The sequence below is a fragment of the Mchenga conophoros genome, linkage group LG7 (assembly GCF_057382185.1).
Source record: "Mchenga conophoros isolate Kocher_MC1m ecotype Shallow Benthic linkage group LG7, M_conophoros_male_GT1.1, whole genome shotgun sequence".
In the NCBI taxonomy this organism is placed as follows: domain Eukaryota; kingdom Metazoa; phylum Chordata; class Actinopteri; order Cichliformes; family Cichlidae; genus Mchenga; species Mchenga conophoros.
In genome coordinates, this window is record NC_140532.1 from 19649711 (window position 1) to 19721799 (window position 72089).

Sequence of the window (72089 nt, forward strand, 5' to 3'; positions counted from 1 at the left end):
GTTTCTTTTAAATGTAGAGTTTCCTCCTGCTGGCTATTAGAATCCATAAGCCACAATTTTCAGACCTGTGACTATATCGATCTTTTATATACAGTCTGTGGCGACCTTATACGTATATAGAACTCATCTGATAATAGCCAAATAACAGCCTGGCATGTAGGGAACAAACTTGTTTAACTAAGTAAATTACTGGTTTCAGGAGAAAAGCTCACATTTGAAAATGAGACCCTGCGGTATTTTTCTCTATCGCCTGACATATTAGAGACAGAATTAGGAGAAAAATAATGAGCAGTTTGACTTTCACATTGCAGTATGGTCAAAACATTATTTGATTTTTGTATACATAGGTATACAAAATACGTAGGTGTCTAAGTATCTATTATTAACCTTTTTTTTAACACTGATAATTCTTTACACCATCCCATTATAGCATCTTTTACAGCAGGGGTGGCCAACCCGCGGCTCGCGATCCGCATGCGGCTCTTTGCCTGGTTTCATGCGGCTCTCACGTTCATATCAAAGTTTGTGTTTTGGGTTTTTTTTTGTGTTGTTTTAAAATGTGCGCGTTCGCTTCGTTTGAGTTCAATACATTATTTTCATCAAATGCGCATGTGTGTGAGATGAAAATACCGCAAAGTTTCCCAGTAGGAGCAAGTTCGCCCTTAAAATGGCAGGAAAAAATGCACAGCAAAAAGAAAATATGAAGATGAACACGGGACGTTTTTAACAGAGTGGGAGAGTTTATATTTTTTTGTTGAACGCAATGGCAAGCCATTCTGCCTTATATGTCAGACGTCATTAGCGCATTTCAATGCTTCAAATCTTCAGCACCACTTCAGCTCACTCCATGCTAACATCGACCAGGAATTTCCAAAAGGGACTGAACTTCGCAAGCACGAGCTGGCCACTTTGAAAAGTCAGGCAGAAAAGCAGACACAGTTTTTCCAAAAATTTACGAAGCGGTCAGAGACGCTCGCATCCTATCAGCTGGCTTGGAACACTGCACGGGCTAAAAAGCCACACAATGCCTCAGTGATGTTGTTGAAATCTTGTCTCCTGAAAACGACAAATGAAAACGCATGGTATCAGACGTCCAACTGTCCCGCCACACTATTGAACACAGAATATCGGACATTAACAGGGCTATTGAATCACAGTTGCACTCTGACTTTCAAGCATGTGAGTATTTTAGTGTCGCATTGGATGAGAGTTGTGATATACAAGACAAGCCTCAGTTGGCAATATTTGCACGGTCTGTGTCAAACGATTGTGTGATCAAAGAAGAACTCCTGGATATTGTACCATTAAAAGACGGAACCCGTGGCATAGATGTGAAAGAAACCATGATGGCTGCATTAGAAAAAGCAAATCTGCCCATAACGAAATTAACTGCAATAGCCACGGATGGAGCACCAGCCATGATGGGATCTGTGAACGGGCTTGTGGGGCTGTGCAAAGCTGACCAAACTATTCCTGACTTTTGGATCATCCACATGGAGCAACTGGTGTCTAAATCATTGAATTTAGATAACGTCATGAAGCCTGTGATGGAAATCGTCAACTATATCCGCACACATGCGCTTAACCACAGGCAATTCAAGAATCTCATCGCTGAGCTGGACCAAGGGCTTCCAGGTGACCTGCCGCTGCACTGCACTGTGAGGTGGCTGTCAAAAGGCCAGGTACTCTCTCGCTTCTTTGAGCTTTTGGATGCCGTGAAACTGTTTACGGAAGAGAAGGACAAGGACTATCCCGAGCTCTCGGACCTCAAGTGGATTATGGATCTGGCCTTTTTGGTCGACATGCTGTGTCACTTGGACAGACTGAACCTGACCCTGCAGGGTAAGGTAAAAATGCTGCCTGACCTGGTGCAAAGTGTGTTTGCGTTTGTCAACAAACTGAAGCTGTTCAAGACACATATTCAAAAGGGAGATATAACGCATTTTCCCACTGCTAAAAGCCAGCGGGCAAGTCTCCAGCGCTGCCCTGAGTAAGCAAAGAGCCAGATATGCAATGCTGATTGAAAACTTGCACGAAAGCTTTGTGACCCGGTTCCGTGATCTACAACTGAAAAGGCCACAGATTACGTTCCTCATCGACCCATTTAATGCAGAGACCGGCTGTTTGAAAGTCCCGCTAGTCACAGATGAAGCTGCGGCTGAGTTGGAGATGATCGATCTTTGAGAGGAGGACCAATTGAAACCTGCTTTAAGGGAAGGGACCATTGAGTTCTGGAAAAGTGTGCCAATGGAAAAATACCCCAATGTCAAACGGGCTGCGCTTAAGATACTGTTAATGTTTGGGTCAACATATGTCTGCGAGTCTGTGTTCTCATGTGAAATCAAAGCATCGATCTGTTGTGACTGACACTCGTGAAAGAATTGCTCCGAGTGGCAACAACGGAATACAAGCCAGATTTGAAGAGGATTGTTCAAGGCAAGGGATGCCAGAAGTCCCACTAAACAACATGCATTGTAAAAGTAAATGCTATTGTAGATTATTATATTTTTGTTTCTGGACTTGGTTGAACTGAGAGTTTGTGTGTGTGAGACAGTGCACACAATGTTCATTGTTGAAAATGACTGGCCTGTGGTTTTAGTACTGTAGGAGTCCATTTCTGTCATTATCACGTTGGTGTGTGACATTTACAATAAATCTGGCTGAGCAGAGGTGTGTGTGTGTGTGTGTGTGTGTGTGTGTGTGTGTGCGTGTGTGTGTGTGTGTGTGTGTGTGATAGAGAGGGAGGAAAGGATGGGTGATGTTCATGTGTGCCCATGCGTATGATGTGGCTCTTTGCGGTAACACAGTAAAAACAAAAGTGGCTCTTGGTCTCTGACTGGTTGGCCACCCCTGTTTTACTTATTTAACATATCAATACAAATGCTTTAAATATATTTTTTTCTTTTCTTTTTGAGCATTGAGAGTCGTGATGTGTGTATTCTGTACAGCAGGTGGGGTTATAGTTTCTTGCAGAGGCATCTTAGACACAAAAATACTAAAACTGTTTCAGTCACCCACGAATTTACAAACCAAACCACCATTACATTAAAGGTGGACTCCACTGCTGTCTCTCAACGTGCTCCTGGGGGACCTCGATCCCTAGCTTGGGATTATGCAGTGGGTCATATGAGGGGAAAGGACCTTTTTGTGGTTTGCACTGAACACGCGGAGGAAAAAGGAGGAGGAGAGAAAGGGGGAGTAAGTCTGCTTGGGCGGGGTTTCCCTCAAGTCTGCACAGAAGAAGAGCGAAGCGGGAGAGAGGACGGAGTGTCTTCGGCTGCGTGGGGAATGTTGCTTTCGTCGGCGAAGCGGGGCATTTCTGTCCCTTTACGGCATTTTTGTACTGTTTCTTTCTTCGTTTTCGTCTTATTACCACGTACTGGCTGAGGTAGTAGTTTGTGCTGTTGGTTGGGTTGAGACACTGCCCGCTATGGAGATGACTGCGCAAGCTACTGCCTTGCTAGTGCTGGTGCCTCCACTCCAGCCGAAGGAGAGAGGGAGAGGAAAAAAGCCCAGCTCCCAGCGCTGTTAGACGGTTTTTCCAGGTAATGCACACCTAGCTATGTAGGCTAGCCTCTCGTGGTGTATTTGAAGCTGTAATTTAAACAAGGACATCTGCTTACTGTTGATTTCTAAGCTGAAGCAGTTTAATTGCTGTATCATGTTTTTTCTTCTTCTTCTTCTTCTAATAAAATAGTCAATGACTGTGGGGAGGGGGGGCACTTTTGTCAATGTATTTTTTAATTTTTATTGTGTGAGATTTGAATTATTTTTGGAGAATGGGTGAGAAAGCTGGCATGTGTAGTAATATAATTAGCGAGTTTAAAAAAGAAAAAAAGCAATTTTTTTCCTTTCTTTTTTAAAGATGCACGAGGAAGTGTGTATGCTATAGATTTGCAGTTTTCCGCCACCTCGGGCGGAGAGGGCTATGTAGGAAGCAGTGACGTGGCTGCTGCTGCCCACAGAGGTGTCCTACAGTACATCTGCTCTGATGCACACAAGCTGGCTGTATGGCTCTCCCCGGACTTCTTTGTTAATAAGAATGCATACCATCATGCTGTGTGTGCTTCTCCTGCACATGAACATCTCTCATATATAAAAGCAGGGCATAAACGTGCACTGTGTTCTCCCTGTATTCTGCCTATCATGCTAACTCTGAATGGTGAACCTCTGTGGTGTCCACATACAGTCACACCACATGATCCGGACCCCCCCCCCCACACACACACAGTCTGTTGAGCAGCGGTGTCCTCGCGGGTGTCGGTCATGCCTTGCGAGTTAACCTTTGAAATCCTCCCTCAGCTGCCCAGCAGCATCTGGCTCTGCTCTGTAACACATCACCATGAGCCGTCAGGGGTCTCGTGATTGGGGTGTGACCCAGAATGGGTAATGAGCTTTGATTGGCTTGCAGCCTGGGTCGATTAACCCCCACCCCACCACCCTCTCCACACATCCTGAGATGAGAGCGAGCCACTCATTCAGTCGGCTGTCTGACTTGAAGATTGAATTCTGCTTTGACCTTCCAAGAAGACTCCCCATGAAATATTTATGAGTTCACGCTGGATCGTGTGCTATGATAGAGTTATGTTCTTCCTGGGCCACAGTTCTGCCCACTAGCATCTGTGCTGACATTACACAATAAATTCTACGCCGGCTACTTGCTGTAGACACATGTAGGTAGGTTGTAAAGTAGGAGCGCCTTGTGTTTGCAAAAGCCTCTGACTGGTAAATGTAGCACAGTGGAGAGGTGTAGTTATCAGGCCCATGGAGCGGAGGTCCTACAGGCGTTGCATATATTCAAATAACTCCCCCATGTAAGAAATGCAAGTAATCCAGCCTGGAGGGCAAAACCAAACATCATTTATCATATCCTGACTGTAAAGGGAGCCGGTCTATGGATCACTGAGCAACACAGAGGCGGCCTATAGTGTGTCCTTCTCATCCATCTTATGCTGAAGCTCTCATTTGCTGCAGATAAATCATACTTCAGGCAGCCGAAACCCTAAAGCAGTAAATTACAGTCCCCTTTGTGGAAAGTCTGCCAGCTCAGATGGGTATCACAGCTGCACAGATGAAGCGGTGCACCGACAGGACGGTCAACCCTCGCGTGTCCTTTGTGTTATCAGATCCCTCTGCATGATTGTAAAAGAGAGGGGGGCAAGACTGAGAAAACCAGCAGTTTGGCACATTTAAGAAGGTGACGGAAGTGTTTGGCACCTTTGTAGACGTGTTCAAAAATAACTGAAATCAACACTTTCTGAAAGCTTATCTGTGTTGGTGTGTAGAGGGCTCGCATGATTATTAGATGGATTGTGAACAATGTTTTAAAAAAATTTTTTAACTAATAAATATATAGTTTAATGTATAATGTTGAAGTAATAAACACGGATATTTAGCAAAAACTATCTCTCCTTTTGCCTTTCATTGACACAAACTGGTTACATTCAGGCCTCTTTGGAAGGCAGCACTTTTATTTTTTTTCCTAAGGGCTGGGTTAATAAATAAAACTGTTATTTACTACCTTTATCCTCCTCCAAAAGGAGTGTTTCAAGGCCGTGCCCTCGACTGTCCCATGCGGCACTGCAGCGAGGTAACGCATCACCTTCTATTACAGCAAGTGAGTATCGCACTCCGAGCCCACTCAGCATCTCCCTCAGATCTGTCCATGGGTGGGGTGGGAGTGCTGTGACCTTGGAAAAAACAAGCCACCCACAGGAATGACTGTGTCATCATTGTCGTCATCCAATCTGGACCACACACGCACACACGTGTGGAGAGTAGGAGTGGAGTGCCAGATCCGAGCTGGCCTGACTGGAGGAGGATGCGGTGCTGGCCTGTGGGGACCAGATGGCCCTCCAGCTCCTGCAGAGGACCCAAGAGTGTGAGATTCCCACGACAGCGCTTAAAAAAATCTTCTGAGCGCGTTCCACATGCTTTCATAAAGGTGATCAAGTATGCAATATCTTAATATTGACATGTTGGAAGGATAACATTGGTTATAACAGCAATTACAGCTCCATAAACATAATCCTAGGTATTTATTTACTGTCGAATTACCGAGAAACTATACAGTACAAATTTTACCAATAAAAATTGAACATGGAAAAAGAACAAGTTTAAATAACAGCAAAGACCTGGCTGCAGGACCTTGCTCAACATTCCACACCCGTGTTAAACAGCATTATGCAGCAGTGCCTGTGAAAGGATGTCAGGAACAAATGGTCTTACTGATCACCGTCAGTGATGCAACTCTGATGTCTGAGAACTAAACGAAATCCAATCTCTCCAACTTCCTGTGCACAAGAACACAGTTATTACTAATGCTTCATTTGACACGATCCTCCTTTCATATTCCTGAATGTATATTTAAAGGCAGTTGTTTTCTTTTGTTTGTTCGGAGGTTATTTTAGCTACACATTGGGGACTTTTGAGTGTCACAGCTGGGGAGTGGGGGAAGAGTGGGGTGGGGGCACTATTAACCAATCCAAAAACTAACACTTTCACTTTAAACATTTAATTAGTTTAGCCAGGTTTACTTTCCCTCCTGACTCATATTGGATGTTTTATTCTCCTGACATGTTAATTTAATTTACATCCATGGTCTCTCAGGTATTTCAAGTATTCAGTATGACATCACCGGAGAAGGACTCAGCAAAAATGTTGCAGATATTCCTTTTAGCTCCACAGATGTTTGACTTGCATTGACAGAATTTTTGGGTGAAAGAAAATGGCCCACATTCGTACCTTTTTTTGGTCAAGCAATCAAGTACGTGTACGTACGTGTTTTTCAAAAAGTCAAGATTACTTTCCTTGCAGCAGCCTCCACCAGGAAATCTTCATTGAGTTTGGCTATCGTGTGAACTAATACCCTTCATCCACGTTTTTGCTTCTGGACTGTCTTGACACAGTTTGTCAGAGCGGTGATGGTCTTATGTGGTGCAGATGCTGTCTCCATTAAAGTCTAAGTTCCAAGAAAATTTCTTGTTTGATGCAGAATCAGTTATATCCAGTATTCGATCGTATTTGATGAGTCATTTACATCAGTGCTATATCAGTTCACGTTTTTAAAAAAATCTTTTCTTTCATAAAGTTCATTTGATACAGTTACCAAAGAGGCCAGGCCGCTACTTTTCCCAATACTCTGAGCTGTCTGCCAAGTGCATTCCAGAGCCAGGATCAATCAACACCATTTATTTATTTTTTAAATCACTGAGGCAGCAGAGAATTGTCACAATTGTTGATCAACTACTTTAATAGAGCAGAAAAATGAACTTCTTCACATTTATTTTTTTTATTGTTCCTATGGGATTCTAAAACAGTACAAATCATGTGTGTTTTGGTTTCGGTAAGATATGCGTGACTTACAGTAAAAGGAAGGGAGAGTTTGTCTGCTGGAAAAGGTTATTTACATTTTTACATTTAAATAAATTTACTCAGTTTCACCATTTTCACCTTCAAAATAAAAAAAAAAAAAAAGTACAATTTGAAATAAAATATGGAAACCCACTCCATAACGTAAGAACTGTGTTGACTGCTCAGACACAAGTTTAGCAATGACGGGCCAGATTTATGCTCTGAGGGACATCTGTAACATCAGCGTCGTTACAGGTACCTGTTATTTATACATTTTGATGTATTTTTTTTTAAAATGAGAACAATAAATCTGAGAAAAGGTTCTATGAGGTAAAGCAGGGATGTCAAACTCCTTTTACATCATGGGCCACATGCGGCCCACTTTGATGTTAAGTTGGTCCGAACCAGCGATACTCCTCTCCTTCTGTCAGTGTAAAGACATTTGACTACACATTTAATCCCAATTACTATAAGAAAAAGAAGTGCAATTTTTAATTTTTCTACGTGATAAAGAACTGTAGCTGTTGGAAATGAGAGAAATCGGTCAGTGCAAATAAATAAATGTGTAAAAATTACAGAAAAAGCTTCTGGTGGCTCATTTACCCCCCGCGCCCTTGTAATTACAAAACTGAAGGTTTTTGTTAATTCATAGAAAATGCCTTGTTTTATTTTTATTTTTACTCATTTAAAAAAAAAAGTTGAGTGAGAAAACAGGAACCTTTTTGTTTTGATCTTTGTTTATCTGTTACATTATTACCAGTGTCTTATAATTGGCAATAAGGGAGATCTTCATAAGGGGAAATGCTATGTCCTCTTTCACATATCCCAAAGCCATCCAGTGGGCCAGATTGAGTCTTTGCTAGGCCAATTCTGGCCCCAGAGCCTTATATTTGATGCCCCTGCTGTAAAGGATGACTACGTAGCTTAATGATGGCACATGCAGCAGGTGAACGACAGCTTAAGGAGGAACATGTCTGAAACATGTTTGTTTTTCTTTGTAGATCTCAACTGATGTTCAAATAAATACAATAGTAAAGAAATAAGGAGTGTGAAATGTATTGGGCCAAAATCTTTTAAGTGTCACTCCACCTGGTAGTGTAGTCTTCATTTAAAAAAAATCTCTCCTTAATAGCAAACGCAGTATCGCAATGGTACAAATGAGCAAAAAAATGGCAACTGCAGTATTAGAAGTAACAGCCGAAAGTCAGCAGAAGGAAACCCATTTTTCCCACCCATTTCACTGGGAGGTGTGGAAAAGTGAATGGCTGAGTCTGGCTAAGTTAAAAGCGTGCGTGGAACAGAGCTGGAATGATTCATATTTACAGCAGCCTTTAGGTTTTGGGGGGGGGGGGGGGGGGGGTAAACACTGTACAGGTGTTCAGCCAAACACACTTAACCAATGTCTTGTGTTTCAGATTATTTACATTTTCACATTATTAAATATTGTGCATTAGTTAGTAACAGCAGTCCTGAGATGTCGTCATCTCATTCGAGAGTCCAGGTTTACAGGGTTTGCCCCCCGAAACACAGCTAAGAATTAAAAAAACAATAATAACAGTAATCATTAACAGCTACTCTTATGATTGTTTCCTTTTCAATATTTAAAAAAAGGGAGAGAGAGAGATCACCCTGATTGAGGATAATCAGGGTGAAACTGAGACAGATCAGGTTTTGATCTGAGCAGAAACAAAAGCACTTTTAAAAGGAGAACAAGGAATGAGGTAAAACTGCACATGTGAAGTTTTAAAAGGTCAAGGCAGGGTTGTGTTTCAGCGATGGCTGCGGTTTCGTAGCTTGGCTAGTTCTGCTTGTTTCCATACATGAGGGGAATGATGTAGACAGAGATGTCATCTCCGGAGCCTAATCTGTCGTTGGCTATCCTCCAGCCTCGATCCTTCAGCACCCCCCTCGCTCTCATTATGAGGTCTTGAGCTGCCATCGTGTACCTGAGGGAACGAAAGTGAGAAGTAGTTACGGTGTCAGCATCACACGGCGATATTCAATTAGATAATGATCAGAACAGGGAATAATGGCAACGTGCAGCCATTGAATAAATGCCTCTGCCCACAGTCAGAAGAAAACAAACAAAAATTTAAAAAGTAAAACCATTGAGGAAATAATCAGGGAATCCTGTTAATGAGCTGCTCTTTGACATCATTATCTGAATGTTTGGAAATTTGCGTAATCGTGAGAAGATAACCACGTTCACCCTCTCCAAACAAGACAGAGGTGAGAGGAAGTTCAGGCCTGTCTGCGACTGCAGCTGTGTGGGATGGGTGAACATGCCTGTGCTGATCGTCAGGGTCGCAGTTTGCCAGGAAACAGCCGACCGATTCAGCCACTTCCTGGTTGGAGAGGACGTCCCACAGTCCGTCAGTTCCCAGCACCAGAACGTCATCGGCTCCATGCTCACACTGTGCTAAAGGATAAACTCTGACCTGAAGTTAGAAAAAAAAAAAAAGAGAAGCAAGAATTGTAAAACTTTGCTGTTTGTACAAACCTTGTACACCCGTTACATATTTATAGACAGAAAATATTGTATAGATGGATTGTGCATTTTAGCCGTGTTTAACCTGAAAAAGCTGCTGCAACGCACTTTATAATGTGCTGCACATTCATCTGTTCAACATGCTCACTCTGTAATTAATGGACAGCAGTCTTAAGCCTTAGCCATGGCCTCCTAGTGGTTATCTTTAATCTTGAAAGGGTAAACTGATCCAGATTATATTCTAATACCAGGGTGGTGAATCTGAATTACAGCAATAAGAGCATTTAATAATTTCAAGACGGGATGCAACTTTAATACTTCAAAACTAACAGAGCAGAGGATTTGCTCTGTACACAAGGCTCAGAGTGAATCCTGGAAGTTCATCTCTGTAACTGATGGCTCAGCTGATACTCTATCACACAACATACTGCCTGTCAGAGGTGGGAAGCAATGAAGCACAGACACTTTATTACTGTACTCGAGCAAAATTGTCAGGTAACTGTATTTCAGTGTTTATTTTTCTGACAACTTTTTACTTTTACTCCCCACATTTTAACACAATTACCTCTGTTTTTTACTCCTTGCATATTCATGTACAGGCATGTTATTTTTTGGTTCATGCATTTTCGGGGAGTCATTGTTTTGTATTTGTCATTGGTGCTTATTGCATAGGATTCACTGCAAATCTTACTGTGCACATGATTCATTACATTATACTCAGGGGTTAATATGTTATAATATGTTAATAAGTTGTGATTGCAGAATACAGCACCTAAGTATGTATACTCCTGCTTAACTGACAAATGTATGTACTTCTGCCACCCGTCTTGGCTGTTTCATACAGGACATGTAGCTTCGGCACCTCTGCAGGCTGCTCTGCAACCCGCCTCAATCCCAGCTGTTTTTCTTTCTTCCTGTATCTGATTTAATCTGGGTTGTATCTGTTGTCACTGACGCCTCTCCTTTTCTGTGCTGCTACTCTCCCTGCTCCTGGCTTTCAGTGTTACAATGCTTTCCCACAATGCAATACAGAAGGCAAGCAGAGGAGAAGCTGGAAATGGCGTAATAATGAAACATCCGATTAAAGTACACCATCTTAGTGGTAAATGGACTGGTTTATCTATAGCACTTTTCTACTTTACTTGAGCACTCAAAGTGCTTCTTGCTTCAAGCCTCATCCACCCGCATTCATACAAGCAATTTTTCTACGCCTAAGTGCTTTCTATGTCTAACATTAACACTCAGAGGGTAACTCAGGATTTACTACCTTGCCCAAGGGTACTTTTTCCATGCAGAGTGGAGGAGTCAGGGATCAAACCACTAACCTTCTGATTAGAAGATGACCTGCTCCATCTCCTGAGTATACTATAATGTTTGCTAATGGGTCACTAACCAGTGACTTAAGAAAAAATGGATTACTGAACTGCTCCCGAGTGGAGCCACGCTGGCCATCTTTTACACAGTCACTGGTACTGTTCAAAGATTTGACAGCTTAGAAACCAAAATTTTCATCTATCATTAGCGCTACATGCCAAGTCAAGGGATTTCCAATTTCATTGTTGTGCTTCAAGCAATTCTGGACCAGAGTGCTGGACCACCCAACATTTTTATTGACATAAACTACTGAGATTATAAGAAGAAGAAAAAAAAAAATCAATGGCAGCCACAGAACACAATGTAAACTGTTTTGTGGATTACCTGTACTGTAACAAGTCTCTTAGTGTGGATATCTCTACATGAATCTCTCAAAATATCAGAAGAAAAATTACTAGGATGATCTTTCCATTTAATCTCTACTTTCTTAACACATCCGCCTCCATATACTTGTCTAAACAATGTTGATGGTCTCAATCCTTCAAAGATATTCTGAAGCAGGGAAACTCGTGTTACTGTGGCAACTCTGGTGAGGCACAGTCTTTTAAATTACTATGGGCGAACAGAAGCATACTCTGAAACAGCAGGCAAAAATAATACCCAGTGGCCTTGGATGGCTTTTGTTTGGTTGCTTCAAGTAATTCTTTTGCTACTGTGGAGGCGTTGCCTATTCACAGCAGGCACACCAACTTAGGCTACTTTAAAAACAGAACACCACACGCAAGCAGGGAGAGTCACTGTAAGATTATCAAAATGAGTTGTGTGTGGATCACAAGGCTCCATGTTGTGGGGAACCTTGAGATGAACAGTAAGTCAGGCTTTGAAAGAGAGAAACACAGCGAGACTATCAATCTATGAGGCAGCATTCCTATAGTATGTCAAGAAAAGGGAAGGACCTGATCCTCTGATTTTTACTCAAATACCCAAATTCTATGTCAAAATGACTCAAACTGCCAAGGTCAGCCTGTTTTATTTATTTTTTATTCACAACCTGAGAGAAGTCTGTAATTCTAACTTGACAGTGTGCAGGGAAAACATGTCCCCGCAGGACGTTTTCACATTCCCTGCAGGGCACTCTCCCACACATTTCTTTGAACATATAAACTAGTGGATGTCAAAATAAGTCAATATCAGGAAAAAATTCTTCTTTTTGAATGCTTGTATATCTCCTGTGAGAGGCCAGTGGTCTATCCAAGGTGTACCCTGCCTCTCACCCTATGACTGGGATAGGCTACCCTGAATTAGCTGAAAAACCTGAAGACGGCGAATGGGTTTATTAAAGCCTAAGTTACTTTGACAGTGACCTTCAGTTTGTGTGTATTTTGGGGTTCATCTTCCTATAATACACCACAGATTCTCTATGGGGTTGGGGGTCAGGTGATTTGGTTGGCCAGTCAAACGCAGTAATAATTAGTAGTAGTCCTGGCACTTTGGCAGAAACTTCACACTGGAGTTTAAAGACCTTTTTTCTCCTCAAGACTGTAGGACCTTGATTTTCCCATAAAATGCTAATTTTACTTTCATCTGAAGAGACTTTGGACCTCTGAGCTACTGAAACGCTTCTTGCTTTCCTCAGCTCATGTCAGATGCTTCTCCGGTTCAGGCATGGCTTTTTATTAGCGTTTCAGTAGCCTCTTTCCTGAAGACCATCTGTATGTGGTGGCTCTTGATCCACTGACACCATTCACTCCTTGTGAAACTCTCCCAGTTTGTTGAATTTACTTTTCTTAACAATTCTCTGAAGGCTGCAGTCATCACTGTTCTTTGTGCACAGCACTCTGACAACAGTCATGCCTTTCATAGTGACCCTCTGTGACTTCACCCTTAAGCCGATGTTTAATTGTATTGTTATTATTTTTCTTCAAAAGAGGCTATTATGGCCCCTTAATGCTCAGGAATACCACGTCTTTCATATAGAAATCATGTTTTTATGCTCTATCTGGAAAAACCTTGACTTCACTCATCTTATAGGAACATCAAAAAAAGGAGGCTGAACTATGACTGAACTTTGAGTGCAATGAATTAAAGATCAAGAGAATGTGCAGGTTTTCATGACTACTGCAATCATTTGCAGTGGATTCCTTCTTGCAATCCACTGCACTGCAGGGACCATCAACGCACACGTTGACCACACAGTTCACAGTCCCTCCTGTTACTGGCTATCAGCGGTTACCTCTGCGCTCTCGTTATATCAGGCGGCTGACACAACGAGGGTAATATAAAACTAAAGAGCCCCTCTAAAACACTAATGTTAACATACTGCCACTCTTGTTCTGACTTTTCCTTTTATTCCGTTTTCTCTCCTCCCCTCCTGACACATGCTCAAATGCAAAGGATTTTAAACCCTAACCCAGACTTTGGCTCCCTTCCCCAGAATAACTTAACATATCTCTCAGATTTTAGTCATTCAGCAGCTACGCAGCAACAAGGCCAAAAAGGAGTAGGCACAGATTTCCTCACTAACAGTCCAAGCGATGTATGTGCCACAAGAGTGCTCTGCTTTCATCATTCTGTATTTGTGTACCCACACACCCACTGTTTTATAGCAGCAACTTTATGTAACCTGACGGAGGATAGATGCTGTGAAGTGACCGATGAAGGTGACTCTTTGAGAAGAGTGAGAAGGTAAAAAACAATTACATTACAACTGCTAACATCCAGGTTTTTCTTCTTCTGCTTTGTGACAGACGATGTAATCATTGCATTTGATGCAGTCATGTGAAAAAGTGTAACCCACAGAAATTGTTCCTATTAAGGCAGGTTATAAACTCAAGTGAATAGCACACAAAATTCATATTTTGTAGACGATTTAGATTTTTTAAGTGGCTTTAAAAATAAGTAGGTACATTTTCAGATTTGTTGCCATAGATTCAAACATCCTAAAGTGTGGTAGATGAATCCAAGATACTGTCTGGCCACAGTAACATTAGACCTGATTGGTGAGACATGGGCAGCTCTGTGGGAGAAAAACCTCATACAAGCTATAAAGGACACTGACAGAAATGTTGTATTTTGGAAGTTGCTTCGCTGCCTCAGATACTGGGCACATTGCAGTCATTGATTCAAATATGTATTCCGCACCATATCTAAGAGTGTTAGGAGATAACACAAGGCCATGTGAAGAGCAAGGTTTGCAATTTCATTAAAAGAGCACCTCTCTAACTGTTGAGCACAAGGAGTGAGGATTGATAAAGCCTTCAACTTGTGCTGAGGCCAGTGGCCGGGGGAAGCGTTTTAGTTTAGGGAAGAATAGATTCAACTGAATAGCAGCTGTTTCAAAAAGAAAACCACCTGTGAAAAAAAGAGAGAAACTGAAGATAAAAGAGGATATGATGATGCAAAACAAACCTCAAATGCCACAAAAGCTTAAGGCATTCAAGTTTGAAGGTTTCACTGTGGCCCCATAGTCCTCCAAAACGCACATTATCGGAAACCTTTATATATGTCGTACATACAAAACGGCCCAAGAGTTTCAGAGAATTAGTATCCTATAGATAAGAACTGCAGGAGAAAATCCACAGAAAGAACTGAAAGACTGCTGTTTACAAAATGCTTTTGTAATCTGTAATAGTTTGCCAAAGGAGGCCGTGCAGTGTGTGGCCAGTCTTTGCTCTTACTTTCTTATTTTGAAACTAAAAACGATGGAAACAAAAGTAGTGCGCTCACCGTCTCGGCTATTTTTGCATATTTGCTGTGGTTGTGTTTGTTAATATCATCGTTATCTATAGTCAGTATTTCAACGATTGTCAAATGTCTGGTTGCTCAGACAAGCCATAAAAGCCAACAACCTCCCATGGGATGTACTTATTTTTTCACATGACTGCATATCCTTGAGAGCCTAGAGGGTGGTAGAGCCTGTTCTTGTCAATACTTGGCGAGAGGCCCAAACCCACTGGACAGGTCGAACAGAAAAGACTCTGAATCCTTTTTCCTTCTTTGCTGTAAGGCAAAAATTCTAACAACATGACCAAGGCAGACATAGAGAAGGACACAAAAATGTAAAACTGGAGCGTACCTCTGGGCAGCAGGACAGGAAGGGCTTAATGTAAATGTTGGAGTCGTGCACTTTGAGACTGTGGTCTCCGAGGCCTCTCGTCACCCCGATGGTCGCCAGCACGCGAGCCTGGAAAAGATCAGAGGCATTTAAAGCACAGCCTCCGTATGAGTCAAACAAAGCAGCAACAAACTCTACGAAAGGCATTTTCATTTCTGCCCATGACTGATCGTCTTATAATGAGTGAGAGCTTATGTAGATGTTATCTAGAAGGCCACCGTGGAAGCCTTTTTAAACTCGGGTCTCCATTTTGAAGCTTGGTCATCATTTCTGCTCTTCGTCACAGACTGCAGAGATCGGAGAAGCTGACGACACCATGACTGGTGAACAGTTTAGAAACGAGCCAGAGGTTTTGATTATTTGAATCGCTTTGCTTTTAGGAAAATCTTACATCTAAAATCTTGCATAAACCACCATGTGTAGAGCAGGTCGCACATAAACCAGGAAGATAGATGTCAACAACATCAGCCTGTGGTAATAATTCTACCATTCATTATAATTTTTCCAAATATTTGGAACATGTGGTTAACATTTGGGTTTGTTTAATTATGTCTGTGGGTTTTAGACTTCAGGCACTGACTGCAAAGTATTAAAAACAGCCCTTAGATTTTAAATTATGTTAGTTTGCTAAATTACTTTTGAGCCTCTGAAAATGTGGGATTCTGTATAAAAAGAGTAAATGTAGCACTTTGGATCAATCCACTGAGAGACAGACAGCCATTAGGCATCTAGAGCCAATTCAGAAAAACTAGTTAAACTAACTACATGTCAGAGAGAACATGCCTCACAGCAACAGATGGTGGGTTCAAACCCAGGACCTTGTTGCTGTGAGGTATCAGTGCTAACCACTGTACCACCGTGCTACGCTTTTTCCCCCCCTCTTTAAATCCTGCAATTAAAGCTGAAAGTCTGCACTTCAATCACATACTGATTGTTTGATCCTCCCTGAAGCTGATTCATATTGTCTGGAAATCTCTACTGTACAGAGAAAGAACTTTTAGGCACGAGCACAAGAGGAGCCGAGTAGGACTGAGCTTGGATCAGTATGCAGAACGACGCAGGGAGAGTGTTTTAAAGTGGTGGAAAGGTTCCTCCAGCAGAGAAAGGGGTAAAACATCCTGGGATTAATTGTAGAGTGCCGGTGCCCAGAGGGCGGCGCACCAGGGGCTTTGAAGTGTTCTGGCGTTCCTCTCTCTCACTCTATCTAGCCATCCATCTCCGCTCCTCACTTCAAAGGGAGAGGACACGACGTGGGCACCGGCAGCTGCGCCGGGGTGAGTCTGAATGCGGTTGTGGGCACATAGAATACTGTAGGGGTGACATCTTTCCCCTGCTGTCAGTCAAACTCAAATCTATTTTCTGTACGTATGGAAGTGAAAACTGGGGAAGAGCACGGCGAGAGCATATTCGGGTCTATCACACTGCTCCTTTGACCTTTTCAAGTCAAAAAAAGAGAGAAAGGCTCCTACACACCACTGCATGTACAGTGTAACTGAACGAGGGGGAAACTCTTGACCTTTTGTTTTGTGTCATTTCCCTTTTTTCAGCGTTGACAAGATTTTGTTAGTACAAGTCAGTGTTTCAGTATTGATATATTCAGTTAGCATATGTTACCTTTCATCAGATCCATCTAACACACGACTCAGATAAGACCATCACATTAGACCTCTGTCTATTTTTTTTTTGTTTTTGTTTTTTAAATTGGCTGAAAAACATAATAATAAGTCCTTGGAGAGCTCGTTTGTGCTACAGGTTGTGCAGGATTCAAAAAGGCCAGGAATGTCTCTACACAGCGATTTGGGTGATGTGAGGTCGGGTGTACCAATGATGCCCCGGTGAGCTTTGATTACATGCATGGCACATGAGGCTGTGGAAGCACTTCTTACCTTCTTCCCTTCACCGTAGATCAGGGGAAACTTTAGGTCATCTTCCTCTATGGTTTTATATGCCCTGTGCAAAGAATACAGAACACGTTAATGTTTTTTTTTCTTCCTGTTTATAGCAGGCTGCACACACACATGCCCTAGAGATACTTCACTTCCATACCCCCACCCCCTCTCCTTCCCACAGGCCCTGCTGCTGACATGAGGGGACTGGCACAGAGAGAGAAAAGGCAGAGTTAAAAATTCACACAAACACACAGAGATCCTTAGCTTAATTCTCTCACTTTCTTTCCCCCCCCCGTTTCTAACTGATCCTGTGAAGGTATCCCTAGCGACAAAGAAGACGCCTGCACGAGACAGTCTAGGTGCACTGTTGGTTTTCTGCAACTGTCTGTGGCGCCTGCGCATGTACGCCTCTGAAGGTCTGAAAGTAAAGCAGCTAAAATGATGCAAGAGAATCCACACTTTCCATTCTCCTGTTCTCAGAGCACTCTTTAAACTCCCCACGCGAACTAATGAATAATTTACCATCTTCACACTGGGACTAGACAGAGCTGCGCTGTGAGGAGGAAGACTGTACAATGCTCGCTGTATTCATCTCAGATCTAAGCGATACACTTTTCACCTTTACAATTCGGAAAGTCGAAGTGAAGAAACCCAGCACTCTTGCTCCTGGTGCGTGTGCTCCTATTCATCTGCGAGCAGCTGTACTTCACAGGAGCAGCTGTGTAACTTTACTGTACCAGATACATAACAAAACCCAGCCAATTTCCACGAGAGCTGCCAGGTCAGAGTTTTCCATTCAGAACTCGCACCAGGTGCTGTGAATAAAATTCTGGCTCTTGAGCGAGCGCTGACTTGGTTGAAAATACAATTAGAAACACAGGTTTCTCTTTATTTTAGCTGTCAGATCACAGGGAGCGAGGAAAAGAATATTCAGAATGGTCATAAAAGTGGCCTAACGTGGATCGGGGGATGCTTTTCATGTAGGGAAATTTCCTGAAAATAAATGTTTAGTTTGAAAAGCTGCTAAAAAGACAAATGTTTCATTTGTGAATGTGACCCAAGTCTGCCCAGCACACCACAGTCCATGTACTTCAGATTAGCGGGGACCAGGATGGTTTCTACATTACTGCTGGTTTCACTCAGAGAGACCATATGTTTCCACCTTAGGCGAGCGCTACACTGCTGCACTCAGCACTTTTTTTTTTTTTTTTTTTAACTGTGAAAGCAAGAACTATCACAGAGAACACAGCCCACAAACACAGGAATACAGTCTAGAGCCTCATCTAAGCGAGGAGAGCTGTATTACCAAATAAGAGCCTTCAGAAGGATTTCCTCATCAGTTTCTTAGATCTAAAATAGCACGACCGATGATACGAAACTTAAAACCATCTACCAAGACAGGATTCACTGTTTTTGTTAGGAAAAAAAAAAGAAAGAAAGAAGAAGAGGTGCTACTTCTGCTGTGTCACTCAAAACTTCTTTTGTTTTACCCTTTCACCTTCAAGATTTGTTAAATCTCCTGAAAAAAACAACAAAACTACGACACGGAGACACGCATTCCTGTCATTATTTCAAAGATGTCTTGGATAAAATCCCCAGAGCCTGCTGTCAGGGACGGCCTCCCCCTCGAGACGAGTGTTTACAGCGAATCCAGCCTGTCTGACTCGAGATAACAAGAGTGTGACAGGATGAGAAAGATACACATTAATCCTGTTATGATACCTGCTCCTTGCTCTGGGACACTGAGTTCTAAAAACAGCAAAGAAAGTTGCTCAAGGGCCGCGCTGTTTCACCACACATCACATCCCTGTGGTCACATCCTCACATCCCCTGAGCTTCCCAGCTCAGGGGATGTTAGAGGTGGGCGAATGGAACCAGATATCGACATTATCAATACTACCGCTGGAATTGGTATCAGATCAATTGGGCACGTCTATTTTATTTATAACCTACAGTAAAGTGCTGTAGAGGCAGGTGCATTTACACTCCAGATCTTCAAAACCCCAAATCAAAATACATGAAACGTAAAGTAAAAATAAAAAGAGGGATTTATTGGTGAAAATGGGTTCAGAATTGGCAAATTAATGATGATTCATCTCATAAATCTCCCCTAAATGACCTGCCTTTTATTGACCCTGTATTTACTTGGCATTGGTTCAGTATGAAACTTTGCAGTATTGTAAAGCACCGCAGGATGTTTGGTTGCTTGATACATTGCAGCATGTGACTAAAAGGGGGGCGGGTACACCAGGGAAAGAGGGCAGAAGGGGTTGTATCATGTTTTCCCTGTAGGTGACTAAAAGGTGGACAGGAGGGAAGAAGGTGGTGTCACCTCCGCCCGCTGCAAAGAGGGGGTGACAGAAAAACATTGGCAGTGCATGCACCGCGTCATAACTCGCTTGCACACTGCTATATATACACACCTGTCAACAGATACTGAGGTGACATTGTAACGGGCCGTGTCAGCACTGGATGAGTCACACAAATTAGTGCAATTGACAGTTGGTTTTTAAAAAAAAACAATTTTTTTGGTCAACCTTGATAGATTGAGTGGTGCTTTCAAGAGCAAAGCAAGGCCAGAGAAAATGGCAGTGACCCAGCGACTCCTCTAATGCAAGCTGTAGGCATCAGTCATACCAATACAAAGCCATAATGGAAAAAGAAAGAAGGAGCAGATGGAGGGCTGGAAGACACAGAGATTCCAGGCGGGCGAAATTAATACAGCACTTTGTGAAGTTTTCAGCACTATGGCTGTTTAGACGCATCGCACGCTATAATCAGGGAGATATCTAATCAGCCCCCAAATTCATTCATTCTGCAGCTTGACAACAACCCAAAACATGCATCCACAGTCATGAAGAACCATCTCTAGCAACAAGGAGGCCTGCAACAGATGGTCTGGCCCCCACAGAGCCCCGATCTCAGCGTCTTGGAGTCAGTGTGGGATTACATGAAGAGAGAGAAGCAGATGAGACGAGGCGCGTTTTCCCGAGATGCCTGGAAAAATCTATTTGCCAAGTACCTTGAAAAAAGTGTTTGCCCACAAGAACCTGGTATTGTTTTCAAGGCTGACCATGGTATTTTCTTTTTCTTCTTACATACAACACTCTGTAAGAAGAAAAGTATACCTTAAAGACTTTTGAGTGAATGCCACTGATACGACTGTTTGTGCTTCACAACCATTCACTGTCATCCACCCCTTCCCTCCTTTGTGACCAACACAACATACCAATCATCCTTCCTTCATCTGTTTATCAATTTTTACATCTTACCTCAATCCACTTACTTCTTTTTCCTTACTTCAGTCACCCACCCCTCTTCCCCAACCTCCTTCCCTCCCTCCACCTGCCCGCCTGCGTTACCGCAGCTTCTACATTACGGCGAACACGGCCGACTGCTCAACATCCATCATTCTGGGCAAATAACACAGCCTTCCATGCCGGCCAATGACCACTATTACAGCCGACAATGCCAACGCCAGAACCTCAATCTGGTCCAACTGGCCGAGGGAGGGGAGGTAAAGAAAGCAAGGGAGGGAGACAGAGAGGTGGGCTGCAGGCCTGTATGCCTTCATTAGACTGCAGCCTTGATCACGGATGCCTTTGAGGGAATTGGACGCCAGCGTACGCCTACGCGCTCACAGCATGTGGGCACACAGGCTGCACATACACATATACATGCACAGACAGAAAGCTGAAGAAAGATTAAAAAAAAAAAAAAAAAAGATCCTCTCTCCCTATACAGCATATAATCTGCACCTATAGACGATGACACAGTTAAGTCAGAGCCATGCACTTCAGATCAATTAGCTACAGCAGCTGACAGGGTACTAATTTAAGACCCAGACTTAGTCCGGGTGAAATTGAGCCATAACTGGGTTATGGGTAGAACCTGATTAAAAATACATCACAGGCTGTTTCTGCTGCTCAGACAGTAAGCAGGCAGACTGAGTGAGAGTTTTGGGCCCAATAAGAAGTGCAGCCACTGACTGACCTACATCTGCTTGAACTGAGCAGAGCCATAAAACACAACTGCATGCAGGTGGAGTCAAAAAAATATATCCTGCTCAACTCTCGTCAGTCACCCACTTCATCCTCAGTTCACGCTTTCCTTCGATAGAAGTGTCTCTCCTGTAAATGCATCTGCATAGCAATACTTGTAGTTTTCTAGAAACAATACAAAACACAAAACACACAATAATTAGCTCTGCCAGTCATTGCATGGATTCTGCTTAGTATCTCAGCCAGCTCGGGATAGACTGCTGCCAACGTATGTCGCAGTGCAAGTGACACAAACGGCACTGAAATCCTATTTAAGAGCCCAGAGCATCCTGACTGAGATGCAGAAGTCTGATTAGAATCACATTAAAAAGCAGGCTTTCTAAACTGAAATGCCTTTTCCACTAGTTTGGGGATTTTTAATAAGGGATCATTCTACATATCAACTTAAATAATCTGTAATTATTAATAATGGATAAAAAACTGTTTTTAAAACTATATTTAACTATATTACACGCTCTCAGTGTCAGCACAGGTTACCAGTTCAATTTCCTAAAACAGTGAGTCTTTTCTAAGAATTAGTCACACCTCAAGTAGAGCACCAATACTGACTGTGGTCCACCACCACGAACCAGATACGTGAATAATAATAATAATAATGATAATAATAATACACCTGCACCTTCACTTCGAAACAAGCATCTGGTTTTGAGCGTTATATTTTTCTCACCCCCTCTCTCTTTACGTGTGTCTGTGTGTGCTTGCATGCATGAGTCATTAGTTAATAAGAATACAATCATATCCACAAACTTCATAAAAGGCTCTCTGAAGGTCTTTCAAAGATTTCCTTTGGATATTGGCTGCTTTGTCACTCGTTTTCAACCCCATCCTTGTACCTGAGCATTTTTGGAAGAATGTTTTTTTCCCCTTGTTAAACTGACTTATGAATTATTCAACCTTTAAAAGCGGTCAAATCGTTATCAGGATGTAAGGAGGAAGTCAGCTGAGAGGTACAACAGTGAGTGTCTGTAGCCAACTGTAAAACATGGCAGAGGCTCGGTCATGGTTTTTGACTTGTCTAGATTTTGATTCGCAATGCAACACCATTCGGAAAGCATCTGATTGGCTGAATTTATCAGCGTGGCAATGAACCCAAACACACCGTCAATGCTGTAAAATCATACATGAATAGCAAATCTCATAGGCTAGCCTAAGCAGAATGGAGAGCTCAATATTATTAATATAAGGAGTGTTGTGATTGCACGTATTTTTAATAAATCTGTAACCCAATTTCCTTTTTTTTTCCATTTATAGAGCTTTGCACTGTTCTATATGTTTAGTTTTGTAATCCATATTGTGTTAAGTTACCTGGGTAAATATGCTAAATTAGCTGTTTAATCGTAAAGGTAGCGATGAAGACCTTACTTTATTTCTGAGTGTTTTTGAATTGCGGTAATGCTAGTTTAATAGATTGCCATGGCTGGAAAAAGTAAAAACAAAAGGTGAAGATTCAGCAACGATAACTAAAAGCTTTAGTGGTCCTACAAAATTAAATGATCTATCCTTGAACCCATTTCTACATAAAGAAAATGTAAACACAATGTTTATATAATATAACCTTCCCTGCCTCCGTTTCTCTGGTGCCCTGGTCTCAGCTTTTTCTGTTAGTCACTTCTTAGTTTTTATACATTTTTTTCTATTTCCCTCCTTTTCTCTCCATCTGTACACTTTTTATTTTTCTCTTTACTTTAGGACACAGGGCAAGGTCTTTGCTTTGCCCACTAACACACAAAAGAAGAAATCCGAAGGACAGTTCCTGACCTCTTTATGACAACTGATGACTTGAATGACTTTTTAAAAGTAAAGTTTCTTCTCCCCATTGTGGCCATTGTGTTAATAGTTAAGTACTGACCTTACAATCTAAAGTTCCCAAGATGATTGTGGAGTGCTAATGAACTGAATTACTCGGTGAATGGGACACAGATGAATTTCTTTATAGGGTACATAAATGCATTCAACGAGATATGTGGCTAAATAACATCGACAGCATTTCTAACAAATGTGAAGGACTTGAGTGCAGAAACCAAAATGTTATCCTCCCAGGTGGATACTGGACACTGACATACATTCAATCAGCAGTAATTTAGTCAAGAAAAAAAAAAGAAAAAAAAAAAAGTATTAGTTAACCCACCATCCTGACATGGTGAAGTCACGATACAGCATCCTCTTCCCCACCTCCTTCCTCTGGACTCTCCTTGGGAATTCCAGATGTGTAAACTCATTCCCTAATAAGTGGGGCTGCATGTAGGCCTGTGATATGAAAAGAGAAAAAAAAAACAGAAAGAGAAGAAGATTGACGCGCCCTAGGGATAGGAAAAACAATTCCATAGTCTATTAAGCTGGCACAGAGAGCAGGCCGTGTAAGAGAGACAGAGCTAAGCATAGCTGGTGTCTCAACAGGAGGGGAGGCCAGCTCTGCTAATATCTGACAGCTGTGCTTGCTAGAAAGGAGCTGAGAAAGTTTCTTTCTTACCAAGAACTGCAGTCGCTGCCTCTCTGACTCTGGTGTGAACTCTGCTGACATGGGAATGACTTCCCCAGACCGGATAATGATAGCTCTGAGGGAGAGGAGCAGACAAAGCAAAACTCTATTCATCCAGGAAGGGACACAGTTGTTCCTGTAGGCTAAAGGGCACGAGAAGGTGAGCGAGAAACACAGAGACGAAAACAAAGAAGATTCTACAGTCTGCTACAGCAGGGGAAATCACTATTTTTGAACCTCTTTCGAATTTGTTAGTTTTCTCACATACAAATAAACAACACTTTAATGAAGAGGGACGGAATATTAACCAAAAATCCAGAACAAATAAACACTTCACATAAAAGTTCTAAATTAATTTAAAATGTTATTAAGGGAAGTAAGTGTTTGATCCACTACGATCTGCTGCTACAGATTGGTTGTGCGCTTGTGTGCCACACAGATTACAATCAACCAAGCAATTAGAGATACTCCTGATTATAGCTCATTATGTCCACAGACACCTGTCCACAGAATCAGTTTAATTCATTAAAACCTCCCCTCCACTGTGGACAAGACCAATGAGCTGTTAGACCATTAACAAGAAGCTTCACGTGAAGCTGACCACTGTTGGTGTGATTATTCAGAAAAAACTCTCTCTCTCGGTCTGGAGCTCTTATGTAAGATATCACCTCATTGGGTGAAGATGATCATGAGAAAAGTGGTGGAACAGCCCAAAACTACACGGCAGGAGCTTGTAAATGAGCTGAAGGGAGTTGGACCGCAGTCACCAAAGATGACCCAAAGATTACCATCCCCATAGTCAAGCATAGAGGCGGAAGCGTTATGCTTTGTTCGTGTTTTGCTAGGGGATACTTATTTTAGTCAGTGACATACAAATCAATACGTATTTTTATGCAATGTGTTTTTTTCTGGATTTTTGGTTGATATTCTGTCTCTCCATTAAAATAAAACCAGCATAAACACCAGAGACTGTTCCTCACATCCAAGCGAGCAACCTCACAAACTCAGCAGGGGATCAAATAATCATCCCCCCCCCACTGTATCTTACATATACACTCATTGCATGTGTATCACACCTGCTGTCCCCGGCATTCCCCACATAGAGGTTGCCGAGTAAATAGACGACCACCAGCGCTGTGCAGCCACCTGAGATGTTGTAGACCGCCTTCTCCTTTTCTATCTGTAAATCCTAAAAAAAGACAAAACACACAGAGACACAGACAGATTATGATGACGAGGACACATAATCCACAACCGATCCTCTGCACACCGTCATGTTTCTAATCACCACAGCTTTGAAGAACTGTTTTTCCCCATACAGCTTAAAACTGATACTGAGAAAATATTGCCTTGATACTCAAATCCTGTCATGATGCCGTTATTAATTATAGCACCATAATGAATTCATTTATCAAGAGTGCCACAAGTCAAGGAGCAATAAAAAAAATAATGGAAACCAAAAAGGACAGATGAGAAAGTTTGGAGGGGCCCACTGATTATTACACCAGCTAATTAGCCCAGATTAATTTGGTGCTAATTAAACCAAAAATGATTTGAAGAAAACCATGCCGTCAGTTCATTCATTAGATGAATAATTAACCTGTCACTGAATTAATCAAAGCACTAACGTAAATTTGAACCAAGCCGCTCAGACTGCATTTAACCCTTTTTTGTGCTCTCCGTCTGCTGGTAACGGCTCCTCTGTTTTTTTTTTTTCCTTTCTTTTAAATCGCACTACAGAAGCGGAAAGATATTTCAGGGAAACGAGTGACCCCATCAGGCACCTCATTCCCATCCCGGCGTCACTATCAACAGACTGAGTGGGGCCGATAATGTTGGCAAACACATTTGCAGCAAGTCCACCCTAGCACGTTTTTCCAATGAGGGATGTCACCCCTTACTAAAGCGTATCGCCCTCTGCTCTGCCGCCGACGCCCTCCATCTGAATACAACTCTGTAAGCGTGCGAGCATTGCAGTGCGAGCAGTGTGGTTCTCTGAAAGGAGACAGGAGTGGAATGCAGCGTGTGCGCACTCTGTGTGCATAACTATGTGTTCGTGTCCAGATGTAAGATGCATTAAGTGTGAATCTGAGTGCGCGTGTGTGTGGGTTGCACTCCAGCAGACACTCCTGGGGGTAGGGGGCTGAAGGAAGGGGTTGGAGGATAGGAGGGGTGAACAAATGTGTCCTTCACCCTGGATGAATTATGAATCCATAGCGAGCTATGCATATTTATCCTTGCTGTATCCAATACCTCTTGCTGCAGGCAAGTCTTCAATAATGAAAATGTCTGCATAAACATCTACACCTTTCTCCTGTGCGCCTGAGCCAGGAAGAAACAACTGAGCTTTAAACCAGAAGGCAGACCAAAAAAAGAAAGACGTAGAGCAGTTCAACGCTCATACATGCTCATCTCTTTATACCATACTACTATAAATGCTGAAGCGCTTTTTGCACAGCCCTGCATCTTTATTGTTTCCTGGAAGGAAGAAAAATACCATCAAGGAATACTGGTAGGTCTGACATCCCTGAGTGTCACATCAGTCGTGCAACATATCAACAAACTAGCCAACATACCAACAACTAAAGGGACATTAAGTGAATTAAAACAAATTTAATCGGACATTCTAACAAGGAGAGTCCAACCAGAATTAAGCAATTGTTTCCCACTTCAAAGTACAGCAAGTATACACAAAAGGTATCGTACGATTCACGCCTATATCGCATCAGACAGCTGAATCTCAACTCAGTGAAACACAACTGGGAAAACATTTCATAAAAAAAATCTTTTAGCTGTACCAACCCATCAACCAATCAGCCCATCAACCATGTTCGTTGCGGAAGATGACTAACTGGTTCTGCAGGATATCTTCCTATCCTAAGTTTTTCCTTCCCAGTGTCACCAATTGGCTGCACAGGAGGTCCTCTGCCTGTTGGGCTTTTATCTGTATTATTGTCGGGTCTTTACATAAAGCAGGTTGAGGTCACTGTTGTTGTGATTTGGTGCTATATAAATAAAACTTAATTGAATTTGATATTTATGTATAGTGCGCCCATAAATAATTTGGATGTTGCTGTTTTAAAAAAAATCTTTAAGTTGCTCTAAAAGTCAAAAATAGACACGAGGTAGACTCACATTTTGTGTGACTGCATTTTCGAAGACCAAAAGTTTTTTGTGTGTTGTTCTTCCAGTCAGGAAGGCCACAGTACTGCTCAGACCAGCCTTATCATTTAGTGAGTTTACTGAATCAGTGAGAGAGCCCAAAGATATTAGGTCCAAAAGCAGGAAATGAAAAGAAATAACTCAGGACAGTCACAACAGGAAAAGAGGATTAATTTCAGGCAAGAGAGCTCTCATGATCGACAGTGTGGCAGGTAATTAACGGAATTAATCATTTTGAACTAATTAGCGACAGCAGTAACTATCAGTTGATTTTGAATGCAGAAAAAGACCTTTGGGTGAAATCTTTTTGCAAATTAGAAAAACAATCCTAGCATCAAACACACACTCACACAGCCACAAGCCTATCTGACAGGACAGGTACTATTCACTACTGCTATACTATGGCCATATGAAAAACAATGTTTTCAAATGACTGTATGCAGGCCTGGTGGTGGGACTCAAGTGAATGATATGAGGATATGAGGGATGAGTCAAAACATTTGCACAGTCGACTACTGTGCAAATAAATACTAGTTTTGTGTCTGCATGATAAATATACTGCTACAGTAAGCAGCTTGTTAGCTCAGTACAGGCTATAACTTTAAATCAAAATGTTACACTGTCACATGAGAGGTTATGTGCAAAACTATTTTAAAGCTCGGGCCACAACACTTTCAAATAACCTGTGATTACAACTCGTACGCATATTTCTCTCGTTCTGGCTCTTACGTATTTTTAACTGATGAGCTGGTATTTCAGCCAATTAAGCTAACCTTGGTTTGAGTCTCTCTCCTAAAGCTGCAAAGCTAATAGGCTAATTTAAAAAGTCAATAAGCATGTTGTAGCTTTTGAAAATGTAGTTCTAATGTAAGCTTACAAATCAGAGACCAAGCCCCACAGTTCAAAAATAGTGGTAAAATGTACAAAGACAATTATTATGGCTAAACTCGATTATACGATGTATACATAGTACGAAGTGTATATATGATATGATCTACAAATAAATTGGACAAAAAAAAAAAAAAAAAAAAAAAAAAAAAAAAAAAGGTGAGTGAGTACTGACATATTTCCTGCCCTGGCTTTAGATACAGCTCAGGTGATACACCTCCGTCTATCAGCTAACACTGGTTTTGATATTTACACAGGGTTTATCAGGCCTCAACAGCCCCTCTATTTCCAATGGGGATGTGTGCCAGAACTGAAGGTGGAGCCTGCTGATAAGATACAGAGATTGAGTGAGATCTTTTTTGTGAGACCAAACCTTTCCAAGACTCCCTGACACTTTCCATTTTCTTTCTTTCTTGCTTGCTTTCTTTATGGGGGGGTAAAAACGAGCTTCCTTGAAGAAAAACAGGTCTACAGTGGGGCAAAAAAGTATTTAGTCAGCCACCGATTGTGCAAGTTCCCCCACCTAAAATGATGACAGAGGTCAGTAATTTGCACCAGAGGTACACTTCAACTGTGAGAGACAGAATGTGAAAAAAAAATCCATGAATCCACATGGTAGGATTTGTAAAGAATTTATTCGTAAATCAGGGTGGAAAATAAGTATTTGGTCAATAACAAAAATACAACTCAATACTTTGTAACATAACCTTTGTTGGCAATAACAGAGGTCAAACGTTTACTATAGGTCTTTACCAGGTTTGCACACACAGTAGCTGGTATTTTGGCCCATTCCTCCATGCAGATCTTCTCGAGAGCAGTGATGTTTTGGGGCTGTCGCCGAGCAACACGGACTTTCAACTCCCGCCACAGATTTTCTATGGGGTTGAGGTCTGGAGACTGGCTAGGCCACTCCAGGACTTTCAAATGCTTCTTACGGAGCCACTCCTTTGTTGCCCGGGCGGTGTGTTTTGGATCATTGTCATGTTGGAAGACCCAGCCTCGTTTCATCTTCAAAGTTCTCACTGATTGAAGGAGGTTTTGGCTCAAAATCTCACGATACATGGCCCCATTCATTCTGTCCTTAACACGGATCAGTCGTCCTGTCCCCTTGGCAGAAAAACAGCTCCATAGCATGATGTTTCCACCCCCATGCTTCACAGTAGGTATGGTGTTCTTGGGATGCAACTCAGTATTCTTCTTCCTCCAAACACGACGAGTTGAGTTTATACCAAAAAGTTCTACTTTGGTTTCATCTGACCACATGACATTCTCCCAATCCTCTGCTGTATCATCCATGTGCTCTCTGGCAAACTTCAGACGGGCCTGGACATGCACTGGCTTCAGCAGCGGAACACATCTGGCACTGCGGGATTTGATTCCCTGCCGTTGTAGTGTGTTACTGATGGTGACCTTTGTTACTTTGGTCCCAGCTCTCTGCAGGTCATTCACCAGGTCCCCCCGTGTGGTTCTGGGATCTTTGCTCACCGTTCTCATGATCATTTTGACCCCACGGGATGAGATCTTGCGTGGAGCCCCAGATCGAGGGAGATTATCAGTGGTCTTGTATGTCTTCCATTTTCTGATGATTGCTCCCACAGTTGATTTTTTCACACCAAGCTGCTTGCCTATTGTAGATTCACTCTTCCCAGTCTGGTGCAGGTCTACAATACTTTTCCTGGTGTCCTTCGAAAGCTCTTTGGTCTTGGCCATGGTGGAGTTTGGAGTCTGACTGTTTGAGGCTGTGGACAGGTGTCTTTTATACAGATGATGAGTTCAAACAGGTGCCATTCATACAGGTAACGAGTGGAGGACAGAAAAGCTTCTTACAGAAGACGTTACAGGTCTGTGAGAGCCAGAGATTTTCCTTGTTTGAGGTGACCAAATACTTATTTTCCACCCTGATTTACGAATAAATTCTTTACAAATCCTACCATGTGGATTCATGGATTTTTTTTTCACATTCTGTCTCTCACAGTTGAAGTGTACCTCTGGTGCAAATTACTGACCTCTGTCATCATTTTAAGTGGGGGAACTTGCACAATCGGTGGCTGACTAAATACTTTTTTGCCCCACTGTAGATCCTTTGAGGGGTGAGACTCTGCCAAAATCAGCTTTTGGGTAGTTTCTCAGCAGGAGCAGAGCTGACAGTGTTTTGTTCCAAGAGGAAATGTGTGCCATTTGAACCAAACTGCATCTAATTTTACGGAAAAATGATTACTGAAATTAAAATAAGTGACAGCTCGGGAGGAGAGTAAGTACTGTAATTAGAACCCATTGTGTTGTAAGAAAAAACACACTGTGACCACCTGAAGAAACAAATTAGTGTAGCACTGAACAATGAACCTAAAATACACTGTATGTGCTTTAAAATATATGATTTAAAAATAGCTCTTTCAGGGGCAAGTTCGGGAGGAAAAGAAGCCAATGTTGGTTGCAAGTAGAAAAATAAAAGAGTAAGGAGGACTCCACCACAGAGAATGTGCTGCCTTTTCGGTGAAACACTGAATTGAACCCGAAACCTGATTTCTACTAATTAATGCCACAATGTTCAACAAATGTTAGCCTGACATTGTTTCAGTAATCACCCTGACTGTTTCTAAAAACATCCCTCACAACTTCGAATCAGCAGTTCAATAATCAACAATTCACAGTTGAACTTTTAGTTAACTAATCCTGCAAAAAGCATTGCTGTACCTACAAAGACAGACGAGCACCAGTCCACAATTTCTCTTTGGTTGGCAGTGCGGCTTCTTAAACATTACTAACCACACACTACCACCTAGTGGTCAACAAATGGAAGCACTAGACGGCATTAAGCACTGATTTCTCCGAGGAGACTGGTCCACACTGCCATTCACCAATATCTGACCCGTGTTACATTTTACAGTTAGAATTTATGATTTTGCAATCAAAAGGATAATTCAGTGTCAGGCCTAGCCTATTACAGGAGGGGGTTTACCTCCACCACACAGATATTAGTCTAAACATGGGGATGTGTGGTGTACACAAGTGTAGTGACACAAATTGTGTTGTGTTATAAAGAACATATCACCTAAAAATCTTCCAAATCAAACATGTGGCGATCCCTTGTGTATAACACAGCAGACGGAAGCAACGTTCCCAGGAAATGCACATTATGGGCTAAGGGACAAAAAGATTCCGGCTTTAATCATTAGTAAATTCCATGTTTGAGGTACAGGTGCATCAGCAGTTAGTTCTCACCTGTTTTACTGGAATTCTGAACATACCTAAAAACCTTTGCTTATGTAAACTGGCTGACAGGCATTATACTGTTTACATGGGAAACTGTGAATGACTGCAAATGAAACCCTCTTTGACTTAAGAATTTAATCTCCCTATACAGGCGTGCATAGGATCATTACAAACATAATCAAGAACAGAGAGCCTGAAGGTGAAACTGAAAAAGTGAACTTTGACCCCTCAATCACACAGGCTAGCGCTGTTTTGATTAGCTCTGCTCTTGATCCCATGGCCTCTCCACGGGTTAAATCTCAAGCATCCACTTAGAGCGCAGCCAGATGCCGAGTGCTTGTGACCTGCAGCAGCTTATGGCGAAAGTACATTACTTCTCCTGGCTGTGCTACTTGCCGTCTGACTCAGGCTATCAGGCCTCTGGTAAAATTTACAGCGTGTGATCACGCCATAAGTACCTTATCACCTTTAACCAGCTGTCAGAGACACATAATCTCCTCTCTAAAGTGCTGGAGGATGATGCTCAAGACAAGCCCATTAAAACCTGCAGTACTGTTAATACAGAAAAAGTCAATTTAAAAGGTACAATGTGGAAAATCTCACCACTGGATGGCAGCAGTTGGCTCTTTTTGCACCGATTACCTGCTGTTAGCCAGTGTTAGTGAAACTTCCTTTGATCTAACATCGCTGGACTCAGACACTCAGTAAAGAAACTCTCATACAATGTGAGAAACTGTTAATTAGAGGAGTACCAAAACCATCTCAGCCACTGTATTTAAGATGGTGGAGCAACATGGTAGTTTCCACAAGCCAAACCTGCTCCTGTGTTTTTTTTAATGGATTAATTCAAGTTTATGAAAATGCATCGATTTGTGGGAAGACATAGTTGGGCACTAATCAATGTATATTTATGAGTACAATATTCTTGTTTTCTTCTGTTTGTTGTCTTAAGGCCAAGAAAGATGCCAAGCGGATTTATTTTAACAAGTGGATCATCATGGCCTTGCCATATTGGTCCATTTGATTGACCTTTATTATGATTATGAATTTATTTTATTTTCAGTTGCTACAAACGGGACAGACATGACTGGGGGACAGGACAGGGAGAAAGAATGAAAGAAAGAGAGGGAGAGAAAGAAAACCAAATGGGAGAAGAGACGGTGAGAAGGGGGGGAAGAAAGAAAAAACAAAACAAACAAACAAAAAAACAAAACACCTGGGTCACCTGTATGGAGAAAAAAAACAGAAGAGAAAGCAAACAACAAAGAGCAACATAATAAAAAAACAGCACCATCACAATAAACTAGCTAGCAGTAGATATCAGTAGATACTAAATAATAAACGATATTGTGCAGCACGCAAGATAGACAGCGCACAATGTGCTTTGAGGCAGCAGCCAAGAAAGCTGTAGTCCACGTCTGTGAATACCCGTGTGTACACCTGTGTGCATACCTGTGTGGATCAGCATGCTTGTATTCCAAAGGTTTCTCCATGTAACGATCTGCTAGGGAGTGTGGGGAGCCACAGCCCCGTCCTCCAGGGTATGAAGCAGGTATGGAGGAGATCAAAACTCCAGACATCCAGAGGCCCCCAGAACACAAGAGACCAAGGAAGACCAACAGAGGGGCAGCCTGTTTTCTATTGTTTAATCTCAAACAGTGACTTACTGTACCTTTAAGTTTTGAAATACTAATGTAGGCTCTAATGGATAAAGTCATTTAATAGTGTAGCACATAATTATTTTACAGCTGTATAACTGAACATACTGAGCAAATTAGCAGCAGAAAGGGTAGCTCAGGTCATTTCTACACCGTAAACAACAGATTATATTGTGTGCTGTATGTGTGTACGCGCTCACCTTTACACACCAGCAGGAAGTTAGGAGGCTTATGTGTAATTGGCTTGACTGTCTAATCATGACAAATCAGCATTTACTGATAGCAACTAGAGGCTAACAGATGTGAAGATTATTAATTTTATAGTATGTGCGCAGGCAGTGATGAAGTGGAGCATGGGATGCAAAAGAACAGTAGTTTGGAAATTCCCTGTATGTGTATGACAGCTAAAGGTGTGTGCAGTGATCAAAAAGTATTATATGGTTATGGGTTTGTAACTTAGCTTAACAGAATACAGTTAATCTTTTCATTTCCAGCAACGCCCTGCTTCCAGGCAAAACAGCTGGAAAAGCGTCATTTTATGAAGAGCAGGAGAAGCTTTTCTTTGTATTCTTTTCATTGTTACAGCATTTTTTTTAACTAGCGGATAAAAACAGGTGTGGGTGTGGGCAGTAAAGTGCTCTGCTTAGAGATACACCACCTGACTTTAATGAAAGGCCCAAAAGTGCCACAGAATCAAAATGCTCCTCTCGAGCCTTGAAGATGGTATCCTGCAAATCAATCTATGACGCCACTGTGGCTAAATCCATCTTTTATATACAATCTATGCATTTGACATGGAACGTTTACAGGTCAAAAGACAACTACAGATCACGCACGTGCCTCTTACCATGTCTTTGAAGGCGTTCTCGATGGCTCCAATCACCAGGCTCTCCTGCGACACCTTCTTCTCTGTGAAGAAGCGTGTCGGTGGGGTACTGGGGGAACCCGGAGCCCCTGCGGCACCCCGGAGCGATGCAGCCCTTGTAAGGACACGCTGAGATGAAGGGGTGAGGTGGTGATTGATAGGTTCCTCACCCAGGCACGTGGGCGGCACAAGGTTAGGAGTACAGAGGATCTCCATCACTTCCTGTAGGTGCAGGGCAATGTGGTGGTGGAGAAGACGAGAGGCCATTACAGCTGCCCCGGAGCCAGCGTGGCCATCGAACAGTGCCCAGTAGTGTAAAGTTAGGTCTTCAGAGTTGTCCTGGAAACAGATAAGAATCAAAGTAAATAAAAATGTGTCAACATTAAGTATGCAAAATGCGAGAGGAGGAACTTCATCTGACTTTGCATTCATACTGATCTATGAACTGCACGCCGAAAATCCACTGAATATCAAAGGTGGAAGTATGTGAAGTACAGCCTGATGGGCAAAGAGTCGTGACATTTAGGAACCGCTGATGTACAATCATGGTAATGGTGCACAGAGCGAAAAGAGAGACCTTTTTAATACCAAATCAGAACCAGTTGAACTCAAGGTACAGCTCTCAAACACAAACAGGAAGCTGTACTATGTAAATTGCGCTGCTCACAGTTGGTGGATGAGAGCGCCTTTCTACACAGCATTCAAATTCATCCCATCGGTCTTCAGTGTGAAGACTTCGTAATCTGATCTGAGCTCAAACCTCCCCACAGATATGCACGATGCCCATAAGTGAATGAACCTGATGTTAATGTTTGCTTTCGCTTAAATCTGGAGGTATTAGTAGGTGCGGCATGATGCAGTTTGTGCTCTGAAACCGCACACCGCGTCCTCTGTGTTGATCTACAAAGTCTCATCTCCCACATAAGATTCAAAATGTCTTGTGATCTGGCTGATTCATTGCTCACCTTTGAGTTTTTGGTCTTCACAAAAAAAAAAAAAAAACCAACAATGGCATATCAGCACAGCTCCCCTATCAGTAATGAAGTCACATAGCCACAGAGTTGCTGTTGCATGCATCACATTTTGCTGCGCAAAGTAAGCCTCTGATTGTCTATATATGGCACAGGCAAATTCTACAGCGTGAGTCTACGAGGCAGGCAAAGAGCACTAAAAAGGCTACATCACTGCGAAAGTGAGTCATGAGATACTTGCATGAGTTTGCTGTAGGCTCCGGCTGGGCCTGAGTAAAGTACTGGTGAGCTGAGAGGAGATTTTATGAGCAGTATTAGTATACTGTAATCACAAAGGACTTTAAAAGAGCTGGTAAACATTTTGCGCTTTTCATCTTTTCTCTGCCTTGTAGGGAATGGGATAAATTGCAAGTGATTGAATTAAGTGTGTCAATATGTCGTGACAGTAGAGCAGTGACACTGCATTTTGGTATAATGATACACAGTTTTCTTTAGTACTCCATGACACAATGTTCTTGTGAAAGCAAACAAGGGTGACTTTAAGAGTCATTGAAGGCTACTGTGGAGTGTGAAGGACGCTAAGCTGTCCGCTCCAATAAACTGCTGGGTCTCACCAACAGGCCCCAGGGGAATTCACTGATGAACTCATTCTACCTGCATTACCTTCATCAGTAAAGCTAAAATGTAAAGGCTTCAGTCTGCCATGGCATTTTTCTAGAAAGAAAGGAGGCATTATGACCCTTAAGTCATGCATGATAATCTGCTAAATTCTGTAAAATGTTTGGTCTGCAAATATAAGACTGTCTCGTAGAACACCGTTTCACTTGCTCAGTGATCCTTTATTAACTTTCCACCCGATTTCACCAAAAGACTTTTCCTTTTTTCCATTCTTTTTACTTCAGTGCAAATAATTATTTTGGCTGCGCACATGTTTATCCATCCAGACAGCGTGCTATTTCTAAAGATAACAAATGGAGAAGAAATGCAATAGATCACAGCACAGTTTGTACTCTATCCTTCTCTGTTGTCCTTTCCTGTCGTGAAAATGCATCTGCAGAATGTCCGTGAAGGTGGATGTGATGGGGGGATGGGGGGGTTGGGGCATGAACCCTCCATTTTGACTTACCGGGTTCTCCCGGAGGCCCAGACTCTCACCATTAGGCAGGGACGACCTCCTGCGGGTTGTGGGGGTTCGGTTAGGCGCGAGGCTTCCTGCAGGTCTCCCTTTAACAACCAGGACCTCACAGCAAGCCTGATCTTCATTTAATGTGCTTTTCCCTGCATTGATGACCCTGGACAGAGAGATATTTAAGAAATTCCATATATGAAACTATCATTTACACACTATACACATTGCAATGGCATAAGAATCTTTAAATTAATGTAAAAAATTAAATGTCTGTGTAAAAGAAATACAGAAATATAGTCTGGTACAGAACAAAAATGTTTAACAGACACGATATACTGTAGTTACAGTATGGTTATGTGGTATAGTATCATGTAGAATAGGTACTTTATTAAATTCAAATATCCAGCAGCTCCAAAACAAACATCCTTCCAAGAAATAAATACACTAATTGCATAATATTAAAAATAGGATTAGTAAACACATTTTTGAGGGAACTATGTATAAGACATCAGTTGTCATCTTTGCTCAAATCACTTCAAGTACGTCCTTCTACCAGGACAAAAACAAATTTCAATAACAGCTGTGGTCTGTGACTGTGCCTTTAGCGCAGTCACATAGACATGAATGTTCTACATGTTTAATAGTCTTAAAGTTTCTTGGTCAGCACATGGCTGCAGATGTATGAGATGGAAGCTGTGTAGTCTGTCAACCCAGTGATGGTTTTTGGACTGTAAAACCATCCAAAAACACGATTTCTGTGAAACAGTTTACGTGACACCCATTTTGACAGCGAAACATTAAGAAATGACATCAACGAGTTCACTTTAAATACATATTTCAATTTAAGCCTTACACAAGCAGGACAAAGGACAGCAAGACACATAAATACTGCATTATACAACACCTGGCAGATGGTGCGCTGCTGCTGCGAGCTGCTGTGTAGACATTGACAAGCACACGCTGCTTAACACCACTCCAGGCATTCTCATTTTAGCCACAGTGAAGTCTAGTCAAGTGAAGTGAAGTTGTCTACAGGGGGCTTTTCAAACTACGTGTATCATTTTTAAGATCAGACCACAAGAGAAAAAGAGCCAACATATGAAACTGGAATGTAAATTTATAAAAATTATGCCACTTTTTTTCCCTTTAGCCCGAACCATAACAAAGACCCTTTAATATTTCCTACTATCCTTAAAAGCATTAAGCTATTTTGGATCTTATGTGTCCAAAGGGAAATTAGACCAAATAAATGACAAGCGATATGGCTACATGTTGATATGAGAGGCAGTCACGATTATTTCCCAAAGGAGAATCCTTTGTAAACAAACCATGAGAATGAAAGCAGTGATCCTCTGTCTCCAGCTAAGAAAACACTGAGCCATAAAACTGACAGGATATTTATAGGATATTATTATTGCTGACCTACACAGTGAGCTATTCACTGCTTCCCCACCCCAAAAAACACAATAAGAGCAATGTGTGTCAAGGATACCAACAACCATTAGATGACATAGTCATGGGCCAGAACTCTTAATCTCTGAATTCAAGTTTTTTAAGCCTATTGCCACAGGTCTGTAAAATCAAGAACCTAGCCATGCAGGTCGTAAAGAGTTCCTACTATAATAGGATGCCACCACGGCAAAAATACAATACAATACAATACAATACAATACAACTTTATTTGTATAGCACATTTAAAAACCAGCGGTACACCAAAGTGCTTCACAGTAATACAATAAATTAGAGATAGGAACAATAACAATAAATACACCAGCAGGTGGAGAGCACTAATTAGCTGCAGCACAGTGTAAATAAGTAAAAGAAAATACAAAAAAACTCGACTAAGAGGTTATTCAGCAATAAAGTAAAATGATTAAAAGTACATAAGGGAACATTTGCAGGAAACAGGCACTAAAAGACTGAATCGATTCAGATGGACGAATAGCAGTAGGAAGATTATTCCAGAGGTTGGGTGCAGCTATAGCAAAAGCACGATCACCTCTGGTCTTCAGCCGTGACCTAGGTTGCACTAAGAGCAGTTGGCCTGTTGACCTCAGTGCTCTCCTAGGAGTGTACAAGCTGAGAAGTTCAGTAAGATAGCTAGGAGCCATGTTATTTATAATTTTAAAGGTAAGCAACAGAATTTTAAAATCAATGCGGTATTTGATGGGAAGCCAATGCAAGTCAGCGAGGATGGGGGTGATAGGATCAAACCTGCCAGTTCCCGTTAAGAGGCGTGCTGCCGCATTTTGAACGAGCTGCAGTCTGCAGAGAAGGGTAGATTGGAGGCTAATATAGAGAGAGTTACAGTAGTCTAATCTGGAGACGATAAAGGCATAGATACGTTTCTCAAGATCCTTACAGGGTATGTAAGGCTTGGTCTTGGCAATTTGGTGTAGTTGGTAAAAGCTAGATTTAACTACAGTGGTACTTGTTTGTCAAGTTGAAAAGAACTGTCCAAGAGAATGCCCAGGTAGCTTACAGTAAGAAAGTCAGAAAGAAAGGTAGCAAACAGCCCAAGTGAACCTGTTAGGTTCTAGGAATATGGCTAGTGAAAACTACAATTTCCGTTTTGTCGTTTACAATTTCCAATTCATCCTGTTAAATTTCTTCCCTCCAAGATATTCTACAATGAGCTGTAAGTGTTATTAATACAAAGTGAAAGCACAGCAATCAGCCACGAAGTTACAGAGGACACGACACATGGTGTGTAAAAGTCACCAATGCTCTGAAGACTCCATGATTGGACTGTTCCAAACTTCCTCTGGCATTAACATCAGCACACAAACGGTGTGCCAGGAGTTTCATGGCATGGATTTCCAAGGAGTTTGTATAGAAAGTGTATTGTATATTGTAGGTGTATTGCGTAGGGGGTTCAGAACTATTTTCCACAAAGTGTAGATAGAGAGAGAGACAGAATTATTATTTTTTTATTAATGTAGGTGACTCAAAAAGTTTCACCATTAGTTTTTTACATTTTCCAGCTACTACACACCATTTTTCTCTGCACTTTGAACAAACGGTTGGTAAATTAAGTTGTAGTTAAAAAAGAAATAGCTGAAGCAGCATTTGATCAGTTTTTAATGGCAACAGGTGAGTAACATGGCTGTGTATAAGAAGAGCATCTTAGAGAGGCAGTTACTCAGAAATGAAGATGAGCAGAAGTTACCCAAAAAGGTTCACCAGTCAAATTGTGGAATAGTTCCAGAACAATGTTCCTAAACAGAAAATTAAGACTACAGTACAATCTACAGTACATAATCACATCTCAGATTTAGAGAAATCTCTGTGCACAAGGGACAAGGGCAAAAAGTGGCACTCCATTAAAACGGGATCGATTCTATCATGAAAATCACTGCATGGGCCGAGCAACACTTTAAGAAGTCACTGTCTGTAAAAATAGTTCCCAGTGACATTCACAAATGCTGGCTGAAGCTATCACACGAAGAAAAAGGAGGGGATGCTAAACAGTGGTAAAAATGGCCCCGCCCCAACTTTTGAAATGCGCTGCTGCCATCAAATTTTTCCTTACAATCAAAATCACATTCACTCAGCGTTCACTCGCTTATCTTGGTTATCTCCAGCAGCTCTATTCCCCTTCAGTCCGGCTCGCCCTACAATTTCAGAAGCACACCACTCGAAGGCCGCTAACTCCAACTCTTCATACACCATCATGCATGACTGAGGCCAAAGCACTGCGACGCCCGACAGTCAATTGACCGTGTAAAATACACATAATCACAAGATTAACAACAGTTGAGGTTCCAATCCTTTCATCTCTTATATGACAGGAAAAACCATCCACACCCGGAGGCATGAACTGTGTCCGAGAAGAGGGCTGTCATATTCACTTACTTCATTTCAGCTCTTCATATTAGAGACAGTGTCATGGCCTTAATTATCCTGTCAGATGTGTGATCTACATAACTATATTCCTTCTTTGGTTTGAGGAACTTTTTTTTTTTGGTCATTTTTTTTTCTTGTTAACATAAATTTATTGTAGTTTTGTATCTATATAATTGGATACTGTAAAATTTTACATGTGGATTAGCAATAGCTATGAGCAGTAAGTCAGTTTCTTGTTTCTTGTTTTCTCCTACACTACAATGACCTGGATGACTAAGAACTTTCACAGATGAAAACAGATGATACTAATCTAGAAAAATTAGACAAGGGAAGCAAAACTGAATATGTCACACAAAAGGCAGGAGACTATCAAAGTAACACCGGAAGTAAGATAAGCACAAAAACAAAGACTAAGACACACAGGCTTGACACTGGGACCGGGGAGGCAAAGAAACGAAACAGAGAGAACACTCAGAAACTAGGGTTAAATAATGGTATTAAGAACATAAACGGTCTGAGGCTCAATTGTAACACTCATGATAACCTAAAAAATAACATTCAGGAACCAGACATTATCAGTCTCTCTCCTCCTTTCAAAAAATACAAGTCCAGACAAAAACTCACAGAAGTGATGCCAAGTTATAGAAAAAAACAAAAAACAAAACTAACCTTGAGGCAATGAACACATAATTATAGCTTTTCATGTTAGCTAATAGATGCTGAACATCAACCCACCTATTTCAATTCTTTGTGTTTTTCAAAGTTTTATAATGTTACTATAATGATTGTAGGGTATCCATGTCTGCTCCCTAATTTCTCCTAGACACTTTAATAAGTCTGTTACTTGTACATGTATGTTTTTATCTGTATGCAAGTTTAGCATTTTTAGTGCAATGGCACATGTCTGTATATTTGCTACAGTGGGGGTGGGCAGTGAATTCTCCCAAGAGACAACATAAGAAACTGGCACTGTTTGATGAAGAACAAGAAGAACAAGAAGAAGAACAAGAAGAAGAACAAGAACACCTCAGTTTGGCTCGATGTTGATCCTGAGGAAAATGAATTGCACATTCCTGTGCTTTACTGAAACTCCCACATTATTTCTGCTGATTGTTATAAGTATTCACACTTAGATTCAAACTAACTTAAAGGACAAATATTCCTATGTTATGCATGTTTGGGTAATTTTTTCTACTTTTGTGGTTATATGCTGTTACAGCTTCCTGTCACTTCTTCTGCAGAATAATATTATCATGATATCAGTCATGATAACTTGATTAAGGAAGTGCAACACGTGTTTTGTTCAACAGTTACTCATACTTAAGATACAGATTCATCAGGATTATGTCATTCCCACCTCTGAGCGATGTGTATAAGCAACATAAGCAAAAAACCATGTGCTGCACCATGTGACAGAGCAAGCACTGGGAAATGTATGAAGTGTGTATGTATGAAGTGCTGCTCATGCGCCTCCTCTCCACAGTTGGGACTGACATTTACTTTATGCATCTTCTTTCCCATGGGAATGATAAATTATGTAGGCTACCGGAAAGACAGTGCACTGATAATGCTTATCCACATTTACTATGCCACATGTTTGTGCTGCTTGAAAAAATGTTATCTTTTGTTACCTTGAAAATGTTAGCTGAACACACCCTAGCTGTCAAACACCTCGGAGCGCCCACTCTCTCACCTGTTAAAACAGATTTGATCATCTCACCGGCATGCCCTCACATATGAATGCCAGCAGACCTGCAGATAAAACATGCAGTGTGCAGTGGTGGGACTAGTTTTTACCTTACAGACACGCATATTGATTGAGAATTGATTGTACTGCTGAGGCTGCAGTGTCCACTGGGTCAGTGAGTGATTGAATGAGTGGGTGGAGGTCAACACAAGCATTTGGCCTCCCCAAAAAACAAATTTCAGTCATACTTTAGCAAATATTAGTAGGTAAGATTAACTGCCTTTACAAAAACCAAAAGCCAAAGTCTAAGAAATCTGTTTAATAAAGGTTAGAATCACCAGATTCCCCATAATACGATATTATCGTAATATTTCACTCACCATACAAAACTATTGCGATTTTTAACATTATGTGATATGCTGAGGATTGCAATGACATATCTTGTGATTTATCACTTTTTTCCAGCTGCAAATTAAATCTCGAAGTTACAATTTTTCATTGACTCTTTTATCCAATAAGATAACCTTATCTTACTTTATTTATTTATGCTGCTCAATTTTGATGATAAATCATCAAAAAAGCATTACTTATATGCCTCTGTCTACATAGGAATTCACATTTGAAGGAAATTTACATTTAATCATTACATCATTTTTCAAGAACCTTCCTGTTTCGTACGAGTACAACCAGCTGGCAGCCAACTGAGTTGAGTTATGCTCACTTGCTCTGGATTTATAAATGAAACAGTAGTTATTTACAAACCTTTGACAATTTCTCTGAGAGTTATTGCAGACAGTTCAAGTCAGACTGCAACTGTTTGCAGAAAGGTTGCCTCCTATCTGGCGAACCGCGCAATCACCTTGCAATCAAAAGTGGTGATGAGTGTACAGCACCAATGGTTCAGGGCAAACAATATACACCTACAAAGATGTTGCTGTCCTAGTTTTACTTGTGTGACTAATTCAGAGCATTAGCTTGCTTTGAATTAGGAGGTCGTGTGTCCAGTGTTGGATGGTTTTTCACTTGATTTGATTTAATGTAAGTGCTTGGCTAACATTATCTCAGGATAGTGGCACATGAGATGTGCCCATAGTTTTCCTAGATTATTTTAACTTATTTAATAAAATATGGATATTTGGTGTCCCTGGATCAATACATATGCCATGCAATATATCATGATACTATATACTGATTTTTTCCCCCACCCCTACAATTTAACACGATTGACCACTCTCTATCACACATAGAAACCTGGTATGGCTTGCTAACTTGCATACTAGCTGCAAAAGTAAACTCCCCTGTTGTTCTGCGAGTACATTTCTGTTAAATAAGCCATGGACTCATTCCTTTCTTCCATACTGTTCTTTATATTTTGACCACATAAAAGACTAACTGAGTCTTTTAAGAGCTAGATAAGCTTGATTAAGGTGAGAGCAAGAGAAACTCCCCTCAGCTTCTCAAGTCTGGGAAAGTCAAGCAACACATAGCATGACAGTGCTACACCCAAACAATAGAATGAACAAGCGAAACGTTAGTGGTCTTTGTGTTTAGGGGAAGAAAAAATAAAACACTGGGGAAGAGCTGCTGTAAGTGTTACCTTTCTGCAAAAGTGAGGCATGCGAGTGTGCTGCAAAGAGACAGTGACACAATTGGAGTGAGCAATACTCAGTGATCCATTCAAATGTTCGCGTTCACTGGAGCAGACAGTGCACCCACTCAGAGACAGTGCATCAGAATCCTCCTTGTGAAGGCGAACTGCTCATTCTTTCTCTGCTGGAAGCCACGAAATAACCCAGGATAACCTCGGAAAGCTCAGCAAGGACTACTCAGAAGAGCAGGAGCAAGAAGGAGAAAAATGAGGCTGAGCCAGCCTAAGCCCAATCAGACTTTTACTTTCCATCGCCAGTGGTCAAATGTTTCAATCAAACCTACAAGAGGGATTAAATATTCATAATATTGAAAAAGCAAAAAGTGCAACAAACATGAGCCATTTGAGTAGAAAGAAAAAAACAAAAAAAGCAATAAATGTGGTCAGTACTATATGCTGGTATAGTACCTTCAAAGTCTTCATGTTTTTTGGTTTATCAAAGTGATCCATTGACTCCACTAATCCTTCTGAGTAGACCTGCAACGGATCACCACTTCTCAGATGGGCTCAGGTTTTCTCAGCTGGCAGTGATATTTCATGACAACAAAGCCTGCTGGTCAGCCAGCTGTTGACAAATCCCTGGTATGACGTATGTCTCGGTTTTGGTTGATTCTATGCCAAGCTAACACACACACACACACACACACACACACACACACACACACACACACACACACACACACACACACACACACACACACACACACACACACACACACTGCTGGCGGGAGTATCCGCTGGATGTGTTAAGCAGAACTGTTGAACTGATCCTGCAGAATTATGCATCTCATTTGAATATGTTGATTTTTATAGCCACAGAAACCTTGTGACACAATGATGATGAATAACAATGATCACAGTATCTACACAAAAATCTGAATTTTCATTTTAATGGAAACTTTGATCATAAAAATAGTCGATGGCTTCTAAAAACAAGCCAGTCCTAATCTGCTCTTTTATGTCTTGAGATTAAAAATTCACTATGGTAGATTAGTAAAAATAAATAAATAAATAAATAAATAAATAAGGGCGACTCCCACAATTACTCTGTACTTCTTAAATCTACATGAAGAGACAGCAGATAGCTCTCCTAGTATTGAAACAGTCAATTTATCAACTAGCTGATCAGCAAAAAGTAATAATAATAATAATCTGCTGTATTTAAGCAAGACAGCAAGAAATGTTTTTTTTTTTTAATTCTCTTCTTCCAACTTCTAAAAATTCAGGATTTAGGAAGTAATGTTTTTACAAATAACCAGTATTAACAGATCACACTGAGCTCTTGGAAATGATTTGGATCATTTCCTGCTATAGTTTAATGTTTTTACTGCATAAAGCAAGAGGAAACATTAACAAAAGATCAGGTCAACTGATAAGCCAAAGTGCTCTTTCAGGTCCTTGTCTCTATGCTGCTCAAGCAGCTGTGTCTTAAGAAAAGAGTGCTACAGCAAGAAAGCCTCGACTTGAGATGACATTCGCTTGCACTACTAAACTGGCTTCCTAGCAGGACTGCTAAACTGGAAATATTAGATTTCCATCCTGGTGCTCTTACTAAATGTAATCGATCAATAAGGAAAGAGAAACTTCTTTATAGAGAAACGGCATGAAGATAAGACTGAACTGGGGCGTGGGGCAGTCACGCACTGTAGGTGTAGGTTTAGGATTTTTAGGACAGGACACAACCTCACTGACTTTTTGTGGGACTGCATGAGTAGGAGGGACTGTGACTCTGCACTCTCAGGAAGCAGATAATAATGAGACATCCCCAGATTACTTGAGCTGTGTACATCAAATGTAAATGGAACATAGTGATGAAGTAATTATTTTTAAGCATGTAAATCTCAATGACTCATTTGTTTCCTCTCCAGTGTGTAGGCTTTAGAAACAGGTTGAATAATTCACCCTGTATTTTATCATGTTCCGCCATTTTAATTCAGCTGTGTTCCTTGCTGACCAAACGCCAAGCCAGAAATTGGCTTTTTATGACTCCAGCAGCTGCACTAAGCGCTGTTTATAACACAGTACGTCCATTAAGAATACATTGCAGTTTGTATTGCACTTTACTGCAGCCTTGGAAGGAAGATTCATGAGAGCCAAATGTATGCCTAAACAGAAGATGTGATATCAATAATACAGCAGATGATCTCAGGTCCAGTTGCAATTTTGGTCTCAAGTTATCATGTAAGAGGATCACGGGAGTGTAACATAAGCTACATTCGAGGTAATTCCCCAGCTTTAAACAGATTAACTGAGAAAAACTATTGAAATGAGATTTTTCACACAGGGAACGAGTGAACGGAGTACAGAGATGAACCTGGAGACAGTTATTCAGATCCTATCTGTGAGTGCACTGCTTATCTCATACAATATCAAAGGCCTGTGACCTTGTGTTATCCAGCTTAACTGGCCTCGTTATAACCTGCTTTATGGTATCTTTCCCTTTTCTACACCATTTGAAAAATAAAGCATTCTTATCTGGTTACAGGGGAGAGATCACAACGACCTTCAGCTTGGTGGAGGTATTTTTATGTCTTGGAAATACAGGAAACCTTGATGTTTATAATAATATTTGGCATGGTGCATTATAGAGCCATCAGCTGTACTTGAACCTGTTTATCATCTGAAACATATGTGAAGCAGATCATAATAAGTAGAAGAATAAAGAGAGGGGCTTGTGTTTTCTGTTTACGCCTGTGTGAGTGCTCTCAGTGGTCCAGGAAGACCGCGCTCACTTCCAAAGGATGCTGCGTGGAAGAAAAGATGGACGCATACAGGTTATACTCACTCTGCGTAGCCGGTGGACCACGGCAGCCGCTTGGTCTCCTTCAGGATGAGGATCGGTCTTGCGATGTGATCCGCCGAACACTCGATCTCGTCTGGCGACAGTCCCAGGAAGTCCGGTCGGGTGTACGGGAATTTCAGCGGCAGATCCGAGCCGCTGGGATGGTCTCCGTTGGAGCCACCGGCCATCATACCTCCCATGAAATTGGCTACCGCCGACTTCACCCGCGTGAGCATGGTCCTGCTGCGCCGTGGGTCCAGGCAATGCGATTGCGTGAATGCCACCCCACCCCACACGCACCCCCCTCTTCCAGTCTCCCTGGCAGATCCCCGCACGGCGACGCAGATTCGCGGCGTGGAAGAAAGCAAAACACTCAGGATCCGCGGAAAGTCATTCGGCACAGCGATCCCTCTGCGAACACGGAAATAAAAGCTGAACAGGCTCTCTCTCACACACACACACACAGAGCCAGACTGAGCTGCACAGCAGTCATGTGACAAACCGGTTGCTGCTGGTGGATTTGGTCGCTGGTAGCCTATCTCAGTGAGCCGCTTACTGTTGACAGTGCTGGAGGTCAAAGGTGTGTAATCCCGATGTGACGATTACCTCCCGAACAAGGTGCAACACAAGGCTTTGTAGCCTGAGAAAAAGGCGGTGACCCAAATACATACATATACATATAAATGGAGCCACACTGACTGAACAACACACAGTACAATAAACCAGCCGTGAGGGTTTCAGTGACTCTTTTATGGACATCTGCAGTCGTCTAGTCTTTGTTTTTTCTTGACAGGGTGTGGTGCCACAGCTGTGTTGAAAAAATTAAAACCAGCTGTTTTGTTTCCATCTTTCTACAATTTTCTTTATCAAAAGATTGGAAATACAGTCATTGGGGAAAGTGTGGTTATCAAAGGTCAAAGCTTACAACAGATCAAAGTTGTAGGCTATAACACAAATCAAGGCTACATGGGTAATATTCTTTTATCAAAAAGGCAGTTTTGTACTTTGAAGCTAATGTCCACAAGAAAGGGGTCCAGTCAACACAAATATGCAGTAAAAACCAGAACTGTTGTTTTAAATATGGCACTTACTGGGAGCCTTTCAGTGTCTAGTGGCATATTGCGTTACCACCTTCTGATTACATTTTTTCTTTCTCTTCCAAGAGTCAGTGCAAATCTTACTGACTGGGCATTAAGCCAACCCTCTGTCTAGAATTTATGGACTTACTCTGTCAACAAAGCTCCATTTTGGAGAAGTGAACCCTACTAAATGATATGTCATAAGTGAACCGCAGTCTGCAGAGCGACCAAACCACAGAATCATACTCAGCTGTTTCTTCAGTGCTGAAAGGTGAGGGCGTTGCAACAAAATGACTTCAAATGATCTGCTCATGATCCATATTCAATCCCAAAAGTTCACTGAGGAAACAAAAAGCCGTGTGGACGCAATCAGTTCTTTCAGCTTCGGTTTACTGAGCACAGACATGCCTTCAAATAGAAGTGTGAGCATTTCACGTCGGAGTCCCAAAATCCCCAGCCAAACTGACATATGGCATTATTTCTAGCCTTTACTTTCACTTTAAATGCAAATGGCAAAATCTGCTCTTAATCACTTCATCACCTATTATCTAAGTCATGCTCTTTATAATAAAATTCCACTTATTTGACAAACACTAATGTGGTTTGGGTTTCTTGTCAAGACACCAGAGGAACTTATTTTGTTACATAAGTGCAAAAGTTTGCTTCAACCTACCAGCATCCAAACTCAAACACGCGTGTCATCCAGTGCTGTAGGAAAGAAATTTGATTAAACTTACAGTTAACCTGCATATTTTTTTTCTTTTTTAAACAGAATGGTCCTCTTTCAGCACAAAACTAAAACTAGGTGTGGACGCAGGGCCGCTTTCTAAAACAGGTTCCAGTTCCCCAATCTCTTCACTGGTTTCACTGTGGCAACTGTATAGTTGCTTTGTTTTATTTTGAAAACCACTATGAAAGATATTTTTTGAACACTGTGCTTGTGATGTACAGTTTCTGTGTGGAGTTTGCATGTTCTTCTGGTCGGCGTGACTTTCTCTCATAGTATAAAGACATGTGATTTAGTAAGGGTTGGGTTAACTGGTAGTTCTGCAAATACAGCAGGATCGGTATTGCCGAAACCAACACAGATATTTTTAACCCATGAGGGCGGCTCATATAGGACAGAGCAATGTGTCATGATTTATGCAATTTATGAGCTTTATGAGATAAATCATCAGTTTGCCAATTCTCAATTCAGATTGTTGTGATTTTTACTTTCCACAATAATTGGTTACCTACCTTTCAGCTTTATTTTGAAACTGCTTCTTTTTTGTTGTTGTTTGGAGACCTGGAATGCAAATGTGCCTGTCTCTGCTGCACTTTGGGTCAAAAATGTGCTACAGACTAGAAATAAAATAGACACAAAAAGCTTTTGGACATTTTTTATAGTGCATGTTAAAAATGGAGTGCATGATTTTATTTTTTTTATTTTTTTGATGGGAGTGATTTTTTTTCTTGAGAATCCTGTAAAATACAGCATGAACTCTTGGGGTTTATATTGAGGAACACTCAGACACATTATCTCTTAAATCTTGCGGGCCAATTAAAATCGTGAGCACGCTTATTATACAGAATGTCTCCAGTGAAAATGAGTAAAGTCTGATGAAAGTGAAGTTGGGAATTTGGCAGACTATAGTAAATCAATAATTCATGAGCTTGCCAGCAAAGAGTTCTACTGACCTAATTACACAGGAAAAGCAACAGCCTGTGAGCAGGATGCAGAAGATGATATACTCTACCTGCGACTGGATTTTCAATCAGGGATAGCTGGTAAAAAATTAACCAGAACAATGAGTGTGGCTCTTGTCTTTTCTGTGCTAATTATACCCCATAAACTGACAACATGCACAAAGATAAGCTCATTTCCCAGGAGACCTCACATACATTCTTTTGAAGTGATAAACTATTCAAAGCTTCCAAATGACAACAATTATTTAATGGAAACCATGTGTTCAGCATGTGCACTTTTTAGCAACAGCTGAGGCAGACATTCGTTCATTTGATCTGTTGTTGCACAAGATGAAAAGTGAAGCATCACCAAAGTCATTAAGACTTCATCTGTGAAACATCTATGCAGTCTTAAGGCAGTTTATCTCATTGTTATTTTAACTTGATGCACTGTAGTATCAAAACAGGGCCCCACCTTGCTTGCCTTTCGTGAAATAAACTAATTATGTGTTTCACTAACGCATTTATAGTCAAATTCTGAAGTCTTGTTACTGTTTCATCTTCACAGAATGTACCATTGTGGTTCATGGAGGAGTGTACAGCCTTTATCATTTTCTAGGAAGATGGGAAATAGTTGCAGTGATTTATTACAGTATGTAAGGAAAAACAGTTTGTACACTTCTAAGAAGCTTGAAAGTCAATATTTGGTATGATTGTCCTTTATATTTCAACATGTTTTGGCTCTCTTTTGCTTCTGTTCTCTATCAAGATTAACCCACACTGCTTCAGTTATGTTGACATCTGAGCTCTGGGGAGGCCAATCCATGACCGATAATTTTCCTTGTGTGCTTTTCTATTTATATTTCTATATCAGCAGTGTGTTTGAAATTGTTGTTGTGCTAAAAAAATAAAGCTGTGGCCAATCAGGTGTTTTCCAGACGGTACTGGTCAAATAAAATCTGATGGTTTTTTCTGCATTCACAAATCTATCAATGTCATTTTCTTTTCTTTTTTTAACTGAATGTGTGGAGTAATTTAAAATAAAAATAAATAAATTAAATCTCATCTGGACTCCAATGTAAGTCTTAACTTTATGTTGTGGTTTTTGAACCATGTTGAATGTTGTTATCTGGCAGATTAAGACCTCCACGGGTTGAGATGCAGCATCAAATCATGACAGAGCCTCCACCGTGTTTTACACATGGCTGTAGTTGTGTTTGAATGATATGTTAAATATGTATGATGTGCAAACTGATATGTTTAGATCCACCACTCCATGAAATCCGTTTCCACTGATTTTCAGTCACATTAATGTGTAATCGGTCATACCTTGCCCCCCCCCCCCTTCCTTCCTTAAGGAACTGCCTCTTGACAGTGAGCTTTCCACTGCGCCCATTTCTTATCAGGCTTCAGTGAACAATAGATGAATCAACTAAAGGATCAGATGAATCTCGCAGGTTTTTTTTGCTGGAATTTATCTGTCTTAAGTACGATTTTTCAGATGTTTGCCTGCAACAGAGATTTTACGCCTGTCATGATTTCTTTTGTCCTCCACTTGTCCAGTTTCTTCAAAATTTTAACCACACACTGCACATCATGTCAAGACATGCTGAGTTTACAGTAAATTGCTCTTTGGGAATCACCTTGTTGACTATTTTATGCCTGTCAAACTGTTATCTTTGGCGTTTTCTTATATTCAACAAAAGAAATCGGAACAAACTCAGTTTTGTGACGGGCTGCTACAAAGTGCCTAAAGATACAAATTGAAAATTGGTTCTTTGCCAAGTTGTGTGTAGACATGTAGCTTGTTTATGCATGTCTTGAACTATTGCTCAAGATCTCCTTAAACAAAAGAAAAGTCTGGCTTGGAAGAAAAATATGACGAAAGGAAGGCTGGTTCAAGACCTTTGCACAGCACTCATTTTCCAGTTAAAGGGGTTGATTTGTCTGCAGAGAGACATCTTTAAGGCCTTATCTTGTAACATCAGTAGCTGACCTTACTAATAATCTTGTGGCCTTATGGGAGCAAAAATTCCTACTGCCAAAAGCAATAATGGAAACCACATCCAGAAGAGGGAAGGCTGCATAGTCCACAGATTTGAGATGAAATGTGTATCATATTGGTGCAAACCTCAGCTGATCCCCCAGAATAAAGCGTCATCAGAAAAAGAAGCCAGAAGAGATGCAAGCAATAAAATCAACCGTATATCTCTCCCCTTGCTACATTGCATAATTTGCAATATTTATCCAGTGACTATTTGAAAACTACAGTTTTCAAATAATCTGTTAAGCGTTTCTCTTTGCTCTGTCTTCAGCTCCTTGTTATTCCTCCCAGGATAATGATGGTGATGGCAGGGTCAGGATAGCTTGAAGAATCTGTTTGCATTTCTGTAATCAGTCTGCTACTTGAACTGATGACTGACTCACAGATGGATAGAGATGGCACACATGCATACTTGCAGCATGGGGTAATGTGGAGACAGGGAACTCACATATAAGCATGGATCACGGCAAAGGCTTTTGTTAATCTGCAAAGTCAGCAATGAGTAAAATCTAATTTTGAAGTCAGGATAAAATAATTATTTTCAGATCCTGACTGCAATATTTGAGATCAGAATCAGTTAGGGCTGGATAAGGTGACCTTGAAGCATCACTTTTTTTATGCTGCATAGGCTGCTGTAGGACTGTCTGTGACGCACTAAGCATTTCTTCGATGCACCTCGTTTCACTCCAGGTGTTTCTGTAATATCGCTGTATGCAATTTTCTTCCTGTGTTTTGTCTCCATTTCCCTCTGCTCTCCTTTTGTTTCCCCTCACCCCCAACTGGTCGCAGCAGATGGCTGCCCCTCCCCGAACCTGTTTTTTCTTGAGGTTTCTTCCTGTTGAAAGGGATTGTTTTTTCCACTACCGATTTTGCAGTTTAGGCTACATCATATTAAGAACATATGCAAACATATCAGTTCCTGTTGAAAGGAAGGCATTTTCCATTGCTTATTGTGATTTTATCACCAATATCATTCGTTCTGTACCTTGCTGCATGGGACAACTGTTGTTGTGATTTGGAGCAATGTAAATAAAACTGAATGGAAAAATGATAAACTACTACTAGTGGTAATTAGTGTTATTGCTCCCAATAGAATGCAAGACCAAGCCAAAAATAAAGATTCTTTCCTCCGTTTCCTTTCCATTTTATTGCAAACATACAAACCCAATTTTAAGAATGCTGAGATGGCAGCAACATATCTCAAAAGCACGGGGATGAGAACAAAAAACAAAACAAAAAACAAAAAAAAAAAACCTAGAGACGTGGTACTAACAAGAAACAGCTGGAGGAACACTTTGTAACCAATTAAACTAAGTTAACTGGCAACAGGACCGTAACATGACTGTGTATAAAAAGCATCTCAGAGAGGAAGACTTTCCTCAGAATTCGAGATGGGCAGAGGTTCAGTCTGCAATTTTGCAAACCAATTTCAGAATCATGGTCCTCAATGTGAAATTGCAAAGACTTTGAATATCTGGTCATCAACGTCACACAGCATCAGCGTTCTGAGGTTCTGTTGAAATCTGTGTGCGAGGGAGAAGGCCAAAGTCATTATTGGATCCCTATGAGCTGAGGGCCATCAGAGAACACTGCATTAAAGACAGACGTGATTCTGACATGAAATCATGGCATGGGCTCAGGAGGTTAAAGCTCTGTCATGTAAAGAAGAAGCCAATATGTGAAAGTGACTTGCATCTCTGATGGTACATTAATGAAATTGAATTGGGAGCTTGCACATCTGGAAAGGTAGCATTAATACTTTAGAGGTTTAAGAGCAACATGTAGGCCCATCCATGGAATGTTGTTTTAGGGAATGACTTTCCATATCCAAGCAAGAAACTGTTCAACTCTGTCCATTTCAAAAATGACAAATATGAAAGACCCAGGACCAGCTAGAATCCTAAGACAAAGAGGCACAGGGAACATGGCCCTGTCCCAACTCTGAGAGGTATTACTGCCATCAAATTCTAAACAAGTTAATATTTTTCTTAAGGTAGGTCAATTATCTCAGTTTAATCTGCCAGATAACAACATTAAACATACTTCAACATGGCTCCAAAACCACAACATTAAGTTAAGATTTACACTGGAGTCCACGTAAGGTTTTACGTATTTTTTATTTTAAATTACTCCACACCTTTAGTTTAAAAAAAAAAAAAAAAGAAAAGAAAAAGAAAGAAAAGACACTTGCCTTCATACAACATGATGGCAAGTGGTGACATCTCCCCTAGCCAGCCTTACTTTATCCACTCTGTAGACAGTTGGCAATTAAATCTTGGCAACACCCAGAGACTCTTTCACGAGTACAAGCTGAAGAGGACTTAAACAGTTCCCGTCAAAAGGGTCACTCCAAGAGCCCCAAATAGAACTTCTGGACTCGCCCAAATTTGAAAACCACTGGGGAAAGCAAGCCATCACATGTGCTTTCCAACAGGGAAAAGGTACTTATTTGTTAAAATTCTAATGAAACAATAAGCAACCCTGCACAGAATACTCAGTTGCTAAAGTGCATCATGCAGAGCAAAAACCCCATTTTAAGTGCACCATGCCAAATATACATGGATACTCCAACATGAGTATGCCACAAGTTGCAATAATGGACAATCGTAACATCATGAGCACAAGAACCACAAACTGAAAGGATTAAACAAACAAAATTACTACCACACAACCAAAAATAACCACTAATCCCAACCAGAAGGGATCTTTTGTCCCCACAAAACAAAGTCACATACAAAATGACCCCATAACACAACAAGTTGCTGTTCACAAATGAGAACTATACCCACATAATTATCACAAGGTCGGCTCAGCACCGCAGTTAATGCCGTCACGTGGCCAGCAACATTCACAAGTCATCCACCACAAGTAGGCCGACATCGCCACAACACTGAAGGTCACTGCACAAAACACTCACCTTCTCATTAGTCATCCATAAACACTGCTGCAGATGTACGCGCGCACGCTTACCTGACACAACCAGTGGGCCATAACTAGTAAGGGATCTCAAACGGTTCAATTCAGTGTTACTGGTTTAACACACCAAAACAGCTTCTTCCCCAAACACTGCTGACCTCAGTCCGACAGTAACTATGAAGAAACCACCATGTGCAATATTCTTCTGCCTAATTCCACGTCCTACCCATCAGGACATAGCGCCTAATGTACGTCTTATAATATGTAGATTACACACGTTCAGTTTAAGTGTGCAATATTCTTACATCCCAGTGTTACTAGATGGGTAGGCATGGTATAAATGTTTAAACATTTTAATTCACATCAGGAAATTTTATTTAAATAGTGTATGTCATATTAAGGGCGACCGTGGCTCAGGGGGTTGGGAATCGCATCTGTAACCGGAAGGTCGCTGGTTTGATCCCCGGGCTCTCTGTCCTGGTCGTTGTGTCCTTGGGCAAGACACTTTACCCTACTTGCCTACTGGTGATGGCCAGAGGGGCCGATGGCGCGATATGGCAGCCTCGCTTCTGTCAGTCTGCCCCAGGGCAGCTGTGGCTACAACTGTAGCTTGCCTCCACCAGTGTATGAATGTGAGAGTGAATGAATAATGGAATTGTAAAGCGCTTTGGGTGCCTTGAAAAGTGCTATATAAATCCAATCCATTATTATTATTATTATAATATTTCAGTATGTTTATGTTATTTTAGATTATTGCATCACACAAGGGAGTATTGCTTTAATTTTGCTGTGCTTGCATAATGGCAAAGCATCTTGAATCTTGAACTTTGAGCAACTTTGAGCATAACACAAAGAAAACTGTGCATACCTGGTTTTCAATAGCGTGCCAGCCCTAAGGCACGTTTCAATGCTAAACTCAAACAGACCTATCACAGATGTCATTCACTGCCAAACTCCAAAGTATAACCACCACCTGAGGCAAGCTCCAAACACAAACTAAAACAAAACAAAATAAGAAACAAGTACTTCAGCGGAAGGGCAGCACAGACACCCAGCTGAAACTCTAAAGACAGTCTGCTCAGTCGCAGTGAACGCCTTAAGTAAACCATCACTCACCCCACCAAGACAACTGCTGATATTTAATCTCTTCTAAAGACTATTGATTGAGTTATGACCCTGCAGGAAAGCTACAAAATAAAGGAGAGTTTGTTGGAACATAAATGTTATTTTAAATCCTGTAATAACCCCAACTAAAAACAGCCCACACAGCATGAAGCCAAAAAGAAAAACCCTCAAATGTGCCTCAGGCATGCCTTTATCCACACTACGACAGGTGTAGACAATTGACAATTAAGCCATGGCAACCACTAGAGACTCTTGAACTGTCAACAGATAAACAATTACAATGGGCTCTTAACAGAAAGTGTACAAACAATAATCCAAAAACATGAACCAAGTACTATAGTAGGCCTGCAGATAGGGAACAAAAACTGTAACAAACACAAGCAGGAAGACAGGACTATTTATACAGAGTGCTGGTGAGGGAATGACTGATGACGTTACGTCCCATAATTAGTAACAACATACAGGTAAAGCGGTGGTACGGTGGTTAGCACTGTTGCCTCACAGCACGAAGGTCCTGAGTTTGCGTGGGATCCTCCCAGGTACTCCAGCTTCCTTCCACAGTCCAAAGACATGCACTTAGTGGGGATAGGGTAATTAGAAACTCAGCACGGTTGTCTTTATGTGTTAACTGGAGGTAACCAGAAGGCAGATACTAAATGCAAACACTCACGTTAATACAGAGAGGAAAACAATGGAACAGAGAGAAAACAAAACATATGAGGAATCCAAACAGAGAATCATATAAACAGGTATCCATAACTCGGGAAAAACTAGACAGGAACCAAAGATGATATAGTATATTAAGAAAAGAATTCAAAGTACTAAGATAACAACCAAAACAGAAACTAACAGAGTCTAAAGCTCAGACTTTGGAGAAATGGAATAAAAGCTTCCAGGCTGTGTGTCATTCCAAGCTGTATTCTCATGTTTCACTTTAGTTTTGTTCTATATTGGATGAAATCTTGATTTCAAAATTTGTGTGTTACTAATTTTTATGTTAACAACCGACATCCCAAACCCTTTAATATTTTTCTTTTTTTTTTTTTTTTTTTACATATCTTTGCGAAGTCTCTACATAAATGTAAAATGCACCCTGTTAGTGAAGCTAATTAATTCTGTGTGTACCCTGTTGTTTTATTCTCTGACCAGTAGATGTCACCAGCTTACTGAAAAATGTGCGAGGGAGTTCCTTTGGCTTTTATTTTATGAAAACCACATATCACATGGCGTGTCTGGCTGCATGCTGTTGTTGTGCTTTCCTTACTAAAATACTGGAACGTATACTTTTTTTATGTGATACAAGGAGGGGACTAATATCACACCAGCCTCAGACTAGAAGAGATGAATGTGTGTTATTTATAGCAGTTATTGGACCCAAATTCTTTTCCCATCCCTGCAGTCACAAAGATAAGCTCGGGGTGGTCAGATTCCCCACAGGGTGAGCCTGGACTGAGCGGGCTGGGTCTGTGTGTGTTTCTGCCTTTTTTCACTCTTTCCTGAACAACATCTCCCCCATGCAGAGTTAACTGGAGAGACTGTCAAAAGAAAAAGAAGAAAAAGTCTGGGTTGCTGTTGTTTTTGGAGAGGTGTTAGGAACATATTCAGTGACTGTGCCATATCAGTGTTTAGTAATTAAGAATGACATCACATTAAAAAAAAACAACTCTCTTGCTTTAGTGTGCCAGAAAGATAATTTGTAGCCTCTAGCTAAATCTCATGTTACTCTGTGTGTAAACATATAAATAAACACATACAAGCAGAGGACATAATGTGAAATGGTGCTTTTTATTGCTTTATAAATACACGTCAATTACAATTGAAAAAAACTCTTTGACATGTGACTTACAACTAAATGGATCATGTTTTTTTCACTACTGATTTTGCAGTTTAGGCTACATCATATTAAGAAAATATGCAAACATATCAGTTGCATTTATTTCATACACTAATATTTGTATTCTATGTATTACACCATATTAATGGAAACTCATAACAACACATTGTTACGTTTTACTATAAAATTGTGCCCCAGGGATTGGTGCAATATCCCATAACAGTCATAATAAAACCTTAACTGCTTTACAAGTGTAAAGATCGGTGGTGGGGGGATTATGGTGTGTGGCTTTCAGGAGTTGGGCTCGGCCCCTCAGTTCCAGTGGAAAGGAATTGTTAATGCTTCAGCACACCAAGACATTTTGGACAATTTTGTGCTCTGAACTTTGTGGGAACAATTTGGAGATGGCCCGCTGTTCCAAAATGACTGCACACCAGTGCAAGAAGCAAGGTCCATAAATACAATACAATACAAAGCAATTTTATTTATATAGCACTTTTAAAAAATCAGAGGTGTGCCAAAGTGCTTCACAGAATCAAAAGACATAGAAGAGCGAGCTTGATGTGGAAGAACTTGACTCACAGAATCCTGACCTTAACCTGACAGAACACCTTTGGGGTGAAATAGAGCCAAGACTGCAAGCCAGGTCTTCTCATCTGTGTCTGTGGAAATCTTTTCCCAGAAGAGATGAAGCTGTTATAGTGGAACATTAAAACCTATGGATTAAGAATGGTATATTTACAGCATATGAAAGTACATGATAAAGTGGGATTCATTGGTGCATTATAAAAGGAAAATGCAAACTTTACTACGTTTAAGCATGAATGCCCATCCTTGACCTTAGAGAGAGTCTCATTCAAAAAACAATGCTAACAATATGACAAGTTCTGGTATGGTCTCATAATGGGGCTTTTTTGGGATAAATATCTCAAACTGCTATTTATAAAGTCAACAATCAACTGTTATTGTACACTTACATTTAGGTATTTTGGTTATAACTTAACAGGCTGTCAAAAACACAATCATAATTATTGAATTTCTTTTTTATTCAGTAATATCCTGTCATATTTTGAAATCACAGACATTTGTGGGCACTTTACTTTTACTCTCTACATTTTGTCTAGTTTTGTTTGCTTTTCCAATTTTCTGCCTCACCTGTCCATAATCAAAGTATATTATCATCCCAGTATATGTTTAATTACCTTGCCAGTTGCCTTGTTGCATTTTGTAGATATCCAGGAAATTTCTCATATTTTTTGTAGTTCAAGTCTGTTTCTTTTCCTAATGTATGACCTATCCTATCTACCTACAGCCTTTCTTTAGCACAGGGGTGTCAAACATAAGGACTGGGGGCCAGAATCAGCCTGGTGAAGACTCCAATCTGGCCCACCGGATGACTTTGGAAAGTAAAAGTGGACATATACATTTCTGACTTTTAACTGTGTTTTAAAAAGTTTTTCCTATTGATAGAAAACTCCCCCATGGCTATGCACAATACACCAAAGTAATTTAAATATAGATTTCTGTAATTTTACACACATTTACCTTTTCTAATCTAAGCTCAAAGAGACATAGATATTGTCGAAATTGCACTAGATGTGTAGTTAAACTTCTTGAGCTTGGGAGCTAATATAGAAAAAAAAAGTTATAAAGCTACATGTTTTAAAGACTCTTGTCCCTCCTCCTTTTTATAATGTTCAGAAAAGTGAGCAGTACGCATTAACAAGTTTACATAAAGTCTGTTTTCATTTATAAAAGAAATATTGTGATTCCTCTGGTTTCGGTCCTCAACGTAGCCTAAAGATTCTCAGGAATTCTCAGGGAACACATTTCTAAGAAGGTAACGGATTGTGCTTGTCAGCTACTGGAAAAGACATCGATCAAGCAGCCATGCAATACCTCATCTCTGTCCTTCTAGTGACCACAGAGAAGGCCTTCATAATTAACGAGGGTCAAGATTCTCTGACCTGTGTGCACAAGCAATGAAATCCATTGAGCTGACACTTTGTTAATCATTGTCCACAAAAACAGTTTGACCTGCTACTGGTGTCTAAGCAACAACTCTGCTATGAAGGTATCACTCTCCTCTCATGTTCTGGCCATTACATGCTCGACATTTTTGTGCAAAATATACCTCAGACTAGTAATAAACACATATAGAGCAATATACTGTGATGTTTTATCATCATAATTTAATTATGTTGCCAAATTCTTCAGTAAAGAATTTAATTATGTTTTGTATATTCTGTTTGTAAGACAGGGGCTGGTGAACTAATGAATAACATGTCCAGCAGCCTGTCATTTTGCCTCTCGTGCTCTGCCTTTGATTTCCACCTGGGTTCTGTTTTTACACAGCAAGTCTGTAATCTAAATGCAGACTATGTACAGCCCTGCGCTGTGATCCCACGACACATCAAAGCGCCTGTTTTGATTAATAAAATCTAAACATGTGACCTTTCCTTCTGTTTGAGAAATGAGACGAAGCGGTTGCTTAGGTGCATGTTAAAAGCACAAAATGTCTATCCAGAAAAAAAAAAACCTGTTGGCTGTATTAAAGTTTATTAATTTTTTAAAACATGTGATGTTTTTGGTGAAGTCATAGTTACTGCATTTCACTCATGTAGCAGTGGCAACAGAGAGAAGGTCACATTACTGAAAGGTCTCTGTATGAAACATGTGACTCATAATGAATGTCTTAAACCTCCACCCTTATAAAAATGAAAATTTTGTACTGTAGTTTTTGGATCTTTCTCCAAGTAAAAAATAAACACATTGGGTCTGGGTGCGGAGCTCACGGGCACGTCACTGCAACCCCCCCTGGCTTCTGCTCCGCGGCTGCTGAGTGAGCCCTCATCTGGGGCTCCCCTCAGCTCTTTCCGGGACAGTGGCGCGGCTGCCCCTCTGTTGGTCTTCCTTGGTCTCCTTTGCTCTTGGGGCCTCTGGATGTCTGGAACCTTGATCTCCTGCTTCATGCCCTGGAGGACGGGGCTGTGGCCCCCCACACCCTCTAGCAGATCATTACATGAAGGAACCTTTTAAATACAAGCGCGTTCATGCTCACAGGTGTACACACGGGTGCTTACACACACAAACTACACCCTTTTTGGCTGCTACCTCAAAGCACACTGTGCGCTGTCGATATTACGTGCCGCACAATAATATTTAATATTTGGTATTTACTGTTATATTCACATAGATCATCGTGATGATGTTGTTTATTATATTGCTCTCTTTTTCTTTGCTTATTTTCTCTTTTTTCTTTCCCAACAGGTGATCCAGGTGATCGATGTATGTAGTTTCTGTCTGTTTGTTTTGCTGGTTTTTGGTTTTTGCCCTTTATCACTGTCCCTCTTCCCCGCTCTTTTTCTTTCCCTCTTTCTTTGTCCCTTTTCTTTTCCCCAGTCAATATATATATATATATATATATATATATATATATATATATATATATATATATATATATATATGTATATATATATATATTTTTTTTTAATTGATATTTGGTAATTGTACAAAAGGAGGAAGTCTGTGCTGTAATTTTACCAAATACTAATTAGCAGCTGTTCATTTATGTATACAGTCTCTGAATGCATCTTGCTAACTAAGAATGCTCATATTAGCTGATAGGCTCTAGTCCCAATATGCCCGTGTTCTCCTTTTTATACAGTCTGTGGTTAATGAAGCAATGCACGTTCCCAGAGTGGTTTTAGAGCTTAAACCAGCTGAGCTACCCTCTATCACACAGTACATCTTGATTATCACCATATTAATTATTTGTAGTTTGTTTAGCTCATTGTCACCTACAAACATACTCAGCTTGTCAAGTCAGAACGGTCCCAACCAACCAGTCTAACTGGACTTTTTTTTTTTTTTTTTTACCAAAAACACATCCAGATTCTTCATCTTTTTAATTTTTCTGTGGCAAACTATTTTTGTTGTGTTGTTGTGTACTATGTATTTGAGAATTTTTTTTTAAATAATAAATTGATCATTACTACTATTAAGCTGTCCAGACCAGTTTTATTATTTTGATATCAAATTAATGCTGCTTCTTTATTTAATTTAGTTTAGTTTTACTTTAGTTTAATGTTATATTTCTTTAAGAAAATCCCACCTTAACATAATGATTTTATAAGTAATCAAATTCCACTCATTCAACGATCTGAACTAAATAAATTCTGTTGCAACTAGGAAACAATAACTTACAGTCGGTCAACTGGCCTAAGAAATTTGCTGACAGCTGAGACTAAAAGTAGACAATAGACATGCTGCCCACAATCTATGTGAAGGAAATTTGTTTGGTAACACAGAACATGAGTAACAGAAAAAAAGTTAGTTATGCAAGCCTTGTCTGGAAGAATGTGAATGCTTTATTTTCCAGATTTTGTGTACTAGCATATTTTTTTTTTTAGATCAACCTGTTTGAATAGATTGATTGATCTCTGGGGGGTGATTAAAGAACACAATGGTAAATAGAAATATGCGTTACTTTCATGGACAACAGAAGGAGAACAATGGAGCAGGAAGACAGAGGCTTGTATGTAACTGAGGCAAATATGCTGCCACTCTGACAGACCCTCTTCTCATTTAACTCTCATCAGAGAGCTGAAAGAACTTCCTGTGTTTGAGACTCTTTCAAGTCGGCTCCACTTAGAAGCAACACATCTGGTTTGTTATGTTACCATTAACCAATTGAAGTCTAATTCAGCCAAGAAAAGAAAGAAATCTGTATCCCTCATTTGTTAACATGAACACTTCTGTCAGATTATTGACTTTCTAAACATTTTGTAAAGCCTGTTTCGTTTACACTAGCATGCAAGCAAGAATCTCTGTACCGGGTTGAGGAAAGGCCAGGGTGTCAGGTGGAGGGAAGGCAGCTGTGGACACAATTGTCCAGATCATAACAGAAAACAGGACTTGGTTCCTGCTGGAAAAACACAAGTTGTTTAGTCATTAAGAAAGGGAGTATGAGTCTTCTTGGCATGATTCCCGAACAATGCGGGATCTTAATGTTTTTTAAGCTAAAGAATATGACAGATTGGATATCATTAGGAATTCTTGTGCTGAATTCTGTGGCATGAGCTTAAATGCTGAAGGAGAAGCTGAGGGATTTCCAAGAAAGAGCAAAGTGGTGCTTGAAAAATAATGTTTCATGGCGTTGAGATTTTGGAGCGAAGTCGGTGTGAAGTCGCTCTTCAGAAGGGTGCCAGCGAACAAAGACCTTCATATGCATCTGCAGCTCAGATCTCTGCATTTTTCAGACCCCTTACTGACATCCCTCCAACTCTGTCTTTGCCTGAGGTATCCATACATGTGGCACACAAAAGATATAAAAGTCTTTGATGTTGTCGCTCTTCACAGACCCCTGCACTCCAGTGAGATCCATTTATCCTTTTTTTGTTCATCTCCCAAGCAGCTCGGGGTGAATAAATAACTGTATGCTGAAACTGATTTGCAAAAATAAGAAAGAAAAAGCCTTTCTTCACAAACTTCTATGTAAAAAGACCATCAGAATAAGGCATGATCACAGCCTGATACAAAATGCTCTGGTCTCTATAGGTAATATACTACTTCATAACAAATCTAGGGGATAAATATTTTTTAGCTATTTAATTTTTTTAAGGCTTCAAGTTACAGATGTATCCACTTTGACTGGCAGTTGGCTTTACCTAGACCACAGGTGTCAAACTCCAGGCCTTGATGGCTGCTGTCCTGCTGGTTTCCCAACTAACCTGCCCTTGTAGCTTCTTATTGGCAAAGCACACCTGATCCAGGTAATCAGTAGCAGGTAGGGCAGGGATATCTCAAAAACAAGTAGGATGCTGGCACTCAAGGACTGGAGTTTGACACCCCTGACTAGACGCTGTAGGGTTCACCTCTCCTAATAGAGATCTCTGGCCATCTCACCTGCATTTGTGGTTTTGGTTTTGTACAAATTGCATTGCCCTGTTTCATGTTTCCAATACAAAATATAGAAAATCTTGGGTTGTGCACATATTCTGTGGATATGCTCCTAATTTTGCAGTCCTTATAGTAAGATGTCTGTTTTCTGAATTTCTAAGTTGAGGTCCTAGTTGTTCAAAGTCTCTAATGAAGCTCAGTTATTATTTTCTCAGTCTAGACTCTGACTGCAGACCCTGTCCCCCTGTCCCCCTGTCCCCCTATCCCTGGCTCATGGCCAGCGTTTCGTAGGAATGCTTCTTCATGGTTGGCATTTTGTAATGAGATTCACAGTGTATGCTAGGTGAGGAATTTGAGCTATGTTCACCATATCTAAAACAACTGTCTCTCCAAAACCAGTCAGAACTTGATGTACTCAGCGCTATGTGAAGGAGTCATCATTTCCTGTAACGAGTTCCTCTGTCATCCATCTATGACACAGTCAACAGACCCCTGCATTCTTAAAATCACATGATTGGTGATAAATTGTACCTTAGAGGACATAGTGGGGTGGAAAGGTTTTAGATACTGCAAAGGGGAACTCCAAAAAAGCGTCATTATCAACAGATGCACTAAGCAACAGCAGATATCATTCTTGTTCCAAATGCTAAGCAGTGTGGCGTGGCTGCTAAAGTAAAGGACTAAGACATTTTTGCTATTGTGAAACAGAATAATGCAATAATATGATGTGTTACACAATCACACAGTATTATTATTATATTACAGTATTATCACTATTATTAAATTAAATGAAATTGCATTTCTGATGGAATCTAAAGGATGACTGAAGGGTCAGCTTAAATAGGAAACATGTTTTCTCACAACGCTGGTTTCACGTGTCTGGATTTTGAGATATTTGCCTCTGAGATTTGTAGAATTTTGATTTAATGGATGAAGAAAATAAAAAACAACACAAATCTTACTAGAATCTGAAACAACAACCTGGCCCTCTGAAAACTATTAACACTCTGTTTTGTGAAGCCTGTTGGGAGCTATGGTTTTTGGATGGATTAAAGCAATGGTCTGGTGTTTGAGGAAGTGTGCTCATCTGGTTTCTTGTACTGATAATCTGTAGGATAAATGTGATGCTACTGCTCACAACTGGTTAGCTTGGTTCATAAACACTGGGCTAGTCTGTCTTTGTCGTAATGATAACAGAATCTATTAAAAAGTTATGACTCATTAAATCTCTTTTTAATCAGCTGGAGTTGCCAACAGCCGGTTAAAGCTCAAGGCAACAACTACTTTGCATGAAAACCCAGGAAAACTGTGGCACATGACACAGTAAAATCTGTGAAAATATGGTTTTACTATGAAGGGATTTTTCTTGTTAGACTTTTTCCCCCTACTGTTTTTAACCACATGTTGAATTTTACCATTTATGAAAAAACTGACAAAATTACCTGGACATTTTCCATTTTTCCATTGCCCATTTTTCTACTAAAGAAATCCTACAGATAGATGTATCTCAAAACCTCCTCACACTGAAAATAAACAGTAAAAAAATCTTAACTCTGTTGAATAGGTAAAATGACCTTTTAATACAATGATTTATCACTTTATTACAAGGTGCTATTCATTCTATTGGGACATATATTATCCATCAGTATGGGGGTGGACAACATGTTGACAAAAGGCTGCTCATTAGCAGAATTTCCCATTCACACGTTTTCAATTGAAAGGTCAAGCAGTTGCATAATCCCAGAGCTTGGCAAGCTTCAACTGCTTAGATTGGCAAGAGACATGACTTCACAAAGCACTTCATTTTCAGCAGAAATAACACACATAAATTTCTGTGGCTGTGCACCAGCTTCATGAAGCACAAACTATGAAATGTTCCATGTAGTAAAAACAGGAACAAAGACAACGTAATATTTAATACATTGGCGTGTATATTTCAACATAAGGTGTTACAGTAGGTTACCTCTTAAAGATTTGCACAAGCCATTACAGACCAGCAACTCATGCCCAATAGATTTACATATATTACTCCTATTTACAGACATTTAAGTGTTTTTAATATACAACTATGCAACATTTGAATTGATATGTACATACTTTGATACACAGTGCACACATATATACACAATATCTATGTACAATCTTGATTCAATATAGCTTTTTTGTGGGGGTGGGGGGGATAATTTTTAATCCGACAATCATTATGGTGTCACATATCACATTGATTTCCAGGAAGTTGTTTATCTCGAGTGCAAATGAAGCCAAAACTCAGAACCACCAGTGGTGCAGGATGTCTGAGGAAAATCAGGAAGTGTGCTGATGTGTTGTGTGTGGAATGTGTGAGCTTCTTCCCAAGATTTTATGAAAGACATGGGAACAGTTTGTGAGAAGGTGGGCTGACTTATCCAGCAGTGGTCAGTCTCACTTCATCAGAGCCCCCTGCTTTCTATCTGTGAGTGTGTGAGTGTGTGTGTGTGTGTGTGTGTGTGTGTGTGTGTGTGTGTGTGTGTGTGTGTGTGTGTGTGTGTGTGTGTGTGTGTGTGTGTGTGTGTGTCTATAAAACTTGAAGGAGATCTCATTTACCAATGCTGAGCAGAAATGAAAGCCATCAAATTTAGGACTGTCTTGTGCAACATGAAACAATTCCTTCAACAAATCATAAAAGTGCACATAACCACAAAAATCTGGCTGATAAATGTAACTCCACATGCTTCCCTTTTTTATTTTATTTTACTTTTTTTTCCCTCAGGTCAAAGCAAAAGGTTCGAATCAGATTTACAAGCCACTAAAATGTGGTTCTAAGAAAAACAGGAAAAATGGAAAGCTAAACACAACGGATGAGGTGACTGCCTTGGTTACTTGGAGACGAGTGGTCTGGAAGAGTTGTTTTCACCATCACTACACACATCTCGGCTGCTATATGGGTTTTATCTTTGTAAACACTTTAACAGGGAAGGGTGTTCGGCAGCACTGTGGGGAGGCACAACAACCTTTGATTCCTGGAAAAAAAGGTTCTCGCTAAAGAAAAAAAAGGAAAAGAAACACTCAGAAGAACTCATGCAGGAATCTGCAAAACACTGAATATTGAAGATTTATGATTACATTCAATAGAACAATTTAAAGCCTGTGCATGCTTTTTTCTCATTATTTATCTAACGTTTCTGCTGAGGTTATCTAAAGAAAGAAAGAAGATGTATGCACGTTCCCTAATGTGTCCATATTTTCTGCTTCTGTGAACCTCGCAACACCCTGTTTCATGTTTTTTTTTTCAAACTAAAAAAAAGCTTGGTTTTCTGTATAATTTTAAGACATTGCAGTTCCTGTCATTCATGCCATTTGGTGCCACTGTCAAACATGTGTTTACTCTGCTTGAATAGAGGGCTTGGAGGAATTATCCAGCTCTCTCCAGTAGCCGGTACTACCTGTTGGGCTCCGATTGGTCATCTTAGTCAGCAAAGTCGTTCTGCGGAGGCTACTGTCTGAGTCTTCTTTCTTGAAGTCGGTGTTGATTTTGCGGCAACACGAGAAGCACTGCACAAAATCCTGGAGGAGGTGGCCACTGAAGATCATGTATATCCACGGGTTACAGCAGCTGTTGAGACTGGCAAGGAGTGCAGACAGAGACACTGCTGTGTTCTCTGAATCTGGAGAACAGAGAGAGGAAGGAGGGAAAGGATGATTAATTCGCAAAACATCTGGTACAGGCTGTAGAAATGCCTGTTTAACTCAGTGCCTCTGGTGTCTAAATGCTGCCTAAATGTGCCAGACTCTGAAAGTTACAAAGGTGTGCCAAAGTTAGAAGAAATCTCTGTTACAGATCCAACTAGTTTTAAGACTTTTGGAATAAAATGTAATTTTCATAATATAAGCAAAAGGCGGTAATCCACCTCCTCAAACACTGACACTTAGTCAGATAGATTTAAGTATAAATTCCTTCTCTCTTCCTACATCTGAAACACTTTGATTGGAGGATAATGTGATCTGTTGGTGTCTTCACTGTCACAGAGTTCCTCACACCAGTAACAAAGGAAGCGACGATAAATTAATCAAAGGAGCTTGCAAAGAAAACTGAGAACCTTCACAGACATGACGATAAATTAACGCATTTAAAAAATGACAGGATCTGTTTTCACTGCAGCCACGGTCATTTTCTAAGCCAAGACAAGAAATTTTGGTGCCTAAAATTATAAGGAAAAAAACTATAATGAAGACGAGGAAAGCTATAAACAGTGGTCCAACTCAGGGAGGAGTTTGTTTCATCAGCTGCCAATATAGTAGGCCCATACAGTTTATTTAGTGCCATGACATGAGTTTATAGAGCTATATAAATGATTGTTGTTGTTTTTTACCTGCAATCATTTGCAGGTTGATGACATATATAACAACAACAACAGCAACAACAACAAAACCTACGATGGTGCCTTTTTAGAACTTCCCCAAATTTCTACAAATTTGAGTTATATTGCACTTTATGTTGCACTTTATGATAGGGCAGAAAAATACTAGAAACCAGAATTTGAAAATGTGTAAATGTGAATCATCTGTAAATTTCCTGTAAAATTTACTCTCACTGAGAGCTTTGGGCCCAATTTTTGTGGGCTTTGGCCTTCCAGCTAACTACCACAATATCTGACTTTATTATCTAATTGCAGTTGTCATTGTTTGTGTTTGAGTTGTTGGAATTATCCATCTCACTAGGACTTCAAAAACTTTATTTCAAAACAAAAGAGATAATAATGAAAAGTGATACAGCTAACCTAAGAATTTTACACGTAAATTTTTATTCTTAGCATTCACCCCACACACACCTACCCATCCCAACACCGTCACCAAAAGTTAACAATTGAATTCAGCCAAGAACGGAATGAACTTATCAGCTAGCCAGCAATAATTAATTCTACTGATCCACAGTCAGACTGATAAACTTTGAACAAAAGTCTGAAATATTTTTCTGTGAATTCACTTTTTAAAAAACAGGTTAACAACCCTTCTGAGGCCCTGGGACCATTTTTGTACATTTTAGTTTCTCAGTTACAAGCCATTTGCACTGTGTTGAATGGAATATAGCCAAATTCTCTAAAAAAAAGTTTGGCATAATTTCATTTCAAAATTCAAGTCTGACTTCCTTAAATTAGCTTCAGTGGCTAAGCTAACAATACACATCCTCTTAGAGCCCTGGGGACCATTTTTGGCCCATTGACTTCCATTATAAACGCTATTTTTCACTGCAGAATTATTACCGTTAATGTCTTGGTGATTACTCATGTCTCCGTCTCGTTTTGGTCTATGAGCCTTAGAGTTGTAATTTTTTTATTTGTCCACCGGGTGGCGCCCTTGCTCCACATTTGATCCCTGCTGGAAAACAGCGGGCTGCTTGGATAGACCTGCGGGAAACGAAGCCTCATTTCCGGCGTGCAGCAGCGGCTTCGCCCGCTGATCGGGCGGGACCATTTTTCGGTCCCTAGGACCGTTAGAGGGTGCTTTTTTTTTTTTAGTCAACAGGAAATGACGTATTTGTTGTCACGTGGTATCGGACGTGTGGGCTGGAAAAAGCAGTCCCCGGTGATCGTGCCCCGGTGATCGTCGCGACTTACCCCGGCAACATGCACTTATTTCGGCCTAGAGGAGGAGCATTTGCCACCTGGAGACCATTTTCTGGTCCTGAAAAAAATAAATAAAAGGCGATCGAAATGACTGTTGGTGCCAAACTTTAGTCCATCTAAAGGCCTAATTATAATAACAATTGAATATTACCTCAAATGTTTTTTTTGGAAAATATTCAAGTTTTATGTTTTTTGGGGCAAAAAAGCAGTGCGCTCATGTGACGAAACCGGGATATAAAGGGTTAAAATCCGCGAAATGTAATTAAAACTTGACATGAATATTTCAAGGAGAAGTAGGTCTAAAAGATTGGCTAATTTAAAGTGGAATAAAATATTAATATATAAATTTTTTATAGCACTTTTTTGGGCGTGGTCGATTAGGACCGATAGTGTGTGCATTTTATGAAATGCGCTCCTGCAAAAAAAAATAAAAGGCGATCGAAATGACTGTTGGTGCCAATCTTTGCTCCATCTAAAGGCCTAATTATAATAACAAACAAATATTACTTCAAATGTTTTTTTTGGAAAATATTTAGTTTTTTGTTTTTTGGGGCTAAAAAAACAGGGCGCTCATGTAATAAAACTGGGATTTAAAGGGTTAAAACAATGAAAATATAATTAAAACTTTATATGAATATTTCAGGGAGAAGTAGTTTTAAAAGACTGACCAATTTAAAGTGGAAAAAAATATGAATATATAATCTTTTTATTGCACTTTTGGGGCGGGACCATTTTTGGTCCCCATGGCTCTAAAGGGATGCATTTTTAAGGGTCAGCGAAGGGTTTTAAAATACTTCGAGTAAGGCAAAGTAGGGCATTTGATAATTAGTGCAATAATATAGTATTGCTGTATTAGTACCATATAAATTGTATAAAACAGGTTCGGCTAATGTGACTTAAAACTTTGGTTAAAAAAAGATGTAATCTGATTTTAGACAAGAGGAGATAAAAGGGAAACACCTTGTGGACAGGACAAAATATGTTGCTTGCACATAATTTATACTAGTGGCGTGGTTTTAAAGCGCCATAACATTTCACCACTTAACGTCTCAAAATGCAGATGTAGGGTTTTTTCCTTCCTAAATCTCCCTGGAAAATTCTCCAAATGGACACGTACGGAACATAAGATTTCATTTATTTAGTGAAATGTAGTTGTGGGTGTGCATGTGAGCGCGTGTGCGTGAAAGGTTTGACACTGTATACGTTTTAGATTAGTATGTTTACACGTTTTGTTTTTGTTTGTCAAATAAGTTCGTGCGTAAAGGCGCGCAATTCGGGGATTTTTTTCCCTTGCGCAACGCGATTCTTAAGTTTCTGTTCATTTTCTCCCCCTGCAATTCTCAACATTTTTAGAACGATTAAAAGTGGGACATTTAATAAGTATTTTGTTCATTTATAAGCACTCACCATCCCACTGGAAGTTTTCATCCCACACAGACCACATCTGCACGATGAAAAACGGTGCCCAGCAAACAATGTACGCCAAAACGATCACAAAAGTCATTTTAACGGTTCTCAGTTTGGCTCTTGAGATAGTTGTAACGCTGCTGACCGAGTTCTTTCCAATCAGTCCATTCCTGCTTGCCGCACCAGCCGTCGTTTTTCTTTTCTTGTATTTAATATTCTTCCAAATACTGTGGCAGATAAACCCGTAGCACATCATGAGAAGGACCACGGGCACCAGAAAGATGCCCACGGTTATCCAGGTGATGTACGCCCTGGCGCCCCAGGGCTCGATAAAGCGCGCCCAGCAGTCGTAGACGCCCGAACCGTTCTGGATCTCGCTCAGGGAGAAGATGAAGTACTGTGAACAGCTGAGCACCAGGCTACATATCCACGTGGAGATGATCATGATGTACGAGCGTCGTGTGGACTGCTGTAGGGTTTTCAGAGGGTGGCAGATGGCAATGTAACGATCCAGGGTCATCATCACCATCATATAGGTGGACGCAAACATTCCCATCACCTGGAGGTGCTTCACAATCCTGCAGAGAAAGTCTGGGCCGTAGAAGCGGAAGGTGATTTCCCAGCACAGCTGTGGCAGCACCTGGAAGAAAGCAACCACCAGATCGGCCAGGCTCAGGTGTTTGATGAAAAGGTGCATTCGCGACATCTTCTTCTTTGTGTTGTACATGGCCAGCAGGACGCTTACGTTCCCAATGACAGCAACCACGAAGGTGATGCTCAGAACCATTATCTCTATTTGTGCCACCTCCTCGTTCCTTGCAAACGGATCTGATCCGTTATGCTGGTCGGTGCCGTTTCCAGACGTTCCCATCATTAGGTCAGTGGTGACAGTGAACACCAAAGTCTGGTTCTCTTCGTTCAGGAGCATACGTTTGTCAGGAGCGTACATGGCACTGCCCCTCTGTGCGCCCTAGCAAGACTTAGTGCCAGAGGGGCTGCAAAGTGCCTCTCCAATCCGTATATGGAGCTACCTGGCGCCCGTAGAGAGAAACTCGTTGCTTTGTGAATTGTGTCTCCTGTCAGCGCTTTTTAAACTCGAGTCAAATTTCAGACTGCGTGCGCAAAGCAGGATGCACTGCAAAAACATGAGGCACCTAATGATTAATTTATATTGCGGCAAGCACACATTAATTCAAATAAAATGTAAAAATAAATGCAAAATGAACATAGACATCAATGAGGGATACTTTTCAGTGAAGGTGTACCCAACGCAATCTAAAGTGTTCAAATATGCGAAACGTGCGTTTTCTTGAAACTGTGTTTGAATATCAGCATAAATATAATCAAGCCAAAAATGATCCGTGCTGCGTTTCCGATTCCTTGTCTTGCTTTGGAGACAAAAAGTTTAAAATGTGACTTCCACAACATTATGGCTAAAAAACAACATTTTTTGCAGTGCAGAGCTAAGCCCTTCCCGATGCTTTACACAACATCCACATCACCACAACTCCGCGTAGGTATTGTTTATTAGGAACTTTTGTGGGTATTAAAAAGTCACAAAATGTGCTGAAAATGTAAAGTGTTTAAAGTACAATGAACTGAGTAACACAATTTTTATTTACAATTTTTTTTCATACACTTTATGAATATTTGAGGTCCAATAAGAAAAGACAGTCCCACCCAACAGTTCACAAATAACATTTAAATGCTTTCCCCCCCAGCATAATAAGCTTTGCAGAGGAATTGTTATAAGGTAACTGTAGCTGAACCTGCAAACATTCGGGGCTCTAAATGTGTTGCTGTGATGTTGCTTTAATAGGAATGTGTTGGGCAACAGGCTGGAATGTTGTTTTTGTTAAAGCCCAGATAAAAACCACATGTAGCCCAGATGAAAAATATCATACTTATTCTCTTTATATTAACTGTCCACATCAACAAGCGTCGTATTTCCTATGACCATTGAATGCACCTCTCAGTTCACCCCACGTGAGGGCACCTAGCTCAGCAACCAATCAGAGCCTACCCAGGCCGCATTGACACTGTCAGCCAGGAAGTGAGGTGGATGTGCATGGTGTCCCGGGTTTTTCTTATCTCAGCAAGAGGAGTGGAGGCATCTGCTACTCAAACCGAGAAATCCACAGACAAAAGAGAGGAAAACTCAGGATTGAGAGGAAGGAAAGCCAGCCTACTTACCTGCTGGAAGTCCGGAGTCGAGTGGCTGGATGAAGGAGAGAGGCAACGTCGGTAAGACGAGTGTTATTCTGATGGAAAAAACTTGTAGAGACTTACCGTCGCGATCATGCTAATGCTAGCTCGGTGTCTCACAGGCTAACCACTCACCTTTCATCCGGAGAGCTGCTGCAATTCCAACGCCAGTGTGTGTTGGGCTTTTGTGAAACAGAGCAACGGTGAGCAACATGTTCTTAGCTGCTCTAAAGCTAAATTTTGTCAGTTCACTGTGAGTTTAAAGTAATCTAGAGGGAAATTTTTAGTGCATTTCTCTCTCACGAATAGGCCTATAGTGTGGAGAATCAGAATCAGAATACTTTATTGATCCCTGGGGGAAATTATTTTTTGTTACAGTGCTCCATTTTAAACCAACATTAAGACAAGACAGACAATACGCTAACTAAGAATAGTACAATATATACATATATATACATACATACATACATAAGTCACTTATAAATAAATATTTGGAAAAGAAACATGTGTAGTTGTAGCAGCAAACAGTGTGTTAAGTGGATGCGTTGTACAGGGAGATGGCCACAGGCAGGAATGATTTCCTGTGTCGTTCAGTGGTGCTTTTCGGTAATCTCAGTCTCTCACTGAACGAGCTCCTGTGACTGACCAACATGTCATGGAGTGGGTGGGAGGTGTTATCCAACATTGTCTTTATCTTGGACAGCATCCGCCTCTCCGACACCACCTTGAGGGAGTCCAGCTCCATTCCAGAATCAGAATC

The 72089-nt window shown here is 40.7% G+C and overlaps 2 protein-coding genes across 3 annotated transcripts; both read right to left on the reverse strand.

Moving 5' to 3' along the window:
• Positions 1 to 7649: 7649 nt before the first annotated feature.
• On the reverse strand, positions 7650 to 46119 carry ppm1h (protein phosphatase, Mg2+/Mn2+ dependent, 1H). Of its 2 annotated transcripts, XM_085282784.1 has the most exons (11): positions 45551 to 46119; positions 35582 to 35747; positions 34697 to 34744; positions 33467 to 33823; positions 24775 to 24887; positions 23690 to 23774; positions 23348 to 23466; positions 17156 to 17219; positions 15231 to 15338; positions 9640 to 9791; positions 7650 to 9299 (listed from the first exon to the last, which is right to left on the reverse strand). In XM_085282784.1, the coding sequence occupies exons 1-11, from the start codon at positions 45781 to 45783 to the stop codon at positions 9152 to 9154; spliced, it is 1593 nt and encodes a 530-aa protein (XP_085138910.1). In that variant the 5' UTR covers positions 45784 to 46119; the 3' UTR covers positions 7650 to 9151. The 2 variants fall into 2 exon arrangements, with proteins under 2 accessions (XP_085138910.1, XP_085138909.1); XM_085282783.1 differs by lacking the exon at positions 34697 to 34744 and having other exon boundaries at positions 45551 to 45958.
• Positions 46120 to 63670: 17551 nt separating this feature from the next.
• On the reverse strand, positions 63671 to 70174 carry avpr1aa (arginine vasopressin receptor 1Aa). Its single transcript, XM_085282785.1, is given in 4 exon segments — positions 63671 to 65109; positions 65111 to 65132; positions 65537 to 65758; positions 69125 to 70174. Coding segments are annotated over 4 exon segments (1272 nt in total). The 5' UTR covers positions 70074 to 70174; the 3' UTR covers positions 63671 to 65030.
• Positions 70175 to 72089: the final 1915 nt, after the last annotated feature.

What these genes read in the sequence shown, in the direction of transcription:
- ppm1h (XM_085282784.1), bottom strand. Translation starts at nt 45,783, where the DNA reads ATGCTCACGCGGGTGAAGTCGGCGGTAGCCAATTTCATGGGAGGTATG. An exon ending in AGAACGCCTTCAAAGACATG is followed by an intron (nt 24,888 to 33,466) that starts GTAAGAGGCACG and finishes GTCTTTTTTTAG; the next exon opens with GATTTACAGATAGAAAAGGA. An exon ending in GGCAGCGACTGCAGTTCTTG is followed by an intron (nt 23,467 to 23,689) that starts GTAAGAAAGAAA and finishes TTCATATCACAG; the next exon opens with GCCTACATGCAGCCCCACTT.